The sequence below is a fragment of the Capsicum annuum genome, chromosome 2 (genome assembly GCF_002878395.1).
Source record: "Capsicum annuum cultivar UCD-10X-F1 chromosome 2, UCD10Xv1.1, whole genome shotgun sequence".
In the NCBI taxonomy this organism is placed as follows: Eukaryota; Viridiplantae; Streptophyta; class Magnoliopsida; order Solanales; family Solanaceae; genus Capsicum; species Capsicum annuum.
This window is the reverse complement of record NC_061112.1, coordinates 120,255,964-120,326,535: the sequence shown is the minus strand read 5'-3', so window position 1 is coordinate 120,326,535 and position 70,572 is coordinate 120,255,964. Positions and strand designations below refer to the sequence as shown.

The following is a 70,572-nucleotide window of genomic DNA, read 5'->3' as shown; positions in this document are numbered from 1 at the left end:
TATTATTATTCTTATTCTTCTTCTTCTTCTTCTTATTATTATTATTAATAAATCTTCTTCTTCTTCTTCTTCTTCTTCTTCTTCTTCTTCTTCTTCTTCTTATTATTATTATTATTATTATTATTATTATTATTATTATTATTATTATTATTATTATTATTATTATTCTTTCTCACAAACAAAAAACTTCAAGAACTCATCAATGACATTCAAGATTAATTTATCATCTTCCTCATCTCCAAGCACAAAATCGATTGGTTCCGTCTTCCAGTTCGTTGAAAATTTCAAAATGGGTATTATTCCTTATTTTCAACTTCAAGGTCGTCAAAAATTTCAAAATCGATATTGTCCATTATTTTTGACTTCAAGATCGTTGTAAATTTTAAAATGAGTATTATCTATTGTTTCTGACTTCAAGGTCGTCGAAAATTTTAAAATTCTCTATTGTTTCCAATTTTAAGGTCATCAAAAATTTTTAATTTGGTATTGTTCATTGTTTCCGGCTTCAAGGTCGTCGAAAATTTTGAAATTGATATTGTTCGTTGTTTTTGGATTTAAGATTGTAGGAAATTTAATAATTGATATTGTTCATTGTTTCTCACTTCAAGGTTGTCGAAAATTTTAAATTCGATGTCGTTTATTATTTCCGACTTCAAGATCGTCGGAATTTTCAAAATTGATATTGTCCATTATTTCTGACTTCAAGGTCGTCGTAAATTTTAAATTGAGTATTGCCCATTGTTTCCGACTTCAAGGTCGTTGAAAATTCAAAATTTCTCTATTGTTTCCGACTTTAAGGTCATCAAAAATTTTAAATTCGGTATTATTCATTGTTTCCGGCTTCAAGGTCGTTGAAAATTTTGAAATTGGTATTGTTCATTGTTTCTGGATTTAAGATCGTCAGAAATTTAATAATGATATTGTTCATTGTCTCCCACTTCAAGGTTGTCAGAAATTTCAAATTCGATGTTGTTTATTATTTTCGACTACAAAATAATTGGAAATTTCAAATTCGGTATTGTCCATTATTTTCCCCTTCAAGTTCATCAAAAAATTGTTTAAGTTTGAAAGGAAAAGAGATGAAAAGTAATGATGGAAAAAGTAATGGTGAAAAAATGATGAAAAGTGATAAAAGGTGATACAAATGGAGAATAAAGTAAATAAAAATTAATTTTAAATTAAAAAAATATGTGTAAAAAGGTTGTTGACGCGTGCATCACACCACATTCCAAATGACTGGTTGTCAATTTTCGGGGGTTAATAATTCCACTTTAAAATAGTTGAGGGGGGTCATAGCACCCCCATAAAATATAAGTGTGTAGTTGAGATTTGGGGTAAAGGTTGGGGGGCTTTTGGCTATTTTCTCAAAGAAAATATAACATCAATAAACTACTAAAATATAAGGTAATTTTTTCTCCCTAAATTTAGTTACGTGCAACATGAAAAATAAGAGGAGGGAGGGAGGGATTACAAGTCACTATAGAACTCTAATTATAATTATAGTCCGAAAAGAAAAACTAATTAAATACTATCCTAAATAATTTGTTTAGTTAAAAATATAATAATAACTTAAATGATTTAATAGCATAATTGATTGTTATTTTTGGATAAGAAAATACTAATTTTTTCCCATATTTAGAGAATCCATTTTTTAGAAGAAAAGAATTTGAATTTCTATAAATTGATTATTATTTCTTTCACAACATAGTCATGTAGAGGACATTATTCTCCCAATATTATGTTTTTCTTTATGCCAATTATATGTAGATTTAATTTATTACAAATTGTGTTTTTATAATTTTTTGTTGTTATTGTCGTTCAAGATTTCTTTGTTTCTTGATGATGTAATAATACTAATGTAATGAAACCAATAAGCTAGCGTGGAAGAAGTTAAATTGTACATGAAGTAAAATTGATGTTTTTTTCTTTTGTTGAAGGTTAAATATGAATTGTGTACATTATCCTCTTTAGACCCTACTCTGTGAGAATGTAGTTGGTATGTTGTTGTTGTTGTGGTAGAACAATGTAATCCCGTATATATGTAGCTAACTATTTATTTTAGTGCATAATTATAAAAATAAAGATTATTTGTTGAATAATAACGATTGAGAAAAGATGTGCGATGAATTATCATATTTTGCTTTAAGTACAGTTTATCTTGAAAGTTTACGTTATTTTTTAAAAATTTTGTTTACTTAATACTATAAGATACATAGAATAATTTATGTTTTTTTTTATAAAAAGTTATTATTTATTAAGGCAAAATACACATGCAAAGCACATACACTTGACTAGTATATAAAATAATGGAGACCAATTTTATGTAGTTTACCTCATTGGTTAGGGATAATTTTATCCAAAATATACCAGTTAATAGTTGAAGGCTATTTGTAGTTTTCTTATTTTGGGTCAAAAATTGAAAGCCACCTTATTTTGGGGCTATTTCTATATTTTCTTCGAATAAAATTGTATAGAATGCCACAGCATACAATTGTCCTTCAATAAACGGACTCAATCCCTAAAAATTTCTTCATCATTATCAAAGCACAGAATAACACACTATAATAAAACTGTTATAAATATATTACCATATATAGTGAATATCTATTTATGGAAAAGTTAGAAACCCCAAGGTTAATTTTTTCCTATAAATAAAGGGGTTTTTCCTTCATTCTAATTCACTCCTCAAGAATCCTCAAGAGAAATAAAAACTACTCTCTCTATTCTCTTTACTCTTCTTCTTTGTTCTTTATTGTTTTATAATATGTTATCAGCATGAGACTCTGCCGTATCAAATTTGAAGGCTAAGGTATTATTTTCTTTATTTTCATATTGCTAATAATCTTACAAAATCTGAGTTCGTTGCCTCGAGCAAAAACTACCTTTAATGAGTATTGAATGCAGAAATCCACTTAGATGTTATGGGTCATGGAGACGACATAAAGGAAAATACAACATCTCATTAAAATCGTTCTAAGGTTATCATTTTGTTGCGTCATCATCTTGACGAAATTCTGAAAATTGAATATCTTACTAATAAGGATCCATTTGTTTTGTGGAATAGTCTAAAAAAATATTTAACCACTTGAAGATGATCATCTCCTAAAAGCACGATATGAATGCATGCATGAGTTCAAGTCCCATCGATTTATGCTTAAGATGCTTTTATATATATAAGACGTTGAGTTTGAATCTTAATACACCATATTGATAATATAACGATGGCTAAGGCAAAATAATGTGTTTTTGATAAATAGACATAAATCTATCCAATTGAATAGGCCCCATTCCAAAAAGTGAATGTGGTAGCAATATATGATAAGTCAAATTACTCTATTCTTGAAGTGAATGCGGTAGCAATATATGATAAGTCTGAAAGATGACAATTTGCTCAATTCTTGAAGTGAATGTGGTAGCAATATATGATGTACTCTGAAAGATATGTTAAGAGAAAAATTCTCTACATTATATGTATGTCTCGATTTACTCCTGAAGTAGCAATATCTTGAAAAAGGAAGTTCTAAGCTATCATAATTTAATATGCTTAAGAACGATCATATTCTATTATTCGAAAATGAGAATTTTGATTACTATAAATACAGATCTAGACCCTGGGGATAAATATGACTGTATATAAATTCGAACGTGCTCGTGGTTGTAAGGGAATCACAATCCACCTTTGTAAGAGGTAAAATAATTAAGAAGGGTAATTTTGAAATCTACTTCTAAAGTAGAATCTGAAATTTATTCACGTAATAGTAAATTTGAAATTTAGTAAAGTAAAAGTTTACATGTCATGGTAAATTTGGAATTTGCTCGAATAAAAGTTCATAAATTGATATGAACGATTGCGACATCCCAAAGATGTGCATACTGAGTATTGAACATATATTGAAGAATTAGAAAATTCTTCATTACTTTTAATGTTGCTTGTTCTCATGATAAGTTGGTTGGACCAACTAATTTCGGGATTGAATTCTTTAAAATCTGAAAAGTATAAAGGTGAATAAGGGTGCGTTCACTAGTCATGTGATCTATTAAGATGCATTGATATAAGATGATCACTTGTACGTTTCTTGTCAACCTGCAGTTTGACATTCATAAAGTTGCTTGCTCAATAAAATTGAGTCAAGAACATAATTTTCAGATTATGGAATCAAGACAATTTATCTTGATGATGATGGTTTGACATTGAATGTCTTCGATAAATTAAATAGCTAAGTCATTGCTAATGAGAATAAAACTTTATGTATTGGTCTGAAATATGATATGTTGCATACAATAGCACTTGTATGCTTTAGACCAATAAATTATGATTATTTTTTTTCTCCCAATTGGTTCAAGGTCGGAATCAACTATTCTATCTAATAGATTTAATGTACATTATATGATTAATGAATATGTCATGATGCACAAAGATGAATTCCTCAAATAAAAATGGAGGATGTATGTTAGTTTTTTCTAACATAAAGGGGAGATTATAAGCGGCTATGAAATATGTTAAGAATTATCATCAAATCCTCACTCAAAAGATAGTTCAAGTAAAATGCTAAAAGCATCTCATATTTAAGCTGCGAGTACTCCTATTTTGTGTCCCTAAAAGATAAACTAGTTTGAGTATTGAAATTTCAAGAAGATGTTGTTTTTAAGCACCCTATGACTAGCATATATTCAGATTTTGAGAAAGATTTGATCTTTTGATCCTCAGTTAAGTGCATGTGGACCTTTGAGAATTAGAGAGGAATGAAGAAGGACAAAAAAGGAGCAAAATGGATGAGGTGGCCACGCATATATGAAGCGTGGTAGACCAATTGATTCCAATGAAATAATCCTTATAAAGGATAAGAAGCATATAATCATAATAAGAAGGCAATGTGCTCTTGAAGAGCATACGGCATAACAATTCATGGAACCTTATGAGAGGTTCAGGTACCTGAAAATAATGAAGTGATGAGATATCAAATGTTATGTCATACTATGAACCGATACGAAATAATATATCATCAATGATATTTTTGATACAATATTGGCGCAATAATATAAAAGATTACGAGGATCTGAATTTTACGTTTATTTAAGCATGCTGACGTAGAAATATTTATCAAGTTACATGAAAGGATGCATCTTGGTAAGCATAAAGCTTATTTGATTTATAATCCAAACACTTGAAGATGTCACTCATAAAATGTTGAATATTGTCACTTGACAAAATTTACATGAGAATTTTTAAGGATTCAAAATGTTTGAAGCATATAAAAATTTCTGGAAAATTTATTTATAATCCTTATATTTTATAAGCTTATAGCTTGAAAATTATTGGAACTTAAAATTAAAGCTGTATGAAAACATTCTATCCTCCTACTTAAAATTAAAGCACCTTCTCAAGGTATAGCTAATTATTAAAGAATGTGAAAATTGGTCAATTAGCGACCGACACTTTTTTGTCTAGTTCCAATTACGAATAACAAATATACTACTGGAGCCTGTTGCTGCTAGATGCTTATATGCTATGCGAATATTTTTTCCCTTGCTACCAAAAGTTACGCAGATTTGAGTGTGGTTAATTCTCTTTGGGAACTGCACCCTAGGGTGGGGCCTAAGCTTTAATGAAGATGAAAGATATGGAACATACTAGAGATAAGGACACGTAAGTGATTTCTTCTCATTTGCCTAAACCTCGGTGGGTAGATACCCTGTGTTTGTGTTGGTTCCTGGTGGGAGGTAGTAGGTACAACAACTACATAACTAGTATAACTCCACAGGTGAAATCTGGGGAGGGTAGTGTGTGTGCGGACCTTACTCCCCCACCTTGGAAGGTGGGAGGTAGTAGGTATCCAGTGGGATAGTTGAATTGCTCTCGCACCTTGGAAGGTGGGAGGTAGTAGGTATCCAGTGGGATAGTTGAATTGCTCTCACACCTTGGAAGGTGGGAGGTAGTGGATATCCAGTGAGATAGTTGAAGTGCTTGCAAGCTGGCCTAAATACCACAGGTATAAAATAGCAATATTCTCAGGCAATTAAGTGAACTCGAAACCAAAATAAGCCACAAAATAAAAAAGTAACCAAAATATGCCACCTATTTAAAAAGTTATCAAAATAGGCTAAATGTAATAAATTATTATGTTTTTCACTTTTTTCTTAACGGTCAACTAACGGTCAACACGGTTTATAAAACGTAATAATTTATTACGTTTTGCACAAAAAACCAAAAACAAAAAAGAGTGTCCTGTCACATCTTCTTTATGTCAAATCATGTAATTTGTAATAATTTATTACGTTTTACAAACATTGTTTGTAAAACGTAATAATTTATTACAAACTACAAACAGTGTTTGTAAGTTGTAATAAATTATTACAACTTACACCTAACTACGTCACATCATCTTTACTTTTCTCACTTTTAAATTTAACCCACCCCACCCCATCCCTTGTAGAACCCTCTCACTCTACCCTACCTTTGCCCCTGCCCTTTTTATTTTTATTTTTTTAATTAAGATTTTGTTCGTTTTCTTTTCAAGTTTAAGTTGTTAGTAAAAAATTAAGGTAGCTAGTGTCCATTTTTGAATCCATACTAAGCTCCACCACTAAACTTCATTTGAAGAATTTCCATCGGTCCCCCATTTCCCTTTACTTAGTTCTTTTATTTTTTTGTGTGTTAAAAATATGAATTAATTTTTTCGATTAATATTTCATATTAGTTTCTGATTAGTGTTTTGATTAGGACTTTGAGAAAACTTACATGGACAAACACATTTTTTATTATAATTAATAAAGTAAGAAATCGCAATTTAAGTTACGGGTGTATAAAAATCGAACCGATAAAAATGTTATTGATTTATCTTTATTGGGTTAACGATTTTTTTATGATTTTATAAAAAAAATTATTGGGTTACTAATTCGATTTTGATTTTTTTTATTGAGTTATTGGGTAAATCGATAACCGATTAAGATTATATGAAATTATTATTTACACCCTCCATATATATATAAATATATAAGTAGGATTGGATGTTGGTTGCAATATTTATATATATATATGGAGGGTGTAAATAATAATTTCATATAATCTTAATCGGTTATCGATTTACCCAATAACCTAATAAAAAAAATTAAAATCGAATCAGTAACCCAATAGTTTTTTAATAAAATCATAAAAAAATTGTTAACTCAATAAAGATAAATCAATAACATTTTTATCGGTTCGATTTTATACACCCGTAACTTAAATTGCGACTTCTTACTTTATTAATTATAATAAAAACCGTATTTATCCATGTAAGTTTTCTCAAAAACTTAATCAAAACACTAATCAGAAATTAATATGAAATATTAATCGAAAAAAATAATTTCATATTTTAAACACACAAAAGTGGGGTGAGAGGGTTCTACAAGGGGTGGGGTGGGTTACTTTAAAAGTGGGGGGGGGTGGGGTGAGTTAAATTTAAAAGTGGGAAAAGTCAAGATGATGTGATGTGGTTAGGTGTAAGTTGTAATAATTTATTACAACTTACAAACACTGTTTGTAGTTTGTAATAAATTATTACGTTTTACAAACACTATTTGTAAAATGTAATAAATTATTACAAACTACATGATTTGACATAAAGAGGATGTCACAACACACTGTTTTTTATTTTTGTTTTTTTTGTGCAAAACGTAATAAATTATTACGTTTTTCAAATCGTGTTGACCGTTAAGAAAAAAGTGGAAAACGTAATAATTTATTACATTTAGCTTATTTTGGTAATTTTTTAAATAGGTGGCCTATTTTGGTTACTTTTTTTTATTTTGTGGCTTATTTTGGTTCCGAGTTTCAATTAAGTCTTAGGTATGCATGTTCAGGTGTCTAATCGCTTAAATCGTGACATTTACCTTAAGTGACAAGGATAAAATTATGGAAGAGGTGTGCATATAGGGAGTATAGTTGGAGTACTGGATGGTAATACGAGCTCTAAATTAGTAAATTACTAGTCGGACTTCTTTGCATGTTTATTAGAAACCCTTCTCTCAATTTGTTTTCCTTCTAGCCGAGCTCCTGACTTATCTTGATGGTTTACCTATGTGAGTGTAGACGAGAGGGACATGTGAAAAGTTAAAGAACCCATGTTGAAGATAGTCAAAAGAATTTTTTTTTTTTTGAAAAAAGTTAAATTGTATTTCATATATAAAAAAACGCTCAGCGCCATTAAGCCAGCGCTAAGACAAAAGGGTTCAATCACATAATAGGATTATGGGGATCCTATGTACAACTGCTAACTTACAAATTGTCAAAGAAATCTACAAAACCTGCTATCTCCCCCGTTACATTCTGTTTACACCAAAAATAAAAAAATTGAGGCAATTCATCTTAATTTTGTGGAGGGATTGCTTTTGTTCTCAAAATGTCTGAGGTTCCTCTCTGACCATACTTTCCACCAAACACATGCTGGAATGCTCTGCCACTAGTCTTCCTCTGCCCCTCTTCTTTCACCTGAATACTTTGTCTAAACCATCATCTCATAATGTTCAACACTTCTAATGTTACCTTTCTCAAAAAAAACAAAAACAAAGTTCAACGCTTCTTTGCTAGCATCTAGGGTTCAGGTGATGTAACCATTCTGTTTTTTTTTTCCAACAAGAAACTATTAGATAATTCAGGTGAAGTAAAAGTGGTCTTCACAAGCCAAAATAAACGTGAAATGCCTTTACAGTTTTGGTATTATGTTAGTTCTTTCTCACCATTGACATAGTAATGAGTAATGACCCTTTCCCTTAATCTCCATTCTCCACAACTTGATAACTGTTGCCTAAAATTTTCTTTTAAATAAGCTGTTGAGAATATAATTAAATAATAAAAGTTTGCTCTCTCTAATAGCTTAAGTTTTTAGATGAGATGGTCACACACTTCAACATGGTATCAGAACAGGCACAGGTCTTGAGATCTAATATCATCGCCACCCATTATTAAAAAGAGTTTCCGCGTGCTTGGCCTTAAGCTTTTAGATGAGATGTTTACACACTTCAACATAAGCATTGCCCAAATTACTGATAATCATGTAGGTTTTCTAAATTTTAGCACCATACCAGGTTAATCTCTTGTTTTTGCCATGCGTTCTAGTTGTCTTAATGTATCTCTTTTGCACTCTCAATCCTCTGATGAGTATAAAGTCTGAACTTCAGGATATTGAACCTAACCTATTCACTTGTTCATCATGGTGTATTGTGGTTCTTTGGTGTTAGAGATTAGGGGTGTCTAAATTCTTTGGTGTTAGAGAGATTAGGGGTGTCTATGCTCAGTTCTTGGTGCAAGCTCAGTCTTGATGATCCCAAGGATGATGGAGGTTTTATGAGTGTGATAATGGTGATATTGAGCTCTGTATCAGTCAGTCATATTAGTGAACATCTTGTGGTGTTAAGTGGTACATTCTGGTCGGCCAGCGCTACATTAAGAGTGATTGTGGCTCTTGCTTCTGTCAATGCCCTCATTGCACTTCTTGATTTTGCTCAGGTACTATTACTTCTTGTTTTGCCTCTTTTTGTTCTTGATTTTTTTGCACAGGGTTATATGTATGTGGGGTTTCTAATAAAGCTTCTGTCTTGATTCTTGAAATTGCTGTGTTGGGTGTTATTTTCTTGTTATGTAACAAGTTTGGGTTGTGGTTTTGGGGATTTTTGAAGGGTTTTAATGGATTCTGAATGTTAAATCTTATTTGTGATGGACATTGAAAGGATGTTGTTTCGGCTAGGTTCATGCTATTGAATGGAAAAGTTGAGTCCTTTTACTGTGGTTTCTTTATTGTCAATTTAGTTAATATGCTTTCTAGTAATTTTTATTATGGGTTTATGACACATTTGCTTGAGACAGTTTTAGGCCATTGTCATGCTCCCGTTTATTATATTATAATATAATAGTATATAAAAGGGGATTTGTCCTTGAAGAGTTCTGCTGAATTGAGTAATTTAATTAGGCAAAATGACCTTTTGGACCTCTGTATTATGTTGGTTTTGTAAGTTGGATACTTCTACTTACATGTTTGTCATCTGAACCCCTGAACCCACAAAAAAATTATATTTTAAATCCTTTGACAGCTGACTTTAGCTATATGGCATTAAAATGCTGACTAGGATAAGGAGAGTGATTACACTCGCTTGAAGTGCGAGTGAGGTCAATTTTTGGTCAATTTATATATATATATATATATATATATATATATATATATATATATATTAAAATTGAAAAAAAATAAAGAGAGTTTTTTATTCACTTTCTCAAACTTACCCTTTGCACAATTTAAATTTCACTTTCATTTTGTTCCCCTTTCACTCCAAACATGCCCTTTGCACATTTCACAACAATGGCCGCCAAGAAATTCCCCCGTAATCCTAACCCAATCAACGGAATCGGCAAATTTTTCCGTTCCAAAATGTACCACAAAAAGGGCCTTTGGGTTATCAAGAAGAAAAAGGGCGGCAAATTTTTCACCCACCCAAAATCCACTGCCGTCGTTGCTCCGCCCTCAACCATCGCCATCAAACCACCAAAATTCTACCTAGCTGATGACGTGGAAAAATCCCTCATCAATGAACACAAACCAAAACCCACAAAATTGAGAGCCAGTATTACACCTAGTACTGGTTTGATTATTCTAGCTGGGAGATTTAAGGAAAAAAGAGTTGTGTTGTTGAAACAACTTGTATGTTCTGGACTATTACTTGTTAGTGGGTCGTTTAAGGTTAATGGGGTTCCATTAAGGAGAGTTAATCAAGCGTATGTTATTGCTAAGTGAATGTTAGTGGAGTTAAGATTGACAAGATTCAATGGAAGTTTATGTTATTCCTTGTCTTTGTTGTGGTTGATATTGTCGTTGTTGTTCATTGTCAAAAAAAATAAAATGTTGTTGCTCCTGAAGAGGGTCTTTGCTGGTTGATATTGTTATTGTTGTTTATTGTCAAAAAAAATAAAATTATATATCCATGAAGAGGGTCTTTGCTTTGCTGTGGTTAATATTGTTGTTGTTCATTGTAGAAAAGAAAATATTGTTGTTGTTTTCCCGACGAGGGTCTTTGCTGATTGATATTATTGTTGTTGTTGTTCATTGTAAATATATGTGTGTGTGTGTGTGTGTGTGTGTGTGTGTGTGTGTGTATATATATATATATCCTTGAAGAGGTCTTTGTTGTGGTTGATATTGTTGTTTGTTGTTCATTGTCAAAAAAAAAAAATTGTTCTTGATTTACTTTTTAAATTTTTTTTATTCATTTTCTCAATTTAAATGTTTCATTTTGCTTAGGATTAATTTTGAAACTTTTACAAATTGTTGAAGATATTTAAATAAAAATTAAAAATTCATTATATTTGTGTAATGTGAATTTATAGTTAGAACTTTAAATTTATAATTGAAAATTTAATTTAATTTAAATTAAAAATTTATTGTATTTGTGTATTAGAATTTCTACAATTTATAAAAAAAAATTATTTAACTAATTTTTTTAATATTTAATTTCTTGTGTAGCATTTTAAAAATAACATAAAATTTAATGTAATACTTAAAAATGACTTGGTGGCTGATGTGGCAGACATGTAAGCTGACATGGCAGCTGATGTGGTGAGAGTGTGTTACACTCACCAAAAAAGTGTTTAAAATGTTGTTTTTTAGTGGGTTCAGGGGGTCCAGATGACAAACATGTAAGTAGAAGTGTCTAACTTACAGAACCGACATAGTACAGGGGTTCATCGAACCATTTTGCCATTTAACTATGCAAAGTTCTTGTGTTGAAAAGCCCAAATGTCATGCTTAGCCTGAGGATCATTAAACAACAAGTTATGCTCCATGGGCAAGAGTTAATACTATCATATTGTGTATTGATTTATGAGCTGTTTTATAACTCTTTTCTTAGAGACAAGACTTAGATCAAGACTTTCAAGTAACAAGTTGTACCCCGTGGGCAAGAGTTGACATTACTAAATTGTGTTTTAATTTATGAAATATTCTATAACTCTTGCCCTAGAGGCAATACTTAACATAAGGACTTTCAAATAACAAGTTACGCCCCATGAATAATAGTTGACATTATCACATTATGTTTTGATTTATGAGATGTTCTATAACTCTTGCTATAAAGGCAAGACTTAGCCAAACAATAAGTTACACTCCATGGACAAAATTTGACATTTATGATATGTTTTATAAATCAAGGACTTTTAAATAACAAGTTATGTCCCATGGTTAAGAGTTGACACTATCACATTATGTCTTGTTTTGTGAGATGTTTATAATTCTTGCCTTAGAGGCTCAAATTAGTCCAAGGATTTTCAAACAACAAGTTACGCTCCATGGGCAAGAGTTGACACTATCACATTGTGTCTTGATTTATGAGATACTTTATAACTTTCGCTTTTAGAGGCAAGACTTAGCCGACAAGTTACGTCCCATGGATAAGAGTTGACATTATCATATTATGTCTTGATTTATGTGATGCGCTATTAGTCTTGCATCTAAGACAAAATTTAGCCCAAGAACCTACCAAAAGAACAAGTTACGTCCGATGGACAAGTGTTGACACTATCACATTGTTCTTTAATTTATGAGATGTTTTCAAACAGCAAGTTATGCTTCAAAAACAAGACTTGACACTATCACATTGTGCCTTGATTATGAGTTGTTCTATAATTTTACCTTAGAGGCAAAATTTATCCCAAAAAACTTCCTACAACAATTTATGTCCTTAAATTTGTTTTGATGTCCAAAAAATAAGATCCCTTTACGGATTATTCAATATTTTTTTATTAAAAAAATATAATAGAAATTAAAAAAAGAAAAGAAAAAAAAGATCAAACAAAATAGAGAAATAAAAAAAAAGAGATTGAAAAAAAAGATAAGAAAAAAAATTAAGAAAAAAGCGAAGAATTAAAAAAATTGAGAAAAACAAAAATGAGAGGAAAAAAATTAAAGTTTGAAAGAAATGTGGGAAAAAAAAAAGAGAAATGATAAAAATTAAAAATAAAAGAAAAATAAAAGTTGAGATTAATGAATTAAAAAATGTTTGAGAAAAAAGGTAAAAAGAGAAAAAAATAAAGGTTGAGACAAATGAATTAAAACATGAAAATAAAATTAAAGAAAAAAATAAAAATAAAAAATAAAAATAGAATTTGAAAAATAAATAAGTATGAAAAGTTTGAAAATATTTGAAGTATAGAGTGATAAAATTATATTTGTACTATACTTAAAAATAAAAGAAGGTAGATCTTTAAAAACTTTTCTCATTTGAGTTAAAAATCGATATCACCCACGATTGGAATTATACCATGTAATTTCCTGTACTGCAGGTATTAATTAATTAACTAATTTATTAAGTATTTCGTCAAGAATAAATGATGATCTTACATGGGCCTCACATGGGCTTATATTATTACTTTTTTAGTCTCCTGCCATCCTTCTTCCAACACACATCCACGTGGGGTAAGGAGAGTATATTCAACATCAAATCTACTACAGAGTGGCATAAATCATTTCTATCATTTCCATAAATAATAAGGGTAGAAAAAGTAAAAAATATCTTTAGAATAGACTAAACCAATTTAATTAGTAAGATTATACTCGAACTTCGTTAATAAGATTACCTAAAATCATATAGTTTAGTGCTAGTAATTAGCATGGAGTGTGAAAAATATTTTAATAAATTAGTTTTATGCCAAACCCATTGATAGCCCCTCAAACTTGTACCTAAAATTTACTTAGACCCCTAAACTAAGGCTTGTATCTATTAAATTCCTAAACCCCCCTAATTTAATTCCAATTGGGCAATTTTTGCCCAATCAGCTAAAAGTTCAAAGTGTGTGTTGCACACACACGCTGATGTGGTAGAAGGGGCTAATTGGAAGCTGCCACGTGGCAATGTGGATTCGATAATTATTAAAAATTAATTATATAATTATTTTAAAAATAAAAATAAAAAATTAATTATTAAAAATAAATTAAAAATTTTAAAAAAACAAATTATTAAAAAAATAATTATAAAAATAATTAAAAAATATAAAAATAAAAAAACTGATTGTTAAAAAAAATAAAAAATTTCATTGAAGATCCAAATTATTAAAAAATAATTATAAATTATTTAAAACAAGAAAAAATTATTAAAAAAATTAAAAAAAATAGCATTGAAGATCCAAGTTATTCAAAATAATTATAAAATTATTTAAAAAATAAAAATAAAAATAAAAATAAAAAATTGCATTGAGTATTCCAATTATTAAAAAAAATTATAAAATTATTTAAAAAATAAAAATAAAAAAATGATTATTTAAAAGAAGTCATAATTTTTTTTTTAAAAAAAATTGCATTGAGGATTCCAATTATTTAAAAATAATTATAAAAGTATTTAAAAAATAAAAAATTGATTATTTAAAATAGATTATAAAATTATTTAAAAAATAAAAATAAAAAAATTGATTATTAAAAATATATTATAATATTTTTAAAAAAATAAAAATAAAAAATGGCATTGAGGATCCAAATTATTAAAAAGTAATTATAAAATTATTTATAAAATAAAAATTAAAAACTAATTATTAAAAAGAAATTATAAAATCTTTTAGAAAACCCCACCTTCCCCAGCCCAGCCCAGCCCCGCTCCCCAGCCCCCACTTTCCCCAGCGTTAATCATCCCCCTCTTCCTCTTCTTCTCCATTGAAGTAATTTTTCAAGAAATGGTGATACTAGTGGAGGATAAAAAGTGACTATTGTTGAAATTTTTCAAGAAATGAAAATAATTATGGTGGATTAAAAAGAATTTGTTCATATGAAGATGTGGGGTGGGGGGGAGGGGGGTGACGGCGAAGACGCGGGGGTGGGGTGAGGTTGAAACGATGATGACGCGGGGTGGGGTGCTGTGAAGAAGATGACATAGGGGGTGGGATGTTTTTTATAAAAAAAGAATTAAGAAATTATAATAATTAAAAACTATATTAATAAAATAATTTAAATATAAATTTTTTAATTAATATTTTTGGTGCCCTCAGTGTCACTTGGCACATTTTTATTCGTAATTTAATTAAAAAAAAAAGCATCTCACGCGCACTGCACGCGCAGTACCATGTGGACAAAAAATGCTTAATTAGAACAAAATTGAAGAGTTTAGGGGTTTAATAGATACAAACCTTAATTTAGAGGCCTAAATAAATTTCAAAGATAAATTTGAGAGGCTATCGATGGGTTTGACCTTAATTTTACTATGTTGATGATTATAAAGAATCAAGGAAGTCTAAAGGTCGCATGATATACAATCACATGGAACGTGACCATGTGAGAATGCTTGAGATTGTGTGGAATAAGAATCTTTCAATATTTTTACTGATCATTTCTTAGTGTTTGTTTAAATAATTAATAATTAAGTAGTGGTTGTTTAATAAAATTGAAAACTGATATTACAAAAATACAGTTTGTTTGTCTGTGGAGTAAGTACAATTATGACCAAAAGGATGATGGCAAAAAACAATTAGAATGGAGAAAAGTGGTGATTGGATTTGCCAACATCAACCTTGAGAATTTAAGATACAAGATTAGAGCGAAAAGAAATTATTTTCATCCCATGCTATACGAGAAAAGTCTAAGTCACACCTAAATTATATAAGTAATCTATTACACACTTTAACTATATAAAAGTGATATTATTACCTCCCCGCGACCCCATTCTAAGGCGCGTGTGTTACATTTATTTTAGGCGCATCCAGCCTATTAAATAACAAAAGTAAACGGCTAAAAACATTAAGGGAAAAAGCACCATTTTCACCCCAAACTATAGTCGAAAAGTCGAATTCACACCTAATTTATATAAGTGACCTATTACACACCTTAACTATAAAAAAATAATACTTTTAACTGACGTGGTGCTGACGTGGCAGCGCGTGTAAAACACCACACCACATGCAAGTGGTGGTAGCCTGACAGGGTGTAAATAATTTCACTTTTATATAGTTTAGGTGTGTAATAGGTCACTAGTATAGTTTAGGTGTGACTTCGACTTTTCGGGTATAGTTTGAGGTGAAAACGATGCATTTTTCCCAAGATTAGAATGCGTCGTTTTCTAAATATTAAGTGATATTTTTATCGGAAGAGTAATTACGCGTTATTCTATTTTTTTCTTAATCAAGATTTTATTCAACTGGATTTGTCTGATAGGTTTTTAACGAGACAACAAACAATATGTATTACAAACAACCATGTATATCTTATTCTTTGAAGTTTTTCTTTGATATTTTTTTTTTATACATGGACATTTAAGGGAGGGTATTGTGAATAAGTGGCTGCCCACTTTTTATACATGGACATCCAAGTGACATACATGGACACCACTTACTATAGTTTATCCATACATCCAACCCGTACCTCCAAGGCATATAATGCTAGATACATTCCCCCACTTTACGTGTAAAATAAACACACCCAATGAAATACTACTACTATCATCTCATTCTTTTTCTTTTATATATTTAAATAGAGAGAAGTATACATTATCTTCCTAAATTTGTCACTTTTTATTCATGGTACATTTGAATTTTAACTTATCCTAAATACCCCCGAACTTATTGTTTTAATAAGTCGCCTGACCCCTTTTTGCTGACTCTCCACTGCGTATAATATAAGTGCGGATACGTGAAAAAAAGTGTTGATGTGGTGTCCACGTAGATAAATACCATTCACTTCTCTTATATTTATCATATATTAAAATATAACTCACTTCTACCCTTAATTATCCAATTTCTCTCTAAAAAAAATTATATTTTTCAGTTTTCCTCAACTCCAAAATAGTGAAAGATTGAATTTTTATCGATCAAGTAAACTATTATCTAAAAATTTATATTTTTTTTTTGTGTGTTAAAAATATGAAATTATTTTTTTCAGTTAGTGTTTCATAGTAGTTTTCGATTAGTGTTTCGATTAGTATTTTGAGGAGACTCACATGCACAAATACGTTTCTTGTTATAATTAATGGAGTAAGAAATTGTAATTTAAGTTAGGGGTGTACAAATATCGAGTCAATAAAAATGTTATTGATTTATCGTTATTGGGTTAACGATTTTTTAATGATATTATAAAAAAAATCATTGGGTCATTGATTCGATTTTGATTTCTTTTATTGGGTTATTGGGTAAATCGATAACCCAATAAATTTATGCTAAATTACTATTTTACACCCCATAAGTAGGATTTGGTTGCGATTAAATTTTATTTTTTTTTCATGTTAGTTGCTACTTTTTCTATTTTATGAGTATTTTCTTATCAGTTAAATAAAAAATCAAATCGTTACGAACTAAAAATAGATAATCAATATAACTACATTTATTATAAGTATGTGTCTTAGTTTCTTTAGTCTTTATTTATTTATTTATTATTTTTTAAAATATTTGCTCCGATATTTAGTATATTTTTTTAGTTACAATAACTCATATGATATATATAATTAAGATTAAAAAATTGAAGGAGTTTTATAGAATGGAAACTGAAGTTTTAGATTGGATTAATAAATGGATGAATTTTTTTTTAGATTAATAAACAAAATTTTTTATAAAATTAATAAACGGATGAAATTTTTATTTCAGAAACTAATTAATAAACTAAGGTTTTAAGAAATTAATAAATGGATGAAACTTTTTTTTAGATTGGAAGTAACAGATGAAGAGGGGATAATTGAATTTTTTGAAAAAATTAAAGAAAAATGAAAATTTTCGGTTTTTAACCATTAAAAATGCTAATGTGGCTGAAAAATCACTCCATCACGCGAGTGATGGAGTGTGAAACCAAACATTTTGCCATATCAGCAAAAAAGGGCCACGGGACATACTAAAAGAACAAGTTCTGGGTACTTAGAACTAGTTAAAATTTAGGTGTATCATGAATAAATGTGACAAGTTTAGGGAGAAATCGATACTTCTCTCATTTAAATATCTTTTTGTTTCTCTTTCTTCCTTTTTAATAAGTTTTATTTGGTCTTTATATTACAACAAAAATACGATTTTGTCTAAATGAGAGACTTTTAGACAATCAGTAGTATAATTTTTTTTTTAATATTATTAATTATATAAAAATTAATAGTATATACATTTGCTATATATGCATATTATACAATAAAAATTTCCATCAATCTCCCAATCACCCTTTAACTTCCCCTCTCACTCTCTTTCTTATTTCTCAAGTTTATATAGTATAGATTAGAAGTTGTCCTTTCAAAGTCCGTCCTTAAAACTCTGATTATTATTCATTAGTTTTTCACTAGTCTCTTTCTCTCTCTCTGGATGACGATGAGCAATATTAACCAGCATCACACCATCAATATGGGGGATACGACGCTGACAAAGGTGTTTGTGGGAGGACTGGCATGGGAAACTCCCAAGGAAGCCATGAGAGAGCACTTTGACAAGTATGGTGACATCTTGGAAGCTGTCATCATCTCCGATAAGCTCACCGGCAGATCCAAGGGCTATGGCTTTGTATGTCATCAGTTCCTCTAAGAGAAGTCCTTGTGTCACATATAAAACTTATATAGTACAAATTTTTACAAGATAAGTGTATAACAAAATAGTTAATTTTAATCAAGCTACAAACCAACGTGAGTTTGAATGTCCAGTATTTAACTTGACTGCATATTTCCTAGTGCACTCAACTTATCTTTTACTCTTGGAATTTAGGCATTCCGATCCATGTGGTACTCTCTTTATGCAAAATGTCTCAAATCTTTTTTTCCTTCTTCTGGATAGGTGACCTTTAAGGACGCAGAATCAGCCAAAAAGGCATGTGAGGATGCCACCCCTATAATCAACGGCCGCCGAGCCAACTGTAACCTGGCGTCCCACGGCGCACGTCGTTCTAGGCCCTCTCCCTCTATCACTCCCCCTCCTCCTCAACAAGGTACTATTATGTTTTTCTGTTTTTTTTTTTTACACGCATTTGATCTCTATAATTAATGTAATAAACAGTAAAATCTATTTTACTGCATTCTGTGTTTACCTTAAATATACTCCTTCGATCCATTGTACATATTCATTATTCTTAAAATATCTTTTCACTTTATTTCGTTAATTCACTTTTATTTGTTCACTGTTTTAAAAATATATTTTCACTTCTACTTGCCACTTTTAATTATGTACAACTATATTTTTTTATTTTTTTAAATTTCACTCTTAATATTAATTATTTATTTCTAAATTATTTTTTAAGATTTAATATTAAATATCAATTATAAAAGCAATACAGTAAAACAATCATACCGATTTTTTTTAGTGGACGTGACAAGTCCAAATGTGATAAATAAAGTGAATGAAGGGAGTACTTCTCACTTTTAACAAGGACAATTAATTTTACATCATATTTTACTATTAATATTAAATCATTTTCAAGACCTAATAATATATGCTAATCAATTAATTTATTAATATGAGTATCATAATAAAATACTCATATTGATCACTATTTCTTAACAAACGTGCAAAGTCTAAAGGAAACTATAGAGTATAGAACATCAAAAATTGCCATGATTAAGGGAATTAATAAGATGAAACTATATTATTAATTAATCACAATTAAGTATAGAAATCTATATGCAAATACTTTGACATGCATCTTATCAATTTGACATGAATATCAAATATGACTAAACATTTAGTTGTCTAATTTCTATTTTTTTAATTGAAAAATGTTGTAGGACCCAATGTGGTAGGACCAAGGGCTTATTCAGCATCACCTGCAAGTCACGTGCAGTGGTACTATCCTGCTAGGGCACCCCAAGCTGCAGCTCCAGCTCCAGCTTCACCCTTTCACCATCAGCACCATCATCAGTCTCTTCCTTTCTATGGGTATATACAAATTAAACCCTAATTACCCTCTTTCTTTTCATTTTGATTTGGATGCTCATATTGTTCTAGTTTAATTAGGTTCTCAACCAACTTATTCTTCCTAACAAGACTCACTTCATTTATTTTAAGTGGCAAGATTTGGTGTACCACGATCAAAGTAACTGATTTTTGCTTATATTCACGTGGACATACATTATTCAAATCTTTGAATAAAAGAAGCAAAACAAAAAAGGTACTCTAAGTTATAATAATTAATGATGATTTCATATACTTAAAAAATAATTTGAAAAAAGCATGGTAGTTTTTTTTGTAACTACCTAAAATGGTAATGTCGCCTCATAAATAAAAATTGAAGGAGTTGTACTTGGAAAATCCTAAACGAAAGTAATGCATGTTTCAATATTTAATTTACGTAAGTTGAAACAACGAGGATGACTCACCGGAGCAACAGTGATCAAATTGTTTTAATGAATTTCCTAGCTTATAAATTGAATTATAAAATATAATTATATTAACCGTTGGTACTTTTTATAGGTATTCTCCAGCTTATATTGCCACAAACATGAATTACAATCACGTAAGTTTACCAAAACAGAAAAAAAAAGAAAAAAAAAAAAAGAGAAGCAAAATTTCATCATTTGGTCTTATTCCTTTTCCATCTCCATGTTTGGGGGAGCTGAAGTCTTAAATTGATCCACAGAGGCTAAGCTACACCGGTGGGGCTTACATGAATGAAAATTTTTCTCCAGTGTACCCAGGTCAGGCAATGATGGGTGGCAACACATTGATGCCAATGTACCCGTATTATCACTTTCATCATCAGTCCCAGACAATGGGCCTTCCAGCCCATATGTACTCTCCAACAGCTGCTGGCCCAATTGCTGCAGTCCCGGCCCTTATGTCAAAGCCCACAACAGTTCCAGCTACTGCAGGTATTAATTAGTTAATTAGCTAATTTATTAGGTTGTTTGGTTGGGAACAAGTTGTCTCGAGATAATTAATCTCGAAATTAATTATTCCGTGATTAGTTATCCCATCATATGTATGGAATAACTTATTCGATCACTAAGACACAAATGGTGGGATAAGTAATTCCTTCACTGACTTATCCCATCACCTAAATATGGAATAAAATAATCTCATAATTTATTCGAGACAATTATAATTTATACCTCAAACCAAACTAAGTATTTAGTCAAAATAAATGATGCTATCACATGGGCTTATATTATTACTTTTTTAGTCTCCTGCCATCCTTCTTCCAACACACATCCACGTGGGGTAAGGAGAATATATTCAACATCAAATCTACTACAGAGTGGCATAAATCATTTCTATCATTTCCATAAATAATAAGGGTAGAAAAAGTAAAAAAAATCTTTAGAATAGACTAAACCAATTTAATTAGTAAGATTATACTCGAACTTCGTTAATAAGATTACCTAAAATCATATAGTTTAGTGCTAGTAATTGGCATGAAGTGTGAAAAATATTTCAATAAATTAGTTTTACTATGTTGATGATTATAAAGAATCAAGGAAGTCCAGAAGTCACATGATATACTGACATACAATCACATGGAACGTGACCATGTGAGAATGCTTGAGATTGTGTGGAATAAGAATCTTTCAATGTTTTTACTGATCATTTCTTAGTGTTTGTTTGAATAAATTAATAATTAAGTAGTGGTTGTTAAATAAAATTGAAAACTGATATTACAAAAATACAGTTTGTTTGGCTGTGGAGTAGGTACAATTATGACCAAAAGGATGGTGGCAAAAAGCAATTAGAATGGGGAAAGGTGGTGATATTCTGCAGTGGTTCTTCTAATTTCCAATTTCATTTATTCTTTTCTTTGTAATTTTCTGAGCAAGCAACAAAAAGAGAAAAAAAAAAATTATTAATTATTGTCAATCATGCTGCTAATTAGACGTATTCATTTCCTATCTATCCCTTTATCCCAATGGCTAACATATTTTATGAGCTTCTAATTAAGCATAAATATTGAATTATATATTGTTTGTAACCTATAAGCTTCTTCCTCTCTAGCTGCTAGCTGCATAAATATTGCTTCTTACACTGAATAATCGTTATATCATATGATGGGGGTGAGTAGGAGGTGAAAGTGGGTTAAGAGCTTCAACAATAAATTATTAATAATCACCTTAATGTAGTAATTATTGTAATAACTTTATTGTGGAATACTTTTTACATCAAATTTTGTTTTTCATGGCAGAACACTACTTATTTGTGGAACACTTTTTACATCTATGACGAAGAGACATGGGTAGATGTACATGATAATTGATGGGTGAAAAATTAACTACGTAATATTCAAAGCTTGTTTTATATATAGATAATTCTTTAATAAATTGTTTAACTATACTATTTAGGTTCATTTTAAATATTACAATGGATAAAAGAATATTTACATCCACTTGCTTAAATTTAATGTTGTTTGTCCATGGGAATACACTGAGTTTGCTATTGTTGTTGTTGTTGTTGTTCGTGGAGAGGGAGACGGGCGGGTCAATACTATTGGTCCTAAAGCCAAACTTCGATGAGAGGCCTTAATAATTTTTTCTTAAAAAAATATTATATAATAAATAATTTTTATTTAAAATCTATTTTTCTAATTTTTTGAGATGCAAAGTTATGGATAATTGTCTTATAGTCAATTTCTTCTAATAATTCTTTTTCAATTTATAATATCCCTAATCCACTCAATCTCTCTTGAGACATTGTAGATCTCAAGTAGGATTTTATTAGTTTTAATTTTGAAAAACTTCTTTTCACTGAGACAACTATCACAGGATCAGTTAACATTATTCTATAAGCAATATAAGCATTCGGTAAGGAATCAAGTCTTTTTATTTGATTGAGTATATCAATTAAAGTATTATCATCTACTTGTGCTATCACCCTTAACACTCTTAACTCGGAAAATAAGTATAAACCATCAATATCAGAATGATTATTATATTTTAAAGAACATTCAAGATTAAGACAATGTTTTTTCAAATTCTCATCATCTAGTGATCTCAATTTTTTACCACTAAATAGAAATCCAAATTTTTTTCATAAGCTTCAAATTATTCAAATCTAATCTTGAAGAGAAACAATAGCTTGGTCTACTATATATAAGAAGTAATCAACTCTAAAAGATTATTCGGGAGATTTTGTGATTTCATTAGCAATATTTTCATCAACTTGTTTTTCCTATGTATTACACGTTTCATATGAAATTCAGGTTCTATATTCATCTCAAGTGCAATTTCTTTAGCAGAAATCATAGCACTTACAAATCCTTGCTCTCTATATTTAAAAAAGAAAGAAATTAAACCCTTAATTGATCTATAGCAACATCAATATACATATCTTTTGATTGCAGCGATTTCTAACTGAATTAACTGCAAATAAAATATCATGCCAATTAGTCATACCCAATAAAAATTTAAAATTTTCAGGTTCATATGTTGCTAAGCAACTAGCTTCACTTTTAGTTTTTGGATCCTCGCTAACTTATGCTAATTTCAGTAAAACATCTCTTATTTGTGGAGTTTGAAATCTTATGGCCTTAACACTTTCAATGTGACTTTTTCATCGTATTTGTGACAATGATTTAAGCGATAGACCAAGTACATTATCTTTTAAAACTTTCTATCGCTTAGTAGAAGAAGAAAGAGTGTATGTATGTGTTGTATTACTTCAAAAAATGAAGTAGCTTTTGTGCAAGAATTCGCAACATCACAAAGTACTAAATTTAGATTATGAAAATCACATGGAGTATAAAATAGAATTTATATCTAAAAATTATTTTTGAACTCCTTGATGTTTTCCCTTCATATTAGACCCATTATCATATCCTTGCCCTCTTAAATTATCAATGTTAAGCCCAACATTTTTAATTTCATCTACAATAGCTTCAAAAAGACCTTTACCACTTATATCATCAACTTTTAGAAATTCTAAAAAATACTAAGTAACTTTTATTGGAACTGCTGAAATATCCATACTTCGCAATATAAAAGATATTTGTTCTTGATGACTAGTATCCGGAGTGCAATCAAGTATAATTGAAAAATACTTTGCCTTTATGACTTTTTCAATAGTTTTGTTTTTAGTTTCACTCATCAAAAAATTTTGCCAAAAATTTTATCAACTCATTTTGTATATAATGTCCTAAATAATGATTGTGAATTTCATCATGTTTAATTCGTCGGATATACTCTTGCATGAATGGATCAAATTCAGTAATCATTTCAATTAGACTTAAGAAAATTTCATTATTCTCTTGATAAATCTTTTCATTTTTTCCCCGGAATGCTAAATTATTTTTTTCGAGAGTTTTTATTACAATAATAATTCTTGATAATTTTTCCAGTGTTCTCTATCCCAATTGATTTGATCTTGAACATTTTTATCAATTATTTTATTTTTCTTAAATCTTATTTCTAAGTCAATCCATGCACTCATATTAATAATATGTTCGTTTGATATTTCACGAGCTTTAAGCTTAACACTAAAATTTCTCCAATTACTAATATTAGAATTTGTATTAAACAACTTGCAACAAAAACAAAATACTTTATTCAAATCTCTAGAATAAATTAACCATTTTCTTTCATGTCTTTCTCCATTTGCTAAAATTTGAAAATAATGAACATGAATTAGGAAAATGTCTTGACAATATATCATTTGAAAATTTTGTATCACTAATTGTAATTGGTCCTTTTTCCGATAGTAAATCTTTCAATTTTGTATCGATAGATACATTGACTAGGATCATATATATTTTTATGAATACAATTATTTAATTCATTAAATTCTTGATTTTCTTGAGGATCTATATTAGATTTCTCACTAATTTTCTCCTCCTCTTTTCAAATAATATTACTCCTATCATCAAATTCAACCGCATCAATAACTTGCTCATCTTGAGAACATTCTCCTATATTTTTTGATTCTGCTATTTTACTATTTATTAAAATTTATCTAGAGCTCCTTTTTGAGATTCTACCAAAGTTAATTTTTTTTTAAAGTTTAAAAGCACTGGATTCATATTGTCTAGTTGACATATTTTAATTTTAATAAATAGCAAATAAGTAATTTATATCTACTAAGCCACACAGTTTAAAAACTCAAAATAGTCAATAAATAACAAATATTTCTACCAAATATCAATATGTGCATGCACAATTATTTAACAGAATAATAATAATAAAACTAAAATAATAGAACCTGATTTAATAACGATTTGAAAATAATAACTTTAATCTTCATAAACTATCAACAATCTTGATATTCAAGAAAAATTGAATCAATAATAATATTACGAAAAAAATTTCTTGAACAATTAAAATTTTGATAGTATAAGAATTAAAATAAAAATAAAAAGTGAAGGTATATAAAGAGGAAAGAATATGTTCGTTGTTTACATGTTCCAATAAAAGGAAAATAAAAGGTCTAATTTTAATTGAGAAGATAAAAAAGAAAAGTAGTAATTAATTTTTGTTCTTCCTCCCATAGGTTTTTTTACTTATAAAAATATATTTTGCCTTTTACAACACTAGTCAAATCAATTTCTTCATAAGTGTATTTGCCGTTTCAAAGTTGTACCATTTATTTAAGTAAAAACAAACGTTTCAAGAAAAGATGAGAAACTTGTCTGGTAATTGATTTGACAATTGAGCCCATTTACTCTTTCAACTTTTAGTCAAAAGCATAGTATATAAATACATGTGAATTTTTTATTTTTTTTATTAAAAATGATGTAAAGTGGGGCCCCTTAAAATTGGGGGCCTAAAAAGCATGGGCTTGGGCTGCTTCACCCAAAGACCGGCCCTGGAGGAAGAACATGTTGCAGACAAGATCATAAATCAGAATGGGACAGTGTTTTTCGTAAAACTTTGAACTCTCAATCTAAACCATATTTTATGGTTGTAACCAAATGAAGAGCATTGACAGGTAGGGCTGAGCATGGTACATACCGAATATCATATCGAAATCAAAGTTTTTTATACTGCGGTATAGATGTTATGATATTTAATATGAGTTTTAAATTATTTTGATATTTGGTACGATATTTTCTTTTTATGTAATCAATATCGAAATACCGCATACCACATCAAATTTTTTTAATAATATATAAAACTCAAATATATTATATTTAAGTTTATTAAATATATTTATATACCATCCATTGACTAATTGAACATAAAAGTATTTTTATTAAGAAATAATTTTTTTGTAAAGCTTATTATTTCGGAGTACTATACTTAAATTTAGGTAATGTCGTTTAGAGTTTGCATTTTGGACTACTCAATCATGATTAAAATGTTCTTTGTGAGTAATTGATTAACAAAGATAGTTATTAGTCTGATATGACTGAGACGTTTTTAAAGTTTAGAGCTATAATTTTGTTTTATGAATATATGTAAGTCAAAATTAAATAAAGTATGGTTACTGAATTACCATGTCAGTGATGATGTAGAAAAGAATGAGAGTTGGGTCTCAGATCTTTATCCCTTCTTTTGGATGTGGGAGTTGTATCATCTCATTTTTGAGTGATTTTGGGTGGCATGGTACCTATGTAGAAAAGAATTAGCATGAAAAAAAAAACTGGGAATAACAAAGAATAGTATAATGCATTTCTGAAGTTCACAAGTCTAGTCTACGAGTCGTAGACTAGGTTCACGACTCATGGAACCCACCTGTGAACTTCAGACCTAGTCCATTATTCATAGAACAGGTTCACGAGTTATGGAATCCACTAGTGAAACTCAAAAATAAACACTTAGCTGCAGGAACCTCAGGTCTGATTCCTACGAGTCCAATCCATGACTTATGAATTAAGTTCATGAATTGTGGGTTAAACCGTAAGCTTTAAACAGTCTCCAGCATATTTTTACCATTTTTGTGTGCCAACACGATTACAATTTTATAACACCATATAAAGTATATCCAAACTCAAACCACCCCACTAAAGCAAACAATTAAGGGTGTATTCTACCATTATAAGGCACCCTACATCAGGAAAGTCTGAATCACCAATAAATCAATACGAAACTAAAGTGACATACTTGATAAGGGAAAATAAGCACAAGTGATCAAGACAATAATGTAGCCCTAATATTGAAATTCTCAATAATTGAAATAAAATATGAAGGTAGGAGAGTGTTATGGAATTGGATTCAGTGGACTTTGGTTTAATGAGAGCAGGTATTTGATTATATGGGAAGATGATATAGCTGTAATTGTAGCTGTAGTTGTAGCTGTGGTGTACATTACTTAAGGTTTGGTTTTTTTAATTGAGGAAGAGGGAATTAGGGTAGTAGTGTTTTGGAATTGGATGGAGGTCGAATTGAGGTTTGGATCGAGTATTGGTGAATTAGGGTTTCAGAGTTTTAGTTGATGAATAGGTAAGTAGGGTAATGGGTGGGTTGGGTCAATAAAATAAAAATAAATAAAAAATGCTTACCTAATTTTCACAGGTTGACTCTACAGGTCATAGACTCGCCTACGACTTATGGAATTAACTCGTGGGTCATTATATGTGAATCAACAGGTTCTGTTTGATTCCCACAAGTTGGACCTAGAGATTTTCGACATAGTTTTGTGATCTAACATTAATTTCTGATTTCAGTAAGTGGAATCTACCAGTCGTGGACCTAGTCTATGAGTCGTGGATTTAACTTCTGTGACATGATCTGTAGCAGTCTCGCCATTCTAATTTCAACGAGTTAGGTCCATGATTTATAGACCTAGTCCATGACTCGTGGACGTACTTACCTTGTGTTTTTGTCTTTTCATCTTTTCCTTAGTCCAATTAGTCCTTTCATGACTCAATACCATATCTCTATTATGGCGAACACAACCCAAGAGGCGCTTGATTTAACATTGTTGCATGACATGGCTATGTTGGGTGCCCAAACTTCACCAACAAACCGTGGGGCCTCTCATGAAGTGCTTGATTAACTTCGTGGTATGACTCGATTTGTCTTTGTTTCTCAAGGCCCCTTTAAGTCCACAACACAAATCAACCTAGGATCATTGTTTTCACCCATGTAGTGTTTCACCCCCTTACTTTAAACTCTTTCCATCCTTATTTATATGTTCGATTGTGTCATAAAGGAACACTGTAAATACTCTGTATGGGTCATTCCATTTCGACCATAAGTTTCTAGGAAATAGCATCAACCTTGAATTAAACAGTAGTACCATGTCACTAGCATCACCCATTACTTCAAATGCCAAGGTCCAATTTGGAGACACAATAATGGGGGCCGAAACCAACTTCTCCTTCAGACACTCGAATTCTTTTTGACATGCCTCATCAAACACGAAATTCACATCCTTATCCAATAATTTACACAATAAATTGAAATTTTTACAGAAGTTCTTAATGAATCGTCTGTAGAAACCAGCATGGCCCAAAACACTACGAATGCCCTTCACTGAAATTGGTGGGAGGAACTTAAAAGTCACCTTAATCTTTAACTTGTCAACTTCTATACCCTTCTTAGAAATTTTGTGATCAAGCATTATTCCTTCTTTAACCATGAAATGACACTTCTCCCACTTTTGTACCAAGTTACATTCCTTACATATTCTCAAAACGTTGGCAAGGTGTTCCAAACAATCATTAAATGAGTCACCCACAACTACAAATCGTCTATAAAAACCTTAATAGTAAACTTCGCCATGTCAAGAAAGATGAACAACATACAATATTAGAAAATGGTGGGAGCATGGCATAAACCAAACGACATCTTTTTAAAAGTAAATGTCCAATATGGATAAGTGAAAGTGGTATTCTTGTGGTCTTAAGGGGAAATTGAGATCTGATTATACCCCGAATAACCATCTATAAAATAATATGTTCCATCCTTTACTAACGAGATGGTCCAACATCTTGTCCATAAAAGGCATAAGAAAGGGATCCTTCTGGGTTCTTGATTTTTAGCTTTTTGTAGTCCATCTAGACTCTCCATCTGGTGGCTGGCCTCGTTGGGATAAACTTATTTTTTTCATTGAAAATCACAATGATTCCACCCTTCTTTGGCACAGATTGGACTAGTCTCACCTATTTGCTATCGGTAATCGGATAAACTATAATGACATCCTACCACATAATGATTGCTTTATTCACAACCACTTACATATATGGATTCAATCTACGTTGGTTCTTAATGCTAGGTATGCAATCAAGATCAAGTAGGATTTTATGATACAAATCCCGGGTGGAATTCTAATAATGTCAACAATGGTCCATTCAATGGCCCTTTTGAATATCTTTAAGACAGACTCTTAGGCCTTAACCTTCCACTCCAATAAATTAGCTGCAATGATTAGTGGCAAGGTATTTTCGGCCACCAAAAATACATAACACAAATAAGAAAAAATGGCTTTTAACTCCAAAATAGGAGGCTTCTCAATAGATGGTTTAGATGGCGGGGTTGCTCTATTCTTCAGATCAAGATCCAACTTCTTTGGTGCATAGTCCTTGAACCCATACTAACAAGTACACTCACCATCTCACGTACCCATCACTGTCAAAATTCGTTATCACTACCACAAGTGCCACAACACTGAGTCTCTCCTCACTCAAAACTATCAACTCATTTCCACGTATGGTATCAATCACAGAGGCCACATGCATATCCTTGGGCTATTTCATAGATTGGCATACATTAAAAGTGAATTACTCATTATTCGGTTAAGCTTCATCTGTCTAGTCTCTATATCAACCAATGCCCTACTAGTAGTAAGGAAAAGTCTTCCCAAGAATATCGAGACCTCAAAGTCAACCTCACAATTAAGAATCACAAAGTCAGTTGGAAATATGAAAGATGCTACCTTTTTTTATCAACATATCACACAAGATACTTACCAAATTTTTTACCATGCGATCTGCCATTAAAAGTCTAATAGAGGTTGGTTTAGGTGATCCCAACCCCAATTGTTTGTAAACAAATAGTGGCATCAGATTAATGCTAGAACCTAAGTCACATACGACCCTTGCAAATTTGAAGATCTAATAGTACAAAGAATAGTGAAAGATCTCAAATCTTTCTTCTTCTCAACTAGAGAGAGAGAAGCAATTGCACTATAATGGTACACTTTATCCACCGACTCCAAACTCCCTATTCTCTTCTTAGTCGCTAAGTCTTTCATGAACTTTGCATTTCCCAATATTTTTTCAAGTGCTTTCACAAGAGGGGTGTTCACATATAGCTCTTTCGTCATATCACACTGTTCATAGTATCATGAATCTCTCTAGGAATGTCCATCCTACTCCATCGTGTTGTGACCAATTAAGACAAGAAAATATATCTCTCCGACTTCTCCAAAGCATAAAATTTTTGCCACTAATCCATGATATGTTCCCTTACTTTCATCTCAATCCCCGCAAGAGAACACACCACCACCATGGTCCAATTGAAGTCTATATTGATAACATTTCTCAAAAGATGAATCCTCTATGGCACTAGCTGTAACCACACTCTAGTCTAGACCAAAAAAATAAAAACTATTAGTTTCCTGAATGCTAGACCACTTCATCTCACTAGCCTTACCTTTTGGCACTAAGACTCGAGCCGTCCACATCAAATTTGACTCTCAGATTTTATTTCAAAGTTAGCATTTGAGGTGTTTGGAACCCCCAAGGTATTATTAATAGTGGCAACATCCACCAAACTTTCTTACCCCTAATGCAATTGGTAGGGAGAGGCACGAACCATTCCACGATCAAGAGTAAAGCATATAACTCCCAAACTATCTCCATGTTGTATTATGAAACTTGTTAGGTTAGCATATCCTACTCGACAACTTTCAGATGGTCGTTAAAAGTTTGGTAACTCATGCTACACATTTGATACAAGTTAAATTATCTTCGGACCTTTGAATGAGATACATTTGATGCTCAAGGTGTTTCATGACTCCATAGTGCTATTAAAAGATGCAACATGGATGAAGATTACCATTAAAGAGGGTCAAAGGACTTTGACAAGGTCAAAGGAGTGCAAAACTGGGATCAAAAGCCCCTTGGAAGGACATGCGCCCAACGAACTTTGGATCTACCTTTGATCCACTCTAGCATTTTAAGAGCAGGTCAAAAGAACACTTAGTAGACCTTTTTTTGCATTTGGGTCACTTTAGGGCCCTAATTTATGTAATATTTAGCCAAAGTATAAATACTTGGTAGAGGCTTATTTTTCTTAGTTAGTTTGTTGATTGATAGTGATGAATTCATGAACCTCCATTGGAAGTGTTTGAGAGCTTGGAAAAGCGAATATTGGCTGTTGATTAGAAACGTTGGTTGTAAGGGAGATTCAATCTCCTTTGCGATCACGCAAGAGTTAGGTGCTATTTGATAATCTTTAAAAAAGGTTTGTGGGTTTGATACACCCTTTGATTGCCATTTTGTTATCATCTTTGTGTCTATCTTTCTATCATTGATATCCTATCCCTATATCTTACCTTTTCACGTTTAGATTCGAGTTTTCATGAAGAGAATCGTATCATTTGGTATAAAAACTGAGCTTGATTTCATTCTTACGAAGTCAATTCTAGGTTTGTTATCTTGAAAATCAATAAAAAAAGATGTCAAAATAAAAGATCCTAAAAAAGGTCACTATTCACGTTTTTGTTCTTAGGTTAAATTTTAAGTTTTTTATTTTCATATTTTCTTGAGTTTTTAGTGTTAGATTTGTGTTCCCTAACACTAAAGGAGTCTAAATATCAAATTTGAGCTAAATGAGAGCTTTATTGAGTGTTCTATCCTTATTGAAAGCTTGGGTTGAACTTTGAAGATTTTGAAATGGATTACAAGAGCTGAAGTTTTTTGTGAAGAATTTGCGCTAAATGATGTTTGAAATGAGTTCAGACAGTTAAAAAGTGCTTATATTCAAAATTTCAACTCATTCCGAGCTAAGGTGAAAAAGTTGAAAATTTTTGCGTTCTTGGTGTTTACGGAAATATTCATATCTTCAAGATGAATTTTTAGAAAAATGTTGGTGTTTGATCCTCAAAATAGAAGGACAAAGAGTGTAAAAGTGTTATTATTTAGAATCTTCAAAGTTTCCAAGAATATTCCAAGAGAAGAGAACAAAAAAGGGACCACAACAAGTTCATTTTTGGCCCCTGGTGCAAGTTGGTAGCTGAACTGCGTCCAAGCTACCTTGGACCTGCGTTGGAGATGCTGCATCAGCCCAAAGGCAGCTCAACCCGGTGCCTTATGCTCCTGGTCTGCCCTTGTGGTGTGCTGGACCTGCTCAAGCAGGTCAAAACATCCCCTCTAGCGTTTGACATGCATTGGGGTGCGACTAAGCTGTTTTGGTTGATCCAAAAACACATTTCAAAGCTTCTTAATTCCCTTTATGCTCAAGTTTGATTTATCTAGTTTCATTTCTTTATTCTTATTCATCTTTTCTTTGATTCTTAGCGCTAATTAGCAACTACCTTTGATTCTTCTTTCTAGTTTTTATTTCATCGTAACTTTATGATTCAAGTTCGTAAGTATTTTTTTTATTTTTTTGAATCATTCAAACATGAATCCACTCACTGCAAAGTAGAGATTGACATCTTATTGTCCACCGGATTATAAGCAACTTTCAACATTCACTGCTACAATTGTGAGGATTACAAAGGTGAGATTTTTACGAGTGTTGGTGAGGAGCTTTTACCACTAATCTTGTTTATTCATTTTGTAGGTACAAGATGATATAAGGAAGTATGTGTTTAATAGCTTCGGATGGTTGTAACTACGACATAGGAGAATATGATTGTGGTGAAGATAGTTATGGCTACGAAGAAGATAGAGATTATGGAGGCTATGAATATAGCCATGATCCAAAGTTGGATGAAAATTAGAGCTACTATTCCGAAGGAGAATGTGAAATGAATTGTGATCCCAGTTCTTATAGAGAGTATGGAGATGATGAAGATCCTTGTGATGGTTCTTATGAGGAAGATGGAGCATGTGAGGAGTATTACACTTCTGACTTCGAGCCTAGAGGTGATGTAAGGTATAAGCCATTCATTTACAAATCTTATGAGGATCATGGTAAGAAAGTACGTGAAGATTGTGAAGTTTTGTATTCCTCATCTTGTAATACTTCTTATCAAGGTCAAAACGATGTGAATGGTTGTGCTAACTATAGTAGAGGTTGCTCCATGGGCATTAAAGAGCGTGCATCGCCAAAATCTAGGGGTACTACATCTTACTCTTCTTATCCTAGTGCCCAAAAGTATAAAAATGGGAACCAAGGTAGATATGAAGGGTAAAGTAGGAGTCAAGATCTTCCTACTCTCCCCATCTTTATAAGAGAGTCGGCTCTTCAAGAATATCTTAATTGGGAATGAGAGTGTGAAAGGATCTTTATGGATTATGATACGAGCAAGGTAGAAAGAGCTATGTGTGTCCTTAAATATATTCAAGGTCCGACATCATTATGGTGGGTATTAAAAGAAAGTTCGACCAAACATGGAGTGTCTTGAAGGAACTCATGAGGGATGCCCATGTACTAATGGGGTATACAAAGCTTTACAATGTTGATCTAAAAAGAAATGTTTGCTCTGAAAAGGTAAGCATTTGTGGGGTTCCGAGATGCCTCCTTGTGCTGGATGATTGGTTCTATAGAAACTACATCATCCCACCTATGGTTGACCATCTAGGGTTACCTCGAGAGCCTCTACTTGTTCCATACTTCTTGTAAAGGTATAGAGTTTCCGAGAGAGTGGAGGTTTCCTTCACCCGATGTGGGTACTATGAGAAAATTTGGTGTGACATCTTCCCCTAGGAACATGGATATTTATGCTTAGGTGTCAATTGGTTTGCACGACATTGAGTTTCAAATGAGCAAAATTGACCTAAGGTTGTAAAATACCAATGGGTAAATCATCTCTTTCCACTCATTCTTCCCAAATCTCGAGGAGATGTGACCACTTACTCCAAGCCTAATAAAAATGAGAGACAAAATATTAAGAGGAGTAAGAGAGTGCAAGGTGGCAACATAAGAGAGAAAAAATGAGAGGTTGAAAGGAGTGAAGGGGGGTGGGGATTTCCACTAAATCAATCTAACATTGTTTGTCCTTCTTTTAGTAAGGACATGTGTGTAGGTACCAACGCGGCAAACGAAGGAGAACAAGCGCCAAAAGAGAAGGTTCTCTTTGAATATTTGACAAGGGAAATATTAGATTCTTCCCAAGCTTGTGGAGAACCTTCACACCAAGGTAAACAAGAATATTCTCAAGAGATTTGTAACGCCGCGAATCGGGTACCCGGAATGCTACACGGTGCTCATAACCCCGAAGGACCACAAGCTAACCCAGGACTGATATCTGTACCTGTATACTACATGATATACTATATAAATGTGGAAATGTGAACTGAAAGGCTATAAGGTTTAAAAACTGTAACATAACTGATAAATCATAACATATAGATGGGGTATGAAATACCCAAAACACTTAAATAACTGTCTGAACATGATAGTCTAAAATGCCTCTAACTGACTGAACTTTCTGAATAAGGAGTTGATGGGACATGTCCCCAACTAATAAATTAATTAATGAGATGATAAAATAATGATCATGTCCTCGAAAGATGAGGACTCACTGCTACTCTGACTGCTGAGACTGGGATGCTACTGATGCTCAGGAGCTTGTGCTTCTGAACCTATGGTATAAAACACCCTAGTGCAAATGCGTCAGTATGTTGAATGTACTGGTATGCTTGTGAGGTAAGCTGAATGCATGGGGTTCATATGCATGAACAATACTGACTAATATGAACGTGAGAATACATGCATGAATACATAGTAACTATATCTGAGATCATGATAACATGAATTTACTAATAACTAACATGACTGATAACTAAGTTCTGATGACTGATATAACTGATAACATAAGTGACTATATCTGACAGTCTTGAATCTGATAGAACTAGCTGAGTTCCGTACTATTCTGAGCTGACTGTATCTGACAGTCCTGAATTCTATAAAACTATCTGAGTTCTAATACTGAAACTGAATGACTGTATTTGATAGTCCTAAATTATGTAACTGAGACAGTGGAAAGTAGTTATCTAACTGACATACCCCTAATACGCCATTATGGCTGAGTTGGGGTCCAATCTGTAACCCCAATTGGAAGGGTGTCAATACCGCGCCACTGGTAAGAACAATCTGTGAGTAATCCTCATATAACAGATAACTCTAGTGAGAACAGTGGGAACCCTCATATAGCAGGTTAAGCCACCTCATCTACCCTCATATAACATGATATGATGTCTCAACCTACGCTGGCTACGTAGTTCTGGAACACAAAGATTTCTTCTAAGAATTACACCCTCATATAACAGGCGAATTTCCATCCTTGGATTCACTAGGTGCTAATTTATACTCCTATCTGAATACACACTGAACATGGATTACTGAACTGAACTGGATTGAATTAACTGAATTTTGTTGACTAATGGAATAGTACTGAGATTACTGAATTACTGAGATTTCCTGAGTCACATGACTGGCTGAGATCTATGGATCATGGCTTGACTGAGGATATCATGAAAATATGACACTAAATCTAGGTACACAACTATATTTTTTGAGTACAAGTACCCCCAAAACTCGATGGAAGGAAACTGATAAGGCATGACATTCTTGAATACATGACTAACATCAACAATCCATAATACAATAATTGAAGTTATTTCATGGGTATTTGATTATCATAACTTGGTACATGAATACGATAACATGTATACATAGCATATTTTCATAAGGCTAACTCATGAGCAATTCAACAAACAATTCCAATACAAAAGAATAACATGGAAGTCATTTTGGATCACAATTTAGCTATAGTGCATAATCTCTATCCTCCTAAGCATTTTATCAAACACCTTGCATGCACCCTTATAGCATAGGCATAATCATCAAATTGACACATTATAAATAACTCAATTTATGGATTTCACTCACTTGCTAATGTAGTTTCATGAAAAACACATAAATATGCCAATTTGGGAATCATATAACAAGATACATATGGTAACAACCAACCCACAACATAAATATCACGATTCATAATTTAAAAATAGGGTTCTTGAGCTTTATGGATGAAAAGAATCCATAAATCAACATAACGCATACCTTATTATTGGTTTAGCGAAGATTAACGGAGAGACTTTCTTGAAATTGAATCCCCAATTGAAACCCTATCTTGTTCTTGAGAGAAAATTGAGAGAAACTAGTTTATTTTGGGTTCCAAATAGCTGAATCTCGTGTCAAAGGGCTTAAATAGGGGTGGAAAATTGACCCTTTTAACCCTGGATGTGTCTTTTAATTTCAGTAAAAAAATTTTGAACTGGACCCCTGGCGCGACGCAGTGCTATCACACCGTGTCACTGGAATTTGACAATTGGAAAATTGGGGGATGGTGCGACGCGGAGCCATCGCGTTGCCACTTCATTTGAGACCTGGAAGTTTGGCATGACGCGCCACTATCACAGAAACCCTAATGGAATTTGACAATTGCCATTTTCTCTTGTGGCGCGGTGCGCCACTAACTAATATGGCGTTGTTTTACGACGGAAACTTAAAATAGTCATAACTTCTTACTAGGTTATCGGATTTAGGTAAATTTTATATTGATGGAAAGCTTATTGAATTTTCCACATAAATAAAAGTGAAAATCTTAAAAATTCCTCATGGAATAAACATCATTCAATTTAGAAAGTAATACTAGATATTTTTGGAACGAAATTAGTTAGAAAACTTCGGGGTATTACAAGCTTCGAGGTAACATATCTAACTTTTGCACTTTAGTACATGTGAATGATGAATGTATGGCTAGTAGACCATTGAGTGTGAGTAGTAACTTGCCTACATGTGAGTCTCATGATTCTTTACCACTTGTTGATGATGTACCCATTGAGAGTGTAGATACACTAGTTGATCCTTTTGATGATCGGATTGGCTTTTTTTGTAAGATCAATTTTAGTCCACCTAGTGTTGAAGCCAGTGTGATGAATGGTGGTACATTGTATTGTAAAATTTGTGTTGATCAACTTGTGTGTGAAACTAGACCACCGCTTGAGGATGTTTGTGATGTGATTAATAAGCTTTAAGTGAGTGATGATGTTAAAAATATTGGTCAATTAAATAGGAGTGATCCTTTGAGCATGTCTCTTAATAAAGATACTATTGTTTGTTTTGCTCATAAGGACGATTATGTGTTTGAAACTTCTTCGAGGCTTGATAGTTGTATTTCTTAGAGTGAACTTATATTTTCTAATTCTTCCTTAAGGATTGATCCTTCTCTCTTTAAGTACAATATCTTGTTTGAAGATGATGAAATCACTTCTAGTGAATTACCTAGTGGCGTGGATAATGTTGATGTTGTAGCTCATCTTGAGGGCTATATTCCATATAACAACCCACTATGGTGCGTTAACATTCCTCCTAAAGATGGAAATCCCTTCTTGAAGATGAGAGTACTCTTGAGGGAAAGAAATGTGAGGGATTGGAAGGTGGTCTTTGTGTACCCATTGGCTACTCTTTTTTGAGTGTTCAAATTCTTGAACATACCCTTGATAATGTTCTTCGGCATCATAATGAGCATGTTCTTGAGGACACCTTAGATGAATCAATTTGCATGACACCTTAGATGAAGTCAATTTTCATAACACCTTGCTTTACTCTCTATTTGCTTTTAAAGATGCTTATGTTAGTGTAGAGAATATGTCCTTTTGTTTTGGTGATGCCTTTTGAGGAAAAGAGTGTAGCCTAGACCCTTGTCTGTGGCCACTCTATCCATTTGACCCCGATGACAAATTTGGATGTGGTAATTATTATACACCCAATTTGGTGCTTGGTCAAGATGACAAGCAAAGTTCGAATAAGTATGTCAGTATCCTTCCCTATGATAGAAATTCTTTCTTGGGGATTCATAATCCACTTGATGGACCCGTATTGTGTAAGGAAAAGATCCCCAACAAAGATGCGAGCTCTTTAAAGAAGGGGAGCAATGAAAGGATTTGAGGGAGTTCACCAAGGTGTTTTTTCATTCTTGACGAAGGTTTCATTACTTGTAGGTCAATGAGTGAGTCTTCTCTTGAAAGCACTCTTGTTGAACCCAATTTATGTGATACCCTTCTTCACCACTTGTGTAAAATTGAGAACTCGGAATTAAAATAAGCCAATATATGAATATAGTGACCAAAATAGGCTATCTATCTAATAAGTTACCAAAATAGGCTAAACGTAATAATTTATTATGTTTTATACTTTTTTAACGGTTTGATAAAGAAAGTGTACAGTAATTTTTTTTTAAGCAGAACGTAATAATTTATTATTACGTAACAGTTTGATAATGAAAGTGTACAGTAAAAGTTTTGTAAAACGTAATAAACATGATTTTTTTTAAAAGTCAGTGTATTATGACATCACCCCTTTATGTCAAATCATGTAAAACGTAATAAATTATTACGTTTTACAAAAAGTTATGTAAAACGTATTATTACGTTTTACATAATTTGACATGGGTGATGTGATAGTACATAATTAAAAATACTTACTGGTAATACATTTAAATTTGGTATAAATTAAAGGCAAAATGGTTCGATGGATCCTTGTACTATGTCGGTTTTGTAATTTGGACACTTCTACTTACATATTTGTCATCTGAACCCCTGAATCCACTAAAAAATAATATTTCAAACCCTTTGACCGTTGACTTGGCGTATGTGGCATTAAAAGGGCTGACTAGGATGAGGCGCGTGCCTGGTACAAGTGGGGGTCAATTTTTGATCAATTTATATTAAAATAATTTCAAAAAATTAAAATTAAAAAGGTCCTTTTTTTCCCTCCATCTTTTTTAATTTAAAAATATTTTAAAAATAATAAATTTTAAAAATAAATAAATAAACCCCTTCCCCAACCCCCAACCCCCGTTCAGCCCCGCCCTACCCCACCCAAGCCCCCGTCCAGCCCTTCCCCACCAACCCCAGCCCCCGTCCAGGCCCCCACCCCAGCCCAACCCCGTCCAGCCCCTCTCCATCCACCCCAACCCCCGTCCAGTCCCTCCCCACCTACCCCAACCCCTCCCTACCCCACCCCAGCCCCGTCCAGCCTCCTTCCCACCCAACCCAGCCCCTCCCCCACCCTCACCCCCACCCCAGCCCCATCCAGCCCCTCCCCATCCCTCCCAAGTCCCCCGACCCTCTCAATTAAAAAAATCTCTCTCAATTCAAATCTTTTCATTTTTTTGAATTAAAATTTAAATTTGAAATCTTTTCATATTTTTTTGGATTAAAATTTAAATTTGAAATCTTTTCATATTTTTTGGGGATTAAAATTTAAATTTGAATTGAAAGTGAGTGATAGTGGATATTGAAAAATTAGTGAATTTCATGAATTAAGCTTGAAAAATCTAAAAGTTTTTGTGAATTTGTTAAAGATATTCAAATTTTAAAATAGAAAATTCATTATGTTTATATATATGAATTTATACTTAAAAATTTAAATTAGTTGGAGAAGAATTTTAATTACTTGGAATGAATTTGATATTTAATTTGTGAGCAAAAATAAAAACATGATTATTTAAATTTTTCTACAATTTATAAAAAAAAATTATTTAATTAAATTTATTTTAATATTTAGTTTCTTATGTATCATTTTAAAAATGACATGAAATTTAATGTAATACCTGAAAATGGCGTGGAAGCTAACGTAGGAGACGTGGAAGCTAACATAGTAGCCAACGTGGCGAGAGTTGTTACACTCACCCAAAAAGTATTTAAAATATTGCTTTTTAGTGGGTTCAGTGATCCAGATGACAAACATGTAAGTAGAAGTATCCAACTTACAAAACCGTCGTAGTACAGGTATCAATCAAACCATTTTACCTAAATTAAAACTTTATAACATTTAAACTTTGTTATCTCCATGCTTGACGAAATCGCATGGCTATTGAACTTGGTAATCCTCTTTTACATATTCTTGAAACTTTTTGTAAAGTTTTACTTGATCATATGTGCACCAAGAGATCATTTGTAACCCAGTTAACTATCCTCCTTATTTGTTGTAAATCCAGTTAACTAGGGAATATTAAATATATGTACAACTATCAATAGTTCTTACATCTAGTATCTTAGTTGAAAATGGAGTTTAGATGAGTTCCCCATAATTATCCTTTTAAGTCTCCTACTTATCTTTCTTTTCAATTTTGTTTTCTTAATTTCCTATAATGGCAAAGCTTCAAGAACATATCTTCAATAGTATTTTACACTTAAACCTCTAATAATCAATTTTATATTTAACCTTTGAAAAGATGACATTCGCATATCAACATGTAGTGCAGTAAGCATTTTTAATTATGTACTGCCACATCACCTCTTTATGTCTAATCAGATACAAAGTAATAATTTATTATATTTTATATGATTTTACATAAAAAGGTGATGTGATAATATAATGAGTTTTTTTTAAAAAAATTATATAATATAAATTTTTTTATAAAACATAATAAATTATTATATTTTATTAAAAAAATTTATAAATCGTAATAAATTATTACGTTTTACTAAAATTTTTTTACTGTACACTTTCATTATCAAATCGTTAAAAAAAATATAAAATATAATAAATTATTACATTTGACTTATTATAATAATTTATTAAATAAATAGCGTATTTCAATCACTTTATTCATATTTTTGGGACTTCTTGTAAAGATTGACAGGCTTGCAATGTCTGAGTGCAGTGATCGTTGGCTTAAAGTGGAACCACCTCACTGTTTTATATCTATCATATCATTTCAATTCAGTCTATATACTTAAAATAAAATTTTATTTTGCTTGTTTATTTCTGTAAATCAAGAAAGTTTTATTACTTTCTTCGTACTAATTCTAATATTAAAAAATTACATAAAAATAATAATAATAAAATTTAGAATTTCAATATATCATTAATAAATTTAGTTTGATAAAATACACCTCTAATTAAAATCTTTTAAAAAATAGAATTGGTCAATAAGGAGTTGTTTAGTGTAAGGAATAAAACAGTCGTTTGATGTAAGGAATAAAACACATAATTTTTGAATTACTTTTTAGTACTTCTTAATTCCTTATTTGGTTACAAAAGTGTGGATAACTTATCCTAGAATTAATAGTTAGTAACGGAATAAGTTATACCTCCCTTGAGGTGGTATAGTAATACTGAAATAACTTATACCAGAATAAAATATGTAAAATAACAAAAATATCCTCCTTAAATCCTTTTTTATACATTACTTTTTTACATTCATATATATATTTTCATAATTTTTAATACCTTTTTCTTCACTACTCGTTGTTTTTTTATAATATATTTTTTTATTAAAAAATTACATTATAAATATCATTTTTATTTATAAATATATTATACATTGAATTTGTTTTTCCAATGCTTATATTTATTTGTAATTTTGATTTCTCTTATAAAAATGTTGACTCCACTATTTAATTACATATTTTTAATTAAATAATCATTTGTCACTTAAAATTTAAATTTTATACATTAATTAAAATAAAGACAACTTTAATATTTTACAATATAAGAATGACATGTGATTAAATGAAGTGACAAAAAAATAAAATCTTTTTTACTAAAACAAATTTAAGCTGAAAGTTTTATTTTTTAAAATTCACGATACAATTGTGAGAATACACACACAAAAAAATTTAAGCTAAATAAGATGAAAATTTTATTTTTAAGAATGAACAAATACAGTTTGTAAGAAAAATATAAAATAAGGTAGAGGATATTTTTGCAAACAAACAACTTATTCTTAGAAATTATACAATGCATACTATTTTGACTGTGACAAATTAAATATACAATAAAAAATAATCACATCATAACTTATTCCAACATAACTAATCCTAAATAACTTATCTCCAAATCAAACGACGCTAAGAGTCAAATAATATGAAATTAAGGGATATTTCACTTATTTTCTTCTCTCCTGTGTTAGTGATTCTATTTACCAATCCCACTAATTTAGATTCAGGTGAAGTAAGCTGAAAAGTAAATCACAGCAGAAATAAATATAGAGAAAATAGAGGGGGGAGTGGACGAAGAGGAATACTAATTAATATGTAGAAGGTATTAATTAAAGTCTCTTAGTTTATGTGTAATATTCCAAAGTCGGTTAAAAGACAAAAATATATTCTCAATAAGTTGCTTTATATCACTTTTATTATTCTCAAAAACATTGAAAAACAAAATACTGTTGTCGGATAACACAAATCTGAACTGAATATTGCAAACTATAATGCACTACTATATATTTTAAAGTAGAAAAAAATGTTATTCTGCACAGCCTTGAGATTCTGCTATCTTGAGACTCTTTCTAGCTAGCACTTGAGAATAAAGGTGCACTGCCTGTCCAATACTAGAAAAATCATTTTAACACTTTTGATAGACTCCAACTCACAATTTTAAAATTTGAGATGAAAAATTCTTACGATCTAAGCAACTCCTCTTGTTGGATTTGCTTTTGGTTTGCATTTAAAAAAGAGTAATAGCTTTTTGAAAGTCTTTAAACTAAGGTAGAAATACTAGCAAAATAATTCGGTTTATAAAAATCTGTTGCCATCAAAATCAGCTTAAAAAAATTAATGGACTAAAAATTCTTTTTGGATGCCTAGCATGAGAAGGAATTTACCAAGTTACACAACAAGTATTTTTTTTGTTTCTTGTCTTAATTTTAAAGATTAGATTGTGTAGAAATTTGAGAAAAGACATCTTTTCTTTCCGAACTTGTCGCCACAACTCACTTTAACACTTAAACTTAATTTTCGTTTATTTACCCCCCTTAACATTTTTAAAGTGAATTATTTTCACCCCTCAAAACTGAATTCCACTCTCACGACGGAGAGTGCGCTACACACGCGCCACGTCATTGCCAAATTAGTGCCACATCAGTGTCATGTCATTTGCCACGTAAAATTTTTTTTTTTTTTTTTAATAATCCCACACACTAACTTTTTATATACTATTTTTTTATATATATAAAATATATATTATTTATATATATATATATATATTTAAAAGAGTATATTTTTTATAAAAAAATATATTTTATATAAATAAAATAGACCCACCCCCTTCCTTTTTCTTCTTCACAACCCCCACCCCCTTCGTTCTTTCACAGCCCCCACCCCACCCCACCCTAATTCCTTTTATTTTTTCATTAGACAACAGCCCTCGTCCCCTCCCCTTCCTCCTTCTTCTTCTTCTTCACATAAAAGCACCACTTTTTCTATTTCTTTCACCATTACCATAAGCTTTTTCAATGAATTTTTTTCTTCATCAAATGCAAAATTAACTTGAATTAGCTTGACCAAATCCATCAATGAACTAAATACAAGTACATGATCGCAAAAACATATCAATACACAAAATCTCAAATCCAAATTCTTTCACATTAATCAAAACCCAAAATTCCAAAACTCCTAAATTTTCAAATTTTTACTCAAAAATGTCTACAGAAATGGAATAAACAGTCCGAAATTCGAAAATGGCATAGATGATATTCGCATAACATGAAATTCTTGGCCAAGAATCAAACTTGTTCATCAATCTTGAATCCTTTTTAATTGTCGAAAAATAAAATTTTGGATTAATTAGGACTTGATAGGAAGGGAATTACGAAGAAACGGGGTGGGGTATGAAGAATATGAAGAAATGGAGTGTTGGGGGGGGGGTGGGGAGGGGGAAGGGGAGAGATGAAGAAGATAAAGAAAGGGAGTGTGGGGGGGGGGGGTGGGAAAGGAGAGTGATGAAGAAGATGAAAATGTCTTCTATGAAGACATTTTTCTTTTAATGTTATATATATATATATATGTGTGTGTATGTATGTATAATAATAATAATAATAATAATAATAATAATAATAATAATAATAATAATAAAGTGGTCTTTTAAAAAAAAATAAAAATTCACTTGCTTTTTTTTTTTGCTACGTCAGTTAGGGGGAATTTAATTCATTTAAAAGTTGTTAAAAGCGATAAATAAACGAAAATTAAGTTTAAGAGCTAAAGTAAATTATGATGATAAGTTCATGAAAAGATGTTTTTTCTCTAGAAATTTTGATGAACAGGAGAAAGGGGTATACATTAGCTTGTGAAGTGAGCAAACAGGGAATTAATTCTCAATTAATTAATCATTTAGAAGTTATGATATCATTCCTTAATTAGATTACCAAGTCTTCTAATATTAAGTAATTAGCAAGTAATTAACTCAATTTTGATTGATGTTGAGATGCTTATGATCTATGCCTTTTATAATCACTATTGAGTCTACCAGATGTGCTAAGCATGAATACTAGTGACCATATCTCACATTGATTAGCTTAATTATAATAATTTTATTTATTATGTTAATTACTTGCTGATCATGCGCTTTATGCGTTAATTAAGTGATGCTTCTATTATCTGAAACTTTTGTCAATGATTCTTGAATAAGACAAGGTAATCAAATTCAGTTACATGAACTTGCTTACGTACCTAATCAATTTAAATCATAGGAAAAAAAATAAAAAATACTCGAGTCTGGAAGATACTATTGCTTCTTCCTTTTTTTCCACTTCTTATTTTGACTTAAACAAAACACAAGTTGATCTAGGAAATTGTGGTGAAGAATAAAACTTTTCTTGAAGGCAGAAGCTATATATGTACTTATTAGCTATAGCTACCTTCTATAATGTTTTTCAACTTTGAGAAAAGTCTACTTTGTTTTAGTTGAGGAACTTTCTCAAAATAAATTACATTATCATATTTGACATTTTTATGATTGAGAAAATCTTTAGAAGTATTAAAACTCATGAAAAAAAATGAACTCGTTTATAGCTTTCTCTATTCACTTACTACACTAACCGCAATTTTTAAGACTAAGGTTTCAACGAGTACGATCAAATTCACATCTCGTATAATATTGTCCCACATCACATAGAATAGAAGCAACAACCATAAAAATGACTCGCTTTTTGTTTTGGTCTGTTTTAAAAAAAAATGTTTCTTTCCTTTTTTGATAATATTTTAATTTTAACTTTCTACGTGACATATTTGAGACCACAAGATTAAAAAATATTTTCGTACATTTGACATAACTTTAATTTATGGCTACAAGATTCAATTTTATTTTTTTTCTTAAATTTTGTGTCAAATTAAAATAAGTCATTTTTTTTAAAATAGAGAGTATAAATCATTAAGCAAATTCTTTACTACATAATGACTAGTAACGTCAAATGGACAAATTATATGGAATTTATTTTAGTACAATTATATTCAACGGACCAAAGCTTTATATTTACCAAAAATTCTCCTACTTTAGACTTATTCCGCAAGGCTTATCATGCAACCACGCGCACGCGTAACTGTAAATGTCATATTTCCATTAAGCCCCCAAATTTGACTTTCCCAAAATGCCCCTACACCCACACAATAAGTACCGTTTCTCCGCAAACAACATTTTTCTCACCAAATATTCCAACAATGAAAGCTGGTGGCTATTTGTTTTCATTCAAGCGGCTAAACAAGAAGCCCGTCGCCGGAACTGTAAGCTCCGCCGTGAGTTCCGCCGGAGATCATCATGATGACACTTCTCCGCCGCAGCCGAGGTCTCTGCCGTCGTCGTTGCGGTGGCGGTTCAAAAATCTGTCTTCTGGTTTGCGGTGGAAGAGTAAGAGGCTTTACAAATTACGATATTGGATCGTGGATTGCTTCCTCTTCAAGATTGTTTCTGTGTTCGAAGCCATTTTTCTCGTGTCCACTTTGGCTTTTTTCTTCCTCTGCTGCGGCTGCCATATCTAAGATAAAGTCTGGTGCAGTAAAGCTTCAGTTATATTCGAAATAATGGTAAATTAACAGCTGGGAAGTGGAAATTCTGAAGAAAAGTTGAAATCTTTATGGAAAGGGGCTTATTGTTAATACTTAATGGGGAGAAGTTTATCATTATATTTATTTTTCTTAAACTTTTTTTTCCTTTCTATTTTGGGTTGAATTTGGTTGAGGTTATTGTAATGATTGTAGAGAAGGTTAGTGGACTAATTTGAATCACTAATTAACTTAGAGATTCTTTTGTAATTTAATCTTAATCATTGTTATTCTTTTCTTCAACTACCAGTCCTAGATATCTTTACCTTGTTCTTGTCATTCCTATATCTCTCGGACACTTTTGCTTTGTTATTAAACTACTTAATAATTTACTTATTTTTTGGGTGAAAAAACTACTTAGTACTTAATTGTTAAGAAATTTGTTTAGAGTTAATTAAACTATTTTAGTATTCGTTGGAAACGAGCCAATTCATTTTTTTTTCTTCTTAGTATTCTCTCCGTTTTTATTTACTTGGCATCCTTTGATTGCGCACAAAATTTCTTAATAAAAGAAAATTTTTGTCATATTTATCAAATTACTTTTATTGAAGTCATGACTTTTTTGAAAGAGATTAAAAAGGGGAAGTGTCATATAATCGATACAAGGGAGTAACCTTTTACAATCTTCTGAAGTACCAAAAATAAGGTTAATTTCGAAGTAAAATTAGGTCTTACCATCTTATAATGATATCTAAATGTGTTAAATTTTGAAAATGGACGATAATCCAGAAAAAACAAATAAAAATAGAACAAATATTTTGGATGAGTGGAAAGGCCTTGTTTTTTCCTCGTGTTTCCCTTACAGTAATAAATTTTGCAGCTGGTTGGTGGTGGTGGAGCATGAGAAACAAATAAGCTTACATTTACAACCAACAGTGGCGGAGTGCACTAAAAGTACTCAAAATATGAACAAATAAATACATTAAAAAAAGAAGAAGGCAAAGAGCATACATTATCTACTATAGCTACTAAAATATAGTTTTAATTATATATAAATAACTTCACCGATAATTTTAAATGAACCTTTGCCCTAATTTGGCTCCGCTCATGATAACCAATGAGTTTAATTAGACATTTGTGTTACATATAAATGTTTATATTTATATCATATTTTTTTATTTAATAAAGCTAAATTATTTCCGACTTGACATAAACACCAATTTAAAAAGAGTAATCTAATATCCTAAAGGAGTCTTAACATCAACTGAAAATACAGTTGTATAGAGTATATTTATAAGTACAGACGAATGAATAACACTTCGTGCGGGGAAGTTCTATGTTGTAAACTTCTTTGGAGCTAGAAAAAAGAGGCAAAGAAGCCGGGGAGGGGGGGGGGGGGGGGGGGGGGATATTCCACTTCTAATAAGGACTTGGAGTGTTGAACCTTCAATAATATTAACAATGAAATTTCACACGTGAGTTTTGGAGAGGATTGTAGTTCTTCGATGTTTTCTGGTACAAGAATCTGTATTTTCGCAACACTAGTTCAAGTTTAAAACAAGAATACTATGAAGTACAATAACACCCTCAACACAAGATCAAAATAATCTTTCAAAGAAGTGTGTTTTATTTTTCAGAAAGTAAGATGAAACAGAAATGGACAAGTCCTTCGAATTCACGGAGTGTCCTTAAGGAAATAATTTCCCTCAAGTACCCGAGGTTGTGGAATTTTCCTCCCAGGATAAAATGGCCAAACAAACCAACTGTAGCAGTACCTCAAATAATTGGAATCTCTTCGAACTCACTCAACGATTTGATTGATCACATGGAATGTTTTGAAGACAAGAAGAGTTTGTATATTCAATTTTTTTTCATTCATTTCTAAACCTGTGGATGAAAATAGGTTTATATAGCCATCAGATGCCTCTTCTGAAAGGTGGCAATGGTTCACTTAAAAGGTGTATCCTTTGGAAGAGTCATGTCTGTTCATTCAAAACATTGTGTCTTTTTCTGAACAGCCACAACTATCTGAACAGTCACACCTTTTCCAAAATAATATGTCTTTTGCTCAAAGGTTATGTCCCTCCATTTTTCATTCACACCAATTAAACCCAACAATCCCCCACATGAATGGGGAATGACTATTCTTTGTAAAACTTTACGGACAAGTATGTGATCATCAAGCAAATACTGATTGCATTTGGATAAGTAGGTTTCCCTTTAAACTTTTCGTAGTGAACATGTATCGGATGCACTTGGTCAATCGGTAGATTTGATATCTTTGAACCGTCGAGCTTTAATGTACACCTAGACAACACATGTCACACAACCAGCCTTTTACCATTTATGGTTCTCACAGTTTTGTTCTTTTCAACCATGAACATGTCCCGATTTCATGAGAGCTTAGAGAATAGGCCTTTACTAAAATTCTCCTTGAAGCGGCTTTCACTTCACCCTCATGTAGGTGATTTCTAAACATTCAATCTTATAGATTAAACTATTTGGTCAAATCTGTCAAATTTAGATAATCATTAAAAGACTTTTCACTTTAAGTGTTATGCTTGTTTACTACACATTGTCTACATCATGAGAATGGGTTGGGTTATTGACAATGTTGAACCTGTCAGACACAACTTTGTTTGATCTCCTTGAACCTAGCTCTTGGGATCTCCAGTCTGCTAGCTAGAGTTACCGCCATGCTGATTCGTCCTAGGCCTTAAACCCATTCCCTTGGATGTCCTTTCCACTCCTTCTCTAGATAGGCCTTTTGTAAGTGAATCCGACACATTATCCTTTGACTTCAAATAGTTAACAGTGATAATTCCACTAGAGAGAAGTTCTCTAACGGTATTATGTCTTCGTCGTATGTGATGAGATTTACCATTGTACATCATGCTCCCTGCCCTACCTATTGCCGCTTGGCTATCACAGTGTATATATACTGGTGCCACTGGTTTAGGCCAATAAGTAATATCTTCCAAGAAATTTTGGAGTCATTCTACTTCTTCACCGGCTTTATCCAATGCGATAAATTCAGATTCCATTATAGAGCGAGCAATACAAGTCTATTTGGATGATTTCCAAGAGACTGCTCCTCCACCGATAGTAAGTACATATCCACTTGTGGACTTTACTTCATTCGATCCGGTGATTCAATTTGCATCACTATATTTTTCAAGTACCGCAGGATATTTATTATAATGCAAGACATAGTCTTGAGTGTATTTAATATACCCCAAAACTCTTTTCATTGCCATCTAATGAGTTTTGTTGAGATTACTTGTGTATAGACTCAATTTACTAATAACGCAAGCTATATCTGATTGTGTACAGTTCATTATATACATTAAACATCCCAATACTCTTGTGTACTCCAATTGTGAGTCACTTTCACCTTCATTCTTTCGAAGTGCAAAGCTCATATCCAAAGGAGTCTTGGCAATACCGAATTCCATATACTTGAATAATTTGTCAAGTACCTTTTTGATATAATGAGACTGTGACAATGCCAACCCTTGTGTAGTTCTATGGATTTTTATACCTAAGATCACATCCGCAACTCCAAGGTCTTTCATATCGAACTTGCTTTCGAGCATTCATTTCGATGAATTTATGTCTGAAATGTCTCTACTGATGATCAACATATCATCCACATATAAATAAACAATGACTTGGTGATTCAGAGTGTCTTTAATGTAAATACATTTATCACATTCATTTATCTTGAACCCATTTGCCAACATGGTTTGGTCAAACTTCACATGCCATTGTTTAGGTGCTTGCTTTAGTCCATACAATGACTTAATAAGTTTACCCACCTTATTCTTCTTTCCTGGAACCACAAAACCCTCAGGTTGTTCCATATAAATTTCTTCCTCCAATTCTCCATTTAGGACTACGGTTTTCACATTCATTTGATGAATTTCAAGACCATATACTGCCGCCAAGACAAGTAATATTCGAATCGATGTTATCCTTGTTACTGGCGAGTATGTATCAAAGTAATCAAGGCCTTCTTTTTGCTTGAAGCCTTTTACTAAAAGTCTTGCCTTGTATTTGTCAATAGTACCATCCGCTTTCATTTTCTTTTAAAGATTCATTTAGAACCTAAAGGTTTATTTCCTAGAGGAAGCTCAACCAATTCCCACGTATGGTTGCTTAAGATTGAATCAATCTTACTATTGACTTCCTCTTTCCAAAAGGATGAGTCCAAAGACGACATCGCTTCTTTAAATGTTTGAGGCTTATTTTCTAAGAGAAATGTTACAAAATCTGATCCAAACGTAGTAGAAGTTCTTTGACATATACTACGTCTTGGATTTTCTTCATTATGTACATTCTCACTTGGTTCATCTCGAGGTCGTTTAGACCCTCCACTAGACTGTTCATGTCTAGTTTATACTGGTAAATATTTTTAAAGAATTCAGCATTATCTGATTCAATTACCGTATTTTTATTTATATTCGGATGTTCGAATTTATGAACCAAAAACCGATATGCTTTACTGCTTTTAGCATATCCTATGAACACGCAGTCCACAGTCTTCGGTCCTATCTTAACCCTTTTAGACATAGAAACTTGAACCTTTGCTAGACACCCTTACACTTTGAAATATTTCAAGTTGGGTTTCCTTCCTTTTCATTTTTCATAAGGAATTGATTGTGTCTTATTATGAGGAACTCTATTGAGTATACGATTGGCTGTAAGGATATCCTCCCCCCACAAGTTTTGCGGTAAACTGGAACTTATAAGTAAGACATTCATCATTTCCTTCAAAGTTCGATTTTTTCTTTCCACAATTTCATTAGATTGAGGTGAATTTGGGGTTGTAGTTTGATGGACGATTCCATTCTCTACACATATTTCGGCGAAGGGAGATTCATATTCTCTGCACCTATCACTTCTTATCATTTTTATCTTTTTATTCTAACTGATTTTCTACTTCAGTTTTGTATTGTCTAAACACATCTATTGCTTCATCCTTACTATTTAGCAAGTAGACATAACAATATCTAGTGCAATCGTCAATAAAGGTTATGAAATACTTTTTCCCACCACGTGATGGTGTTGACTTCATATCACAAATGTCAGTGTGTATTAAGTATAAGGGATTGAAATTTCTTTCAACGAACTTATAAGGATGCTTTGCATACTTTGATTCCACACATGTTTGACACTTTGATTTATTGCACTCAAAGTTTGGCAAAACTTCTAAGTTAATCAGTTTTCGTAATATTTTGTAATTAACATGGCCTAATCGTTCATGCCACAAATTAATTTCAACATTCATTACATTCATCTTATAAATGCCCTCGGTGAGATAGCCTTTTTCTACATACACTTCTCCTTTGCTAATTATAATTTTTCCAGAAACGGTTACACATTTGAATTCGTTCTTCTCTAGAAGTGAAATAGAAATCAAGTTCCTACGTAATTCCGGAACGTACACGATATTGTTAAGTATCAAGACCTTTCCTGAAGTCATTTTCAAGCCCACTTTTCATGTTCCTTCTACCTTAGCCGTAAGAGAGTTAGCCATGTAGATCATTTCTTCTACTTGAGCCGGAGCGAATGACGAAAACAACTCTTTATTGGCACAAACATGGAGGGTGGCACTAGAATTCATCTACCACTCGCGAGGATTCCCCACCAAGTTGCATTCTGAAAACATAGCACACAGATCATCACATTTTTTGTTGGACTCAATCATATTTGCTTGGTCTTTTTTCTTGCCTTTCTTAGGGGCACGACAATCCGTGGACTTGTGGTCAATCTTGCCACAGTTGAAGCATTTTCCCTTGAAATTCTTCTTGGGTTGATTGCTTCCTTGTTCAACTTTCTTCATTTTCTTAGAATTGTTTTGGTCATCTTCTACAATGTGCTCCATTAATTGTAAAATTCCATTTTGACCTTCTCTCGACAGCTTTATTATCCTTTTCAATACGCAGTCGGAAAATAAGATCTTCGACAGTCATCTCCTTGCGTTTGTACTTCAAGTAGTTTTTGAAGTCTTTCCACATAGGTGGTAGCTTCTCAATTATCGCTGCTACTTGAAATGCAATCATTCACAATCAAACCTATGAAACAGTTTATATGAGTACTTAGAACATTTTCAATTCGTTCAACTAAGGTATTTTTCAAAGATGTATCTTCCGCTAGGAGATCGTGGATGATTACTTGCAATTCCTGCACTTGAGAGACAACCGATTTGCTATCTATCATTTTAAAGTCCAGGAACCTTGCAACAAAGAACTTCTTAATTCCCGCATCCTCTGTCTTATATTTTTGATCTAGTGCTCCCCACAATTCCTTCAATGTCTTAGTTTCACTGTAAACATTGTAGAGGTCGTCTTGGAGACCACTCAATATATAATTCCTACAAAGAAAGTTCGAGTGTTTCCAAGCCTCTACAATTATGAAACACTCTTTGTTCGAGGTTCCCTCGGGTAACTCAGGAGCATCCTTACTAGTGAGCCTTTGAAGACATAATGTTGTGAGGTAAAAGAACATCTTTTGCTGCCATCGCTTAAAGTCAATGCCCACAAATTTTTTGGGCTTCTCCACAGGTGCCATTGGTTGTGGAGCATTTTCTCGACTTGTTGAGGCAATACTAGTTGCCCCCCCAGTCGTAACTGTATCTTGCATTTGACTTTCGTTAGTTATTTTTTCTGTCACCACAAGACAATAAAATTTAGTATTTTCAGAATACTATTTATAAAGTTAAGCAACTTTAAACTCTTCTTCTTGTTTCTAGTTAATGATAAAGCTTTTATGGCTTTCAATCGTCAACCGAGTGATCTTTAACTTGTGATGAAGATTTTATGTCTTCGAATCTCCAGTTAAGTTCAAACGGAGTAGAAAGCTTAAAGCTTTAATCTTCAAAAACAAGTAATACAGATTCTGGGAAAAAAAAACTTTAGTGAAAAGAAAATTTCACCAAACAAGCAAAAAAAAAATAGTATTTTTTTCTTTCTTTTTCCAAACTTATTTCCTTAAGATTGTAGTTCTTCGTTGTTTTCGGGTACAAGAATCTGTATTTTTGCAACACTACTTCAACACTAGTTCAAGTTTAAAACAAGAACACTCTGAAGTACAACAACACCCTCAACACAAGATCAAAATAATCTTTCAAAGAAGTGTGTTTTATTTTTCAGAAATTAAGATGAAACAGAAATGGATAAGTCCTCTGAATTCACGGAGTGTCCTTAAAGAAATAATTCTCCTCAAGTACCCGAGGTTGTGGAATTTTCCTCCCAGGATAAAATGGCCAAACAAACCAACTGTAGCGGTACCTCAAACAATTGAAATCTCTTCGAACTCACTCAACGATTTGATTGATCACACGGAATATTTTGAAGACAAGAAGAGTTTGTATATTCAGAAAATTTTTCATTCATTTCTAAACCTGTGGATGAAAGTAGGTCTATATAGCCATCAGATGCCTCTTCTGAAAAGTGGCAATAGTTCACTTAAAAGGTGTATCCTTTGGAAGAGTCATGTCTGTTCATTCGAAACATTGTGTCTTTTTCTTAACAGACACAACTATCTGAACAGTCACACCTTTTCCAAAACAATGTCTTTTGCTCAAAGGTTGTGTCCCTCCATTTTTCATTCACACCAATTAAATCCAACAAGGACAACGTACACGCAAATCATACCACTATCTCCTGAAGATAAAGAAGTTGTTTTCGAAAGATCATTGACACAGGTGTATCAGATCGATCCGAATTCAAAGAAGCAGGAGACAGTGATTGACTCATGATTGGACATTCAATTCTAAAGAGTTCATATTAATAAGTTCCAAAATACTTAACCAAAGAGAAAAATTGTTAACAATTTGTTGGATGTGTTTAATTGATATCCTAATGCCAAACTATAGTTTTCATCAAAAAAATGTAGCTAGGCCATATAGACTACCCATCTGATAATCCAGCCTAGAAATCTGCTATTACCAAATAATGATCTCATAATCTCTAGTTCTCTACTATTTGTCACGAAATGTTAAGATAGATATTGCCCTTAAACATTTTTAGTTAAGATTGATATTATCTAAACATTTTCATAAAGGTTCCATTTTATTTTAATGAATTCGAACCTATCCCTTCCATACCAATGAAGTAATATGGCCAAACATTTTACAAACTATTTTTTGAACACTAAATTTTGGCCTAGAATAGTAATGTGGTAAACATGACCAAACTGAACTACCAAATCACATAGTTGCTTTATCTGACATGTAATTTTGCTTATATAATATATGGTACATTCAAGTAACCCCTAAAAAACGAATTATATTGGATAATTTTTACTAACCACAATCTTTCATGATCATTTTATGTGATTTTCTTGAATTTGATGTTTTTTTTTTTTTTTTAAATGTATAATTTAAATATAGCATTACATAAATTTGTGTTGATTATGACATTAATGATCTTAAACATATTCATAACATTGAAATGACAGTTGTTTTTTTAAATATTGGAGTTTAATTGTTTCAAATTTAGAAAACAAATTTTATTTTCTAGAAATAGGCTTATAAAAAAGGGTCAAAATAGTTGTATATTTTGACATTGGACGTCATGAAAATTATGACCACGTCAACTTTAGAAGTTTCTTTAAAAGAAGACTAATTATGAGATAGCTTGGACCTATTCAGCTGCCATAATTTTATATTATTTCTTGTGATATATATATATATATATATATATATATGAGGTTTACGTTACAATTTGGCCAATTGATGAACGGTCATATGCTTCATACAAGGAGTACCAAACATGCCATTTTATGGTTCAACGGCCATCTAGAAAAACAGCAAATGGCCCTTCATATGACAGCTAACTGTGACTTAAAGTTCTAAGATGCTCCATATCTTAAGTAAGCATATTTCATGGCTAATAGAAGTTCAAAAATCCTGTTGTAATGATGTGGATTAGTATTTAATTTACTAAATGATCTGGTAGTTGGCGCAAAGATTATCGACCAGACAAAATAACCTCATATTTGATGTTTAATGATATATTACTAAATACATTAATTTGTGATTAAACAGTTCAACATTTGATTGGGTCGACTGATTAGTCCAAGCAAACTGTTATATCCGTTAAGAAACGTATATATATTTGGTGAAATTTATTTTGTAAAGTAAATTAAAGTTGCCCCCTTCAAATTTAGTCCATGCTAGTCCACTAATCACCTTTTTGCTTTTCCACTCACTCGAATGTCGTACTACTAGTTTGGTTTTAGTTGTATGTTCGTTTTAAAAGAAATACTTGTGGGCGATGTAATTTTATTAAATTTAAATTCGTATAAAATTTGGGTTATATTAAATTTAAAATATATTAGTTCCAAATAAATATAGCTTATTAATATAATTGAATTGATTATTTAAGTTCAAACATCTATGGATTTAATCAAAATCTAATTTTTATTGGGCTAGTCCAATGATTTGAGCTACAAATGATGAACCCGTTTTATTAATCCCAAGATATTATCATATTCTAGAGATCCAAAAGAGTGTCATGTGTCAAATGACGTGGCATGCCATGTCAAGTGAAAGGGTCAATAGAATGATGCCACATGTCAAAATGATGCAGCAGACCCAATGAAATCAAAGCTCATAAAGGCACCACGTCACCTGAATTTGATTGGTCAAAGTAAGTCCATCTTCATCATGACTCTTCATTTTCCACAACTATAAATAGGGGTCTCATAATTCAGAAAACCCACCCCCAGAACTCTAATAAGAAGTAAGAGAAAACTCGTAGATCAAACGCCGCAATATCTCTACAAAGCTCAAGCATTCAAATCAAGATTCAAGATCATGACCTCAATATTCAAGCACAAGCTCAAAAACCCCTGAATTCAAGCACAAGTCAAGATCAAGTCCCTCAAATCAATAAATCAAGTTCAAATTCAAGATCAACCTTTAAGCCCTTGAATTTATATTTGAAAAGGTGAATCAGATGATTCATAAAGATTGTAACACTCACATATCGAAATCAATAAATTGATTGTTCCAGTATTTTATTTGTCTGGATTTATTTATTTTTTCGACTCGAGAATTTTACTGTCCAACAATACTTATGAAAAAAGATATTAATATTAAATTATATTGTTTTCAGTTGAACAAAAATGGACAATATTGCTAAATTTTGATCAAGATAATGAAATAAAACATTTTAAAAAATATATTCTATGTATAAAATAAAGGAGAAATGACTAGTTCTTGTTAAATTTCACGGGGAAAATAATTTGAAACAATTACTTAAAACAACGCCTTAACTTTTTATCATTATTTAAAATCTCATCCCACTAAACTAATTACAAAAATCCCTTTTAACTCATAAAAGTAGCTTATTTTCAGATACATCACAATTCACCTTCGCCTACTGGCCGCAAATTTCGCACAAAATTCAGGCAATGTATCCGGTTATTTTCTAAGCAAAACTTTTGATTGTTTTTATTACAATTTCTATAAATTAATTTTCGTCAATCTATTAGATCATTATGCATCAAAAGATATTTTACTCTTCAGCAATGTATCATATAAGCTAATTGTACTTTTATAACTTAATGTAATTAATATAATGTATCAAATATTTTAAAAAATAAGTCAAGTATAATGCAAACTTAATTACAGTGATGTGTCTCAACCAAAATAATTTAATGTATCAGAAACTTAAATTAACAATACAATAGTAGATATAATATTGTTGTATTTGCATATAAAGTAATATATATAAGATATTTAGCTTTTAATATAATGTATCACATAATTTTTTTACATACATAAAGTATTAAGCAAATTAAATATAATAATGTATTAGTAACCACAAATAAATGTAATGTGTCATGCAGGGGCGAACCCACTATGTTTCAAGTGGGTTCATATGAACCCATTTCGTCGAAAAATTATACCGTATATACCTATATATATAATCAGTCCAACAATATATATTTAAATTTGAATCCACTTTGAACTAAATAAGTCGCTAGCCTAGTGGAAGCGGGTTCAAACTTGGATACCCACGTCGCGAGTTCAAACCTTGATTGCAGTAGTTCATTTTATACATTTTTTAAGAGTCCTTTCTAATAACAGTATATATTTAAATTTGAAGCAACTTTGAACAAGTTAAGCTGCTAGCCTAGTGGAAGCGTGTCCAAATCCGAAAGCCCAGGTCGCGAGATCGAACCTGGATTTGTAGCACTTTATTTTATAAAACTTTTAAGCAGTCCTCTTTATATATTGAACCCACTTGGTGAAAAGTCTGGGTCCGCCACTGATGTCATGAATTGTAGTAGATATGAACTCAATGTTATTAAATGGGATAAATAATCATAAGTTTTTACATAATAGGAAAACTTATGATATTTGTTATCATAAATTATTAAATGACGTATATTATATAATTTAAACAATAATTTCTTTAATTTAGCGCATTAATTGCTCAACTGTAGGCTTAATTACCGTTTCTTTGTAGGATTATATTAGAGTTCGAAGCCTAAAGTGTTACATTTTGAAGCAAAATTTCCAAATAAGCCACTTGATTTTGGAGATAATCAAAGCAGACAAATCGTTCATGTATCAATGTTTTCCTCCAACTTTTAACAAGTGGGCCCCCTTTTAAACAAAAAATCCTAATTCATTCATATTTGAACGTTGTGCTCTTTTTTTTTTTTTTTTTTAATTAAAAAAAAAAAAACCTTTTCCTAGAACTCGTTCAAAGACAAACAAGGTACCATCTCATGGATGCAAAGCCATGCTACAACAATGCAAGTCGGATTTTGTTTTTGACTTTAATCTCATATCTTAAATATGTTACGTGAAAAAATAAAATTAAAGAGCTATCAAAGAATAAAAAACATTTTTATTGGAACATGCTAAAACGATAAATAAAATAAATAAATTAAAGCAGAGAAAGTACACCTTAGGTAAACATAAAAATAAGTGCACAACACACGTAGTCGAAAATAAGTCAAATATTATGATCCATGTTTGATGATTATAACAAGAATGCACCGTTAAAAGATGATGCAATGGATAAAATTATTCTTTTCTTAATTAAAAATTTTGATTTCAGATATTGAATATGCAAAAATATCTTGATAAGAAATGATATCCCTAAACGGATTCTACTAGATATAAATTTAAATTAGTCAGGCTATTCAGATACCAAACACTAAATAAGAAAAGAAAAAAGGATTATGAAGAATGCATTATTGTGTGTTGATGTTTGACTTTTGAAATATCTAAGCCCGTGAAGCACACCTTGACAATTGCATGTAAAATGTAGTAATTGTTATGAAGACACATGGAAATCCATGTGTCAAGTATGGATGTCATGTGTCAAATTAAGTTGTCATTTGGCTTATTTTAAGTAGGCAAAAAGCTTACTAATTCTCCACCTCTTGAAAATGTTAAATTGGATAAATTTTTATCTTGGGCTATAAATAACCCATACTTATGTAAAAAAGAATATGTGTGAAATATTAATACAAATTCTTCCTTATTTCATTACTTACACTTTGATATGTTACATATTTTTATATCACGTTATCAGCATGAGTCTCTACAAAAACTTTCAACAACAATAATGGTAAGTATTTATTTTTCTGAAATAATGTCAAGTATATCCAAACGCGAATTTGTTGCCCTAGATATATCGGGCAAAACCTACATGTTCTGGACACTGGATGCTGAAATACATTTGGATGCCATGGGTGTGGCAGACACCATAAAAAACGGCAATCAAGCATCAAACTAAGATCGGGTCAAGGCCATGATATTTCTCTGTGTTCATCTTGACGAAGGTTTGAAAATGGAATACCTCACTATAAATGATCTTCTTATATTGTGGAATAATTTAAAAGAAAGATACGATCACCTGAAGATGGTCGTCCTTCCACAAGCACATTATGAGTGGACCCATCTGAGGTTGCAAGATTTTAAAAATATAACTGATTTTAATTCTGCGATGTTTGGAATTAAATTGCAGTTGAATTTATGCGGAGAAATATCACAGATCACGATACGCTAAAGAAATATCACAGATCACGATATGCTAAAGAAAACATTCTCTATTTTTCTCGCTTCGAGTATGCTCCTGCAGCAGTAGTACCGAGAAATGGAATTTAAAAAGTATTTTGAATTGATTTCTCATCTTCTTGTTGATGAACAACATAATGATCTTTTAATGAGAAATCATGAAAGTCGACCTCCTGGTAGGCTAGTACTGCTCCATTCCCTAAAATGAATGCTGAACATTTTCACCAAATCAGGCATGACAGAAGTCCTGCCCCCAGTCATGGTCGTGGTCGTGGTAGAGGTAGATATTTTAATCAGGGTAATCGCCTTGTACTAAATAATGACCCTCAACACCAGCAATGTAAAAAGAAGGGTGAAGCTACTGAAGTAGTGCCAAGGATGAAATTTGAAAATAAATGTTATCAATGTGGACGAAAGAGGCATTGATTGCGTACCTGTCGTACGCTAAAACATCTGGTGAAACTATATAAGGCGTTCCATAAGAAAACAGATAACGATGTAGAGCCAATCTTTATCACTGAAGATAATGTTGATCCCATGAATAATTAGATGCCTCAAATTTCTTGACAAGGCCTGAAGAATATGTAAATCACCTTGTCGATGATGAATATGAAATAGTCTGATTATTTTACCAAAATCTCCTTTAATCTTGTGGTCCTAAATATGTCATGTGAAAAGTTGAAATTAAAGTATTGCCAAAAAAGGAAATGAGTCATTCTTTTTTAAACAGACTAAAAAAGAAAATAGGTTATTCTTTTTGAAATGAAGGGAGTATTAAACTACTACTTATTACTTAATTGTTAAGAAAATTGCTTAGAGTTAATTAAATTATTTTAGTATTCATCGGAAATGAGCCAATTCATTTTTTTTCTTGTACTCTCTCCGTTTTTATTTACTTGGCATTCTTTGATTTGACATAAAATTTCTTAATAAAAGAAAACTTCGTTATATTTATCAAATTACTTTTATTGAAGTCAGACTCTTTTTAATCTTTTACTATCTTCTAAAGTGCCAAAAATAAGGTTAATTTCGAAGTAAAATTAGGACTTACCATCTTCTAATGATATCTAAGTATATTAAATATTGATGAGTGGATTTTTTTCCGTTTCATGGCCTTGTTTATTCCTCCTCTGTGTTTCCCTTTTAATACATTTTGCAGCTGATTGGTGGGGGTGGAGCATGAGAAACAAATAAGCTTACATTTACAACCAACAGTGGCGGAGTGCACTAAAAGTACTCAAAATATCAACAAATAAACACATTTAAAGAAGGTCAAAGAGCATTCATTATCTAATATAGTTACTTAAATATAATTTTGATCATTTATAAATATTATAATTTTTTATCGATAAGAATTCAAATGAATCTTGGCCCCCTATCTGGCTCCATCCATGATTACCAATAAATAAAATTAGACACCTGTATTACATATAAACGTTTATGTTTATATCATATTTTTGATTTAATAAAGTTGAATTGTTACCGTATTGGCATAAACATCGATTTAAAAAGAGTAATATAATATTCTAAAGGAGTCTTAACATCAACTGAAAATACAGTTGTATAGAGTATATTTATAAGTACAGACGAATGAATAACACTTCGTGGGGGGATGTTCTATGTTGGAAACTTCTTTGGAGAAAAAGTGTCAAAAAAGGAAGGAAAAAGAACAAGGACATTCCACTTCCAATAATATTACTAGTGAAATTTCACAAGTGAGTTTTGGGAATGGTAGAGTGTTGTATATGCAGATCATACCACTACCTCGTGAAGGTAGAGAGGTTGTTTCCGAAAGATCATCTACTCAAGTGCAGCAGATTCAAGTGCAAAGAAGCAGGAACAATGACTGACTTGTGATTGGACCCTCAATTCTAAAGAATTCCTATTAATATATAAGTTCCAAAATACTTAACCAAAGAGAGAAAATGTTAAACAATTTGTTGGGTGTGTTTAACTGATATCCTAATACCAAACTATAGTTCGTCAAAAAGATGTAGCTAGGCCATAATCCAGCCTAGAAATCTGCTATTTACCAAATAATGATCTCATAATCTCTACTATTTGGCACGAAATGTTAAGATATAGAATTGTTCTTAATTTTTTTTAGTTAAGATTTGGTATTATCCAAACATTTTCGTAAAGGTTCCATTTTATTTTAATGAATTCGTACCTATCCCTTCCATATTTTAAAAGGATGGCGGCATAGTTTGCCAATGGAGTAATATGGCCAAACATTTTATAAACTATTTTTTGAACACTAAATGTTGGCCTAGAATAGTAATGTAGTAGACATCACCTAACTGAACTACCACAGCGCATAGTTGCTATAGTTGCTTTATCTGTCATATAATTTTGCTTATATAATATATAGAACATTCAAGTAAACCCTAAAAAATGAATTGGATAGTTTTTTACTTACCACAATCTTTCATGATCATTTTATGTGATTTTGTTGAATTTGATGTTTTTCTTTAAAAAAAAAAAAATGTACTATAATTTTATTTTCTTGAAATAGCTAGGCTTTTAAAAAAGGGTCAAAGTAGTTGTATATTTTGACATTGGACGTCATGGAATTAAGTAGTTTCTCCGAAATGATAATATGCTTTAAGACAACATTAACTTTAGAAGTTTCTTTAAAAGAAGACTACTTATGAGATAGCTTGGACCAATTCAGCTGCCATAATTTTATATACTTTTTCTTGTGATATATAATGAGGTTTACGTTACAATTTGGCCAATTGATGAACGGTCATATGCTTCATACAAGGAGTACCAAACATGCCATTTTATGGTTCAACGGCCATCTAGAAAAACAGCAAATGGCCCTTCATGTGACAGCTAACTGTGACTTAAATGGGTCTCCTCTTCTAGGCCCCATCCACGGAATTAATTACAAATGAATTCACGTGAACTCAATAGTTTTTTTTTTCTATACTTACATGCATGCACACAAATAAGATATGTATATTTCGTTCCATTTCAATTGGTTCATTTTGAAAATATTGACACATGTATTGTACTAAATTAACCTATACTTCATATAATTATTTAATTTGTCACTTCTTGTGATAAAGTTCTAAGATACTCCATATCTTTAGTAAGCATATTTCATGACTAATAGACGTTCAAAAATCCTGTTGTAATGATGTGGATTAGCATTTAATTTTCCAAATGGTCTGGTAGCTGGAGTAAAGATTATCGACCAGACAAAATAACCTCATATTGATGTTTAATGATATATTAAATACTATTAATTTGGGATTAAACAATTCAATATTTGATTGGGTTGACTGATTAGTCCAAGCAGACTGTTATATCCGGTAAGAAACGTATATATATTTGGTGAAATTTTATTTTGTAAAGTAAATTAAAGTTGCCCCATTTAAATTTAGTCCATGCTGGCCCACTAATGACCTTTTTGCTTTTCCACTCACTCGAATGTCGTACTACTAGTTTAGTTTTAGTTGTATGTTTCGTTTTAAAAGAAATACATGTGGCCGATGTAATTTTATTAAATTTAAATTTGTATAAAATTTAAATTATATTAACTTTAAAATATATTAATCCCAAATAAATATAGCTTAGTAATATAATTGAATTGATTATTTAAGTCCAAACATATATGAATTTAATCAAAATCTAATTTTTATTGGGCTAGTCCAATGATTTAAGCTACAAATAATGAGTCCACTTTATTAAGTTCAAGATATTATCATATTCTAGAGGTCCAAAAGTGTGTCATGTGTCAAATGACGTGGCATACCATGTCAAGTGAAAGGGTCAATAGAATCATGCCACATGTCAAAATGATGCAGCAGACCCAATGAAATCAAAGCCCATAAAAGGCATTACGTCACCTGAATTTGATTGGTCAAAGTGAGTCCATCTTCATCATGACTCTTCCTTTTTCACAACTATAAATAGGGGTCTCATAATTCAGAACCCCCTTCCCCCAGAACTCTAATAAGAAGCAAGAGAAAGTCTGTGGATCAAACGCCGCAATATCTCTATAAAGCTCGAGCATTCAAATCAAGTTCATCAAGATTCAAGATTATGACCGCAATATTCAAGAACAAGCTCAAAAACCCTTGAATTCAAGCATAAGTCAAGATCAAGTCCCTCAAATCAATAAATCAAGTTCAAATTCAAGATCAAGCTTCAAGCCCTTGAATTTATATTTAAAAAGGCGAATCATAGGATTCATAAAGATTGTAACACTCACATATTAAAATTAATAATTGATTGTTGCTGTATTTTTCTTGTCTCGATTTATTTATTTTTTCGACTCGAGAATTTTACTGTCCAACAATACTTATGAAAAAAAATATTAATATTAAATTTTATTATTTTCAATTGAATAAAATTGGGCGATGTCGCAAAATTTTGATCGAGATAATGAAATAAAACATTTTAAAAATATATATTCTATGTATAAAATAAAGAAGAAATGACTAGTTCTTGTTAAATTTCACGGGAAAAATAATTTGAAAAAATTACTTAAAACAACACCTTAACTGATACGATAAAAACTTGAAAGACACGAAATCACTCAAAAACAGTCCACAAACACACTCCAAAACAGTCCACAAATCACTAAGATCCTTGGACCGATTGGAGACCTCTCTCGGATTCACAAATACAACAAGAATACAAGGTGAGCAAGGTGTATTTCACACCAAAACAGCAATAATACGTGAAGAACAAGATGAACAAGGCACAAGATTCGGATTTAACAATAACAACAAGAACACAAGATTACAACACAAACACTAAACACGATTACAAGAAAGTAAAGGGATAGATAGATAGATAGACCACATGAAGGTATAGTCTTAAGAACCCAAGAATGGACACTCTTGGACCCTTAACACTACACACAACAATAAACCTATCTCTTACGTGACACAAGATCGGATTGCACCTCTCTAGCATCAACGTTTCTAAGCAAGCAACAACAAAAGAGAATCCACCCTATTGTTGTATCCTAGTTTCGGTTTTGGTGCCTCAAGGAGAGAGGACTTGTGTTCTTTGATCTTTCAAGATTCACAAAAATCATCAAAAACTAAATATAAAAACCCTACAATATTTCTTTTATAACTATTACAAAATATAAGTTAAAATGACCAAAAGACCCTTCAAAGAGTGGGCACCCATCTAGTGTAATTTATGGGCTGATTTGGGTGCATTTTGGGCCTCTTTTACACTTCAATTGCACATGCCAAGGCTCGGGTCCAACACGCACTCTCCTAAGTCCATATCCAAGATTATTCCCGTATTATCCTCTCCATCTTGTGAGAAATTTATCCAAAAATTCACGGCTTCACCTCGTTCAATTGGTCACTTCAAAGGAAACCTACTCAAAAAAATCCACAAACAAGTCACAAAAAATAAGTCAAAAAACAGTCCACAAAATCATGAAGAATCTGAGGACTCAATAACAACAAGTCTCGGCCAACATCTTTATTTTGAACCTCGGCTTCCTCTCCATCTTAAGCCTTGTCTTCAATATCATTCGAAACAAGTTTCCTACCATCATACAAGTATTGTAGTAGTCTCCATATCCTTCATGTTCCTTTCTACCATACACCTCTACATGGATATATTGGTTTTGGTGAAGTAGAGTTTCGGTTGAGAGGAATGATTTGGTAAGAGAGAGCTTCGGTTGTGGAGCTTGGATGGAAGGAAATTGGCTTCCAAGTCCCTCTTATTGGACTTGATCGAATTGAGGGGGAAGTAACTCATTTAGGTATCGGGTTTGAGAACATTTGTTGGCTTGGCTTATGTCTATGTCATTTAGTGGTGGTGTTGGAGAGTGGATCGTTTGAGGTAAAACTTCGGGAGTAGAAACATGAGAGTTCCTTCGGCTCTTCTTTTGATCCAACCTCTCAAGTATAGTAGACATATCCGAGCCCACTTTGTCAAGATTCACATTTTCCTTAGCTATTTCTCGGGCAATAGAATCAAGGTGGGCCAAAATAGTGTCCATTATGGAAAAGGAGTTACCTACAAAACAGAAAACACGTTAGTTGTACAAAAACATCCTCACTCTCTCTTTTATTTCTTGTTTCTCGGATCCCTCACACTCAATCTCACAAGTGTTGTAAGCTTGCTTGTACTCCGAGAGGTGTTGAGAGGTGAATCAAGTATGTACAACGACTCAAAAGAATAAAACACATAAAGAAACGCAAACACACACAAAAATACGGTTTCAAACCAACTCACAATCTAGTAATTAGTCACTAGTTTATAAGTTAGTATGGGAATCAACAAACGAAACTAAAGACACAAAATGAAACTAAAAGATCAAAATTTGAGCTTAAAAATTGTCAGTGAACAGTAATTGGTGACATGACAGTCCTTGAATGGCCTCGGTCAACAATTTTATTTTCCAAATTTAAAAGACTTGATCAATTCTACAATTCGGACTTTGATGGAAGTTGTTCAATGGAGGAAAATACAAACTATTCTTTGGAATTAAAATTTCAAGACTCAAAAGTCTTTGACTAGACTTGTACTTCTCCTTAAAACATGAACCCTTGTTTCATGGGAAAGTGGAATTGAGAAGTGGTGTAAAGTCTTTTGGTGGTTGGGGGTCTTTCAAGACTAACAATTACTTACACCTCTTTCCTTCACATTTTAGGATCTATCATTCACTTTATGTTAACAAGGTGATGAATATGGTGAAGAATTTCAAGAACACAACAACCACAACAAGAACAACCAACAACAATCTCCCAAGAACAACAACAAGAACAAGACCAACAATAAAACCACCAACAAATGGCCAAGTTTCTTTGGTGTTGTATTTTCGATTTTAACACTAGATGAAGGTTGTGATGAAAAACAAGAACACAAAAACAACCACCAAGATCAAAAACAACATCAACCAATGCCCAACAATAAGGTCACCACACAACCAAGTTAAAACAACAACTTCAACTCACGGCCACTTCTTGTTCACAACAACAACGCCAATTTTTAAAGCTCAAATCTAGATATAGACTCAATGTGTTAGTGAGGAACAAAGCTAACACTTAGAGACAACAAATACAAGTAAAAATCTCGGTCAAAACACAAAAAGAACACATTACAGATAGATTGCTATTTTTTTCTGGAATTTTTTAGTTTTGAACCCTTTTTTTTTCACTAACAAACCCAAGATTGATCTTGCAAGAATAAGAACAAGCCATGATTTGATACCAAATGATACGATAAAAACTTGAAAGACATGAAATCACTCAAAAATAGTCCACAAATCAATAAGATCCTTGGACCGATTGGAGACCTCTCTCGGATTCACAAATACAACAAGAATACAAAGTGAGCAAGGTGTATTTCACACCAAAACAGCAATAATACGTGAAGAACAAGATGAACACAACGCACAAGATTCAGATTTAACAATAACAACAAGAAAACAAGATTACAACACAAACACTAAACACGATTACAAGAAAGTAAAGGGATAGAGAGATAGATAGACCACATGAAGGTATAGTCTTAAGAACCCAAGAATGGACACTCTTGGACCCTTAACACTACACACAACAATAAACCTATCTCTTACGTGACACAGGATCGAATTGCACCTCTCTAGCATCAACGTTTCCAAGAAAGCAACAACAAAAGAGAATCCACCCTATTGTTGTATCCTAGTTTCGATTTTGGTGCCTCAAGGAGAGAGGACTTGTGTTCTTTGGTCTTTCAAGATTCACAAAAATCATCAAAAACTAAATATAAAAACCCTACAATATTCCTTTTATAACTATTACAAAATATAAGTTAAAATGACCAAAAGGCCCTTCACAGAGTGGGCACCCAATCTATTGTAATTTATGGGCTGATTTGGGTGCATTTTGGGCCTCTTTTACACTTCAACTGCACATGCCAAGGCTTGGGTCCAACATGCACTCTCCTAAGTCCATATCCGATATTATTCCCGTATCATTAACTTTTCATTATTACTTAAAATCTCATCCCACTAAACGAATTACAAAAATTCCTTCTAACTCATAAAAGTAGCTTATTTTCAACCTACATCACAATTCACCCCTATTACTTCGCCTACTGCGCCGTAAATCTCGCCCAAAATTCAGGCAATGTATTCAGTTATTTTCTAAGAAAAACTTTTGATTTTTTTATTACAATTTCTATAAATTAATTTTTGTCTATCTATTAGACTATTTGCATCAAAAGATATTTTATTCTTCAGCAATGTATCATATAAGCTAATTGTAGTTTTATAACTTAGTGTAAATTATATAATGTATCAGATATTTTCAAAAATAAGTCAAGTATAATGCAAACTTAATTACAGTGATGTATCTCAACCAAAATAATTTGATGTATCAGAAACTTAAATTAATAATACAATAGTAGATATAATATTGTTGTATTTGCATATAAAGTAATGTATAATAAGATATTTAGCTTTTAATATAATGTATCGGATAATTTTTACACATATAAAGTATTAAGTAAATCTCTCTCTCTCTATACAGATATAAAGGAGAAACATAGAGGAGGTGATGTGGCACCCCTCTATGATCTCCATTTGCATTTATCTTTTTTCTCCTTTTTTTGACATTTTTTTCTTCATTCTTTTCTTTTATCAATTTGTTTAATAAATGAAAAGATCTATTGTATTCATTATATCTAATTACATTTCATGAGTTACAAAAAAAACTTCATCCATTTGCATTCTCTATTAAATATTCTCTTTAAGTAACATGTCTTTTCAACTTTCTTTATCTAATTTTTATGACTTGAACAACCTCTATATATATACAGTGATTTATTTGGAGGACAATATTGAATTTTGTAGCCATGGTTGGACGCAAAAGAAGAAAACTGAGGTTGTAAGTTTTTAGTATATGTGTTTTTGGGCATTAGACATCTTTCTGCTTCTATTTTTTGAGCTTAAATTGATTTGAAATTATTTGAGTTGTACTTGATATTTTAAATTTATAATCATTTGCTAATCTTAATAATTTGTTTTGTGTCTTTTCATATATTTGTGATGGTATGATCATTTCTTTCTTTTCATGTATTAACACGTACAATGAATTATTCGGAGGACAATATTGAATTTTGTAGCCATGAATGGACGCAAAAGAAGAAAATTGAGGTTCTAAATTTTTAGTATGTGTGTTTTTGGGCATTAGGCATCTTTCTTTTTCAGTTTCTTGAGCTTAAATTGGTTTAAAATTATTTGAGTTGTACTTGATATTTTAGATTTACAATCATTTGTTAATCTTAATAATTTTTTTTTGTGCCTTTTCATATATTTTTGATGGTATGGTCATTTCTTTCTTTTCATGTATTAACAACTATACATACTTTAATGTATAGCATAGGAACAACTGGTAAGAAGTTGTAATTCTTATTATTGAGTACTAATACTGTTAGCTTTTTACCATGAAAAATATTGATGTGTAGTACTCCTTTCAGGCCTAAAGCAATATATCATGTGGCTCCAACGACAAAATAAATTAATGACAACAGATAGATTGAGCAAGTGCGGAGTGCAAGTAGAGAAAGGGTGTGTCTTATGTAAAACACGGGATAAAGACAGAAATTACCTGTTTACTCATTGTAATTTTGCCAGAATGCTATGAAATACGCTACTATATGATTGCAACTTTTAACTACACGGGCTTAGCATACTCTTATGGGAACAAGTCCTAACATTAAAGATGATCAACAACACTAAAGGAAGGTCAAAGCGAGCCAAAATCTGTAGAATATTTTATGTTGTATATACATATGTCACCCCCTTTCCCTAAGCCTCCAGCAATATAGATTTTCTTAGTATTTGTTTGATAATAGCATAGGAGTTATTAGAAATCGAGAGGTCTGAAGGTGTTTTGCTTTATGCTTTACATTATATTTGTATTAAAATTTATCATGAGTAGCAATATACAAAATCATGGAAGGGCCAATTTAATTATTGAACCTCAATTTGGTGTAAAGAATTATAGAATTTCACTTTCTAGGATAGTGAATATTTTTCACCTTCAATTTTAAGGTTACGGGTTCAAATCCACCATGGAAGCAAAAAGGTGAGAAATTTTAGAAAAAAATAAAAAGAAATTTATTTTACTTTTCCTTTTGTTATCTAAGTTAACCACTCAAATACTACTCCATCTTAGTGTTACTTCAGTCATAGCTTTTAGACTAACACTAATTTTCTTTCTTATTATTTTTCATGTGGTAGTTTAGGCTATAGAAAAATTGTACATTAAGATCAAATGTCAAAGCTAACTTTTATGAAAAGTGATGCGACACATTTTTCGGCTAAGAAAAGCTAGTCTTAATTTATATTTTATGTGTAAAAAATAGTCAAAAGTTACTCTTTTAACTCTCTTTATTATGTTAAACGTGTTATGTTTATAATTTTTTTTATTTCTTAATTATTGTTGAATTTTCAACAATCCATTTAATTATAATTTTAGTAGATATATACAGATTGGAGTCATGTCTAACACTTTTATCATAAGGATGAAGTCTTGAAAAAAGAAAAAAATAGTTTCGAGACTTTTCTTTTTTAAAAAACCACTCATTTTAATTAATCTCAATATTTTTGGTATCTATTTTATGATTATAAAAATGTGTAAAATCGTATCAACTGAAGAGAGAGAGAATCGATGACACAACGTCTATGGACGGACATTCTTACATGTTCACATTTGAATATTTTTAATGTAAAAATAATTTTCTAAATAATTTGTAGAAATTGAGGTTAAAATCAATTTATTTTATTCGTTTTTACCTCTTAAATATTAAAATTATACGTTACAACAACTCCAAAAGTCACGTTCTTAATCCGATACATGTTGTCTCTTTTTTTAATTCTTTTTGGTACAAAAATCTTTTTTCTTACTCTAGCTAGCTAGAACTTTAACTACTATCAATTATTTAAAATTAATATACTTAATAATATTGATGCCTTTAAAATTTCTTAATGCACATTACTCATCTTTTGCAACTACTCAATGTTCATTACCTTATTTAGTACCTATAATTATTATACAAATTTAATTACTTCAAATAATAACATATTATCAATGCAGATCCAATATGTGATCGAAGAAAGATGCTTGAGAAAGATGAGTTATAATCCAAAATGTAATAGAGTGTGGTGTGACACCTCTCCATGACCATCATTTCTAATTTTTTTTCTTTCTTTTTATTGTTTTCCTTTTTTATTCCATTCATGTTCTACCTTTTAAAAAAAGATCTAAAAATCGCCACTAATTCTAACAAAAATGTCATCCTCTATTTATTTTCAAGCATAAATTCTTTTTTTTCTATTTAAGCTAAATAAATTATTTCACATAAAACTTTTGAAAAGTACTTTTTAAAACAGTTTGGGTGTACTTAAATACATTATAAAGAGTTACTTTAATAATGTAATTATTTCGACAATCTTTCATACATCAAAGGAGAAGAAAATTTTCATTTTATGAAGTCTTGATTTGTTTCATTGGCTCCATAAAATATACAAACTGAATTTTTTTGAAAGTGGACGAAAATGATAAAATAAATAGTTGTTGACTGATCTATAGTTCTCGCAAAAAGCATTTTTTTTCATATCTAACACACTCTTGAATCGTGATATCTCCTTTAAGTCCATAAAAAAATATGTGTTCATTTTTTTTTTTGATGTCATTCAGTTCTTATAAGTTTTCCTCTTATAAATTTTAAATTAATATTAATGATGATCTATATAATATTTTTTCTCCTGAAAAGCTATGATGGTATTAGTGAATTAGCAACGAAATTAGGTGATTAGTGTCATGTATTCATTTTCTCACTAATTTTAATATT

General features: G+C 31.6%; 2 protein-coding genes and 1 pseudogene across 5 annotated transcripts; all 3 read left to right on the top strand.

The window, feature by feature from the left end:
* The first annotated feature begins 10,334 nt into the window (after positions 1-10,334).
* LOC107874109 lies at positions 10,335-11,276 on the top strand (annotated as a pseudogene).
* A 6,844-nt stretch (positions 11,277-18,120) lies between these two features.
* Positions 18,121-21,854, top strand: LOC107856246 (probable RNA-binding protein ARP1). 4 transcript variants are annotated; one of them, XM_047406739.1, is made up of 6 exons: positions 18,121-18,466; positions 18,734-18,884; positions 19,678-19,828; positions 20,363-20,405; positions 20,529-20,760; positions 21,578-21,854. In XM_047406739.1, exons 1-6 carry the CDS (start codon positions 18,272-18,274, stop codon positions 21,616-21,618), a joined length of 813 nt encoding a protein of 270 aa, XP_047262695.1. In that variant the 5' UTR covers positions 18,121-18,271; the 3' UTR covers positions 21,619-21,854. The 4 variants fall into 4 exon arrangements, with proteins under 4 accessions (XP_047262695.1, XP_047262696.1, XP_047262697.1 ...); XM_047406740.1 differs by having other exon boundaries at positions 21,558-21,854; XM_047406741.1 differs by lacking the exon at positions 20,363-20,405 and having other exon boundaries at positions 20,578-20,760.
* A 23,417-nt stretch (positions 21,855-45,271) lies between these two features.
* On the top strand, positions 45,272-45,998 carry LOC107854835. The gene has a single exon (XM_016699829.2). The coding sequence runs from the start codon at positions 45,375-45,377 to the stop codon at positions 45,690-45,692; it is 318 nt and encodes a 105-aa protein (XP_016555315.1). The 5' UTR covers positions 45,272-45,374; the 3' UTR covers positions 45,693-45,998.
* The last annotated feature ends 24,574 nt before the right edge of the window (positions 45,999-70,572 follow it).

Coding starts and splice junctions, on each gene's coding strand:
- LOC107856246 (XM_047406739.1), top strand. CDS start 18,272: ATGACGATGAGCAATATTAACCAGCATCACACCATCAATATGGGGGAT. Junction 18,467..18,733: donor GATCCAAGGGCTATGGCTTT/GTATGTCATCAG, acceptor TCTTCTGGATAG/GTGACCTTTAAGGACGCAGA. Junction 20,761..21,577: donor AACAGTTCCAGCTACTGCAG/GTATTAATTAGT, acceptor GCTGTGGAGTAG/GTACAATTATGACCAAAAGG.
- LOC107854835 (XM_016699829.2), top strand. CDS start 45,375: ATGAAAGCTGGTGGCTATTTGTTTTCATTCAAGCGGCTAAACAAGAAG.